Here is a 68,902-nt window from a genome sequence, read left to right as displayed (position 1 = left end):
TGATTCAACCACCTCCCACTGGGTCCCTCACATGACACACAGGAGCTGTGGGAGCTACAATTCAAGATGAGATTTGGGTGAGGACACAGCCAAACCATATCAAGGACTGAGACCAATCTCATGCGTGAACTTAGGTGAAGAGTTTAAATTACGAACTAGGGATCCAAAAATCAGGCGCTTAACCTCTCTAATATCCAGAACAAAACAAAATGAAACTCAGCGGTGACCACCCATCCACTGATATGGCCCCAGAACCACCACCCACCCATCGATGTGGCCCCGTGAAATGTCCAGCAGCAAACCCCAGCTGGCAAGATGAATGTGGAACAGCGGGGACTGGCAGTGTGGCATCACTGGCATGGCCACTGGGAAAACCTTTCAGCCACATCTATAAGCCGAATAAATGTAAATCCCCAACCCAGGAGCCCCATGCCTAGGAACTCGAACAATGACAATGTGTTCATGCATGAACCAAGGACATTCAGAATCCAACAGTACAGTGGGGAGTGACTTCCCCCCATTGAAGCAGGGATTATTCCTTACAAAAGAGTCACAGGGCACTTGCCTCACGTGCAAAAGATATCAGGAATGTTGCTTTTTCTCCAAGTTTTGTTTTTTGCGCACATTGATTTGAGTCCTTGATACGTTTTTTAAAAGTTCCTCTTCTCGGTGTCATGTTTTCTGTAAGTATTTGTCTCCAGGCCTCATTTGGGACTAATAAATGAGAAATACATTTTATTTCCAGCAGCCAGTCTGCTACCCTGCAGTCATTGCAGGCACGTGTCTCCTTTTGAAGGTCTGCCGGCCTTCCCTCCTTCCTCCCTCCCACCCCACTTCCCCCACCTTGGGCATACCCTGGAACCCTTCCTTTGGTAGCTAGGTTGACTGTATTTTTTCTTCTGCTTTTTTTTTCCCTGCAAAACTCTGTGAGGGGAAGGAAATCTAATTTCAAATTTTGTTCCAAACAATTAACCAGTCGTCTCAGTAACATTTATTGACTAAATCTCTGCCCCATTGATTTGTGGTGCCTTCCATACCAGACGTTCAGTGTCGGCTTCCGGTCGGCTCCTGGACTGTCTACCATATCCTGCTGGTCTCGCAGTTAATCACATACAAATGCTACACACGTCTAATTACTGCATTATGAAAATGCTCCAACATCTACTGGGGCTGGTGCTTCCTCACGACCCTTTTCAAAGAAGGAATTGTGGCTTCATAACACACCTGCTTACGCTTCACAACATTGCTTTGAAGTCCATCTGAAGGTTCACTGGAATTACAGTCGAATTTTATTAAAATGCCATAAATTAATTCAGAAAAGAGTTTATATTTTTATTCATTTTGCTATTTCAACTTGGAACATCCCATGCCTCTATGTTTATCTAAGATGTCTTCCATGTCTCCAGGCTGTTTTGTACCTTTTCACATATGATCTTGTTTCTCCTGACGGTTCCTGGGGGCATCAGGACCTGGGGTGCTGGGAGCTCCCGGCCTCTGCACCCTCAAGGCTGTTCCTCCCACAGTAGGCAGCGGGCTGCCCTGGGAGGCTGTTGCGGGCTGGGGACCTGATCTAACTTGCATCCCAGGTCACTCCAGGATGAGGCTGAGTGAGAACAGACTGCAAAGCCAACTGAGACTAAGACCTCTTTCCACTGCCTCACCTGCCTGAGCAGAAGCCCTGCCTACTGCCAACACTGCATGGTGTATCTGCTTCTAAGATAGGAGGCTGGAGTGTAAAGGACTCTCCACCAGCCCCTCCATGCTGTGAATGGAGAGAAGAAATGCCCAGGCCACCAGGCCCCACTTCCTTCCAGTCTGCAGCCGGTGAGCAGTGGGCCCCAGGACCCCGTGGGCCAGGTCATCACTGTGCGGCCATATCTCCATCCCGCTTCTCCTCCACCAACTCCCATGAAGCCCTGCTTACTTCTCACAGCTCCAACCCACTGCACCCCTCAACCTTTTCACTTTCCTTCTGCAGCCTCACATGAACAGCCAAAACCCACAGTCTCTTCAGGGGTGCCACCCTGAGTAGTAGGAGGAAGAAGCCAAGTGCCAGTCATTTCTGGAAAGGCAATTTGGGCTTCATCTAAGAATGGACTGGGTAACCGTGCAACTCACCCTTCATCTAGGAAAGGACTGGGTAACCTTGCAACTCACCCTTCACCTAGGAAAGGACTGGGTAACCTTGCAACTCACCCTTCATCTAGGAAAGGACTGCGTAAATGTGCAACCCACCTTCCATTTAGGAAAGGACTGGGTAAATGTGCACCTTCACCCACCCTTCACCTAGGAGTGGACTGGGTAACCTTGCAACTCACTCTTCCTCTAGGAAAGAACTGGGTAACTGTGCAATTCACCCTTTATCTAGGAAAGGACTGGGTAACCGTGCAACTCACCCTTCATCTAAGAATGGACTGGGTAACCATGCAACTCACCCTTCCTCTAGGAAAGAACTAGGTAACCTTGCAACTCACCTTTCATCTAGGAAAGGACTGGGTAACCTTGCAACTCACCCTTCACCTAGGAAAGGACTGGGTAACCTTGCAACTCACCCTTCATCTAGGAAAGGACTGGGTAAATGTGCAACCCACCTTCCATTTAGGAAAGGACTGGGTAAATGTGCACCTTCACCCACCCTTCACCTAGGAGTGGACTGGGTAACCTTGCAACTCACTCTTCCTCTAGGAAAGAACTGGGTAACTGTGCAATTCACCCTTCATCTAGGAACGGACTGGGTAACCTTGCAACTCACCCTTCACCTAAGAAAGGACTGGGTAACCTTGCAACTCACCCTTTATCTAGTGAAGGACTGGGTAACAGTGTAACCCCCCTTCCATTTAGGAATGGACGGGGTAAATGTGCAACTCGCCCTTCCTCTAGGAAAGGACTGGATAACAATGAAACTCACCCTCCATGGAGCAGTTGCTCCCCGGGCACTGGGGCCAAGGTGCCCCTAAGGGAGTCTATGTTAAGAGACCTGGAAATACAGGGCTTGAAGCCTCTCACATCCATCCACACCATGTCTCCCTCACTCAAGGGGGTTCCCTGACACCCTTCCCCATTTTCAGGTCTCAGAATCTATGTATTTATTTCTACATAATAAAGTGTTCCAAAACGTGGCAGCATAAAATGATAAGCACCTCTTACCTTGCTGCCTCTGCGGGTGGGGATCTGGACACAGCTGTGTGGGTGCCTCTGGCTCCAGGGCCCTCCTCAGGCCGCAGTGGAGCTGTTGGCCAGGGCTATGCTCTCATCAGAAAGCTCAACTGGGAGGTAATGGCTTCCAAGTTCACACATGGTTCTCAGCAGGAATTTGTTCTTTGTGGGCTGTTGGCTGGAGTCCTCTTCCATTTCCCCACCTGTGGGTCTCTCCATGGGGCAGCTCACAGCATGGCAGCAGCCCCATTAGAATGAGCAAGGAACAGCACTAACAAGGGCAAATGAGAGAAAAGCCAGGGTCGTTAAATGTATCTTGGAAGTGACATCCCATTGCCATGGCCAAACTGTCTTGCTAGAGGCAAGTCCCAGGTCCAGACACGCTAGGGAAGAAGGTAGGGGATGGATACCAGGAGGGCATCATCAGGGGCCTTTGTCACTTGGTCACACTCTCAAACAAGTGGCTCCTCCAAACAGTAAACCCCGGCATGGGCATCGTTCCAGAGGTGCCGCCACAGGGGTCCTTCATCTGGGGAAGCGGACAGAATGGGCAAAGGCTTTCCCCTCGGTCCTCAGCTTGACTCAGTCAAGGCAGGCCCCCCATGCCCTCCCATCTTCAGGTCGGCACTGTTTCAGGGCCTGCTGTCTACGGGGCTGTCTGAGATGTGACTTTGGGGAATTGGGGCGGAAGGATTTCCAGGGCTCCCATTCCTCACAAAGGCAAGGCAGGTGTGGAGATTTTCAATTTTCTTTTTAATCAGGGTGGCACCCACTGGAGAATACCTGCCAGGTTATTCTGCAGAGCACTTGCCAAAGCTGAGTCCTGGGGGGACTTTGTTAAACCTGTGAAAGCCGCCAGGGCCCACAGAGTAGCAGCTCCCTGACCAGGACCACTCAGTGCAGTGTCTCAGCCACCGCAGCCCTGTCTCCCCTCCCGGCTCCCCTTTCCTCCCTCTTCATTCTCCCTTCCCTCACACACCCTACTCTCCTACCCACCCAAGGTTCCTCCATTCTAGCCCTGCTCCCCCCCTGCCCCGCCCTTCCTGGCTGCGTGGTTGGCCCTCTTCTTCCCGGCAGCTTCTTCCGGGTTTGGGAATTGTCTTTGCTCTGTCACCTCTGAAGGCCAAGGACACGTGCTTGGGGCTCTTGTTGGCTGCACCCGGGCAGAGCTTGACTTAGAGTGGCCCAGGATGCAGCGAGAGAGAGGATGTGCCTGGTTTGCCCAGGGCAGAGAGGTGGGCAAGGGCTGCATGGTATAGCCCAGGTGCTGGGCTGGTAGGAGAAGCTGGAGGAGGGTGTGTGGGGAAGGTGGGCTGCGCAGGATTAGACAGCAGAGGTGGGACGGGCAGCCCCGGGAGAGGCTGCGGGCAGAAGTACTCACTGGAGGCACCATATGGTGGCTCATCTGGCCCATCTGGCCCGTATGCAGCAGAGCACTGACTCTATAGTCACCAACAAAGACCTCGGTGTGGCCCTCGGGAACATTGTTTCTCGAAGGAGTCGGGAGGAGAAGAAAGTCACGTTTTCCAGTGTTTGCTGAGAACCTCCCAGGCTCCCATCCTGCAGAAGCTGGAGGAGCTGCTGTGTCTGTGATTAAAGAGCTCAGGGCTCCCCTGGGAGGTGGCAGTAGGGACACGTGGCCAGGCTTGATTCCTTTCCAGGATGGCGTGGAGGTCCAGGCCTTGTCCTCGGCCAGAGAGGGAGAAGTGCACCAGTACCCACAGCCACCGAGCCGCTGCTGCCCTCTGATTCCCTCCTGGGTCCTCAGGTTGCTTAGCATTGCTGCCCAGTAGAAGCCCAGAGTCCTGCAGGGAGGCCAGCCACAGATTATTTCCACCCAACTGCTAACCACAGCCCATGTGGGAAGCCACTGGAAATCATGCATGGTGAGAAGCATACGGTGTTCCCAGGGCAGCCCCAGATTGGAGAAGAAAACTAGAAATCTCAGCTCCACAGTGCACAGCACCTGCTCCCTCAGGGCCTCCCAGGTGAGGCTGTGACTTGAATCCCACTGGGCTTCAGACCCTGCCTAGACCTGGCCCTTCCTTCTCCTGGGAGATTCCCCATCCGGCCCCAGCCAGGCCCTTCCCTCCGTGAAGCCTGTTTTCTGGAAGGAGTTGCAACCCCCTCCCATCTCAGTGAGATCTGGGCCTGCAGTTTAGATGGGAGATAGGCTCATGGCAGAGTTTGGGGCACTGGCTGAGCCCCTGAAGCCCCCAGACACTCAGCAGTGCTGTGGCAGAGAAGCTCCAGCTGTCGATGTGTGGGGTCTTCCCAGGTGACCTGGCACTTCACAGACTGAGTCCCCTAAGCCTGTGGAGAGACCCCAGCCCAGGTCAGATGGCCAGGCAGGAATCTGATTATTCCCACATGACTGGCATGGAAACTGAGGGTCAGGGAGAAGAGTTGGCCTTCCCACAGTCACAGCGATGACAGGGAGAGGAGAAGGGATGTGAGCGCCAGCGTTCTCAGACCCAGACCAGGCTGCTCTCCACCGTGGCATTCCTCTGCATGTCTTTCCCTTCCAGCAGGAATTCCGCCTGTACCTCCAGGGTAGGCATCGGGGTCTACTCACAAGTCACATTATCACACCACACTTCTGCCCACTCTCAGTGAGCACAGCAGGGGAGACAGCAAAGAAGAAAAACCATAACAGAGACAGATGCTCTCAGGATGCAGGGTTGGGGGCCCTTGAGGGAGAACACATGGGCCCTCCAGAGGCGTAGGAGATGCTAGGAGAGGCTGGCATTGGGGCTGGATGTGGAAGAAGAGTGCACTTTCGAACAGCAAGAATGTACAATGTGCTGGGGCCAAGCAGGCCATCTCCCCAGGGGTCAGGTCATGGGGGCACACCTGAAGGCAGGGTAATGACAGAAGATAAAGGCAGGCTGAACAGGGCCCCGTGATTGGTCCCTGAATGCTACACTGGGTTGAATGTCCCTCAAATTTATGTCTACCTGGATCCTGTGACAGTAACCTCATTTGGAGACAAGGTCTGATATGGTTTGGCTTTGTGTCCCCACCCAAATCTCAGTGTTGGAGGAGGGGCCCGGTGGGTGGTGATTGGAGCAGGGGGGTGGATTTCTCCCTTGCTGTTCTCTTGATAGTGAGTGAGTTCTCATGAGATCTGGTTGTTTAAGTATGTGGCACCTTCCCCTTTGGTGTCTTCCTCCTGCTCCAGCCATGTAAGACATGCCTGCTTCCCCTTCACTTTCTGCCATGATTGTAAGTTTCCTGAGGCCTCCCTCAGCCATGCTTCGTGTACAGTCTGCAGAATTGTGAGTCAGTTGAACCTCTTTCCTTTACAAGTTACCGAGTTTCAGGTATTTCTTCATAGAAGTGTGAACCTCTTTCCTTTACAAGTTACCGAGTTTCAGGTATTTCTTCATAGAAGTGTGAATCTCTTTCCTTTACAAGTTACCGAGTTTCAGGTATTTCTTCATAGCAGTGTGAGAACAGACTAACACAGGGTCATTGCAGATATAATTAGTTAACATGAGGTCATCCTGAATTAGGGTGGCCCATTAGAGTAGTGTCCTTGTAAAGAGAGGGAAATTTGGACACAGACATACAGAGGGAAGAGAGCCATGTGAAGACGGAGGCAGAGATTGGAGTGATGCCGCCACAAACCAAGGAACACTGAAAACTGCTGCTGGAAATCACCAGAAGCTGGAAGAATCAAGGAAAGATTCTCCCCTAGAGCCGCTGGAGGGAGCATGTTAATGTTCCATTAGTATCAGAAAGAAGAGGAGCAGGTGTGCCGTGGCTGCATGGTCCTTGGGGACCTTCCAGAGGAGAGTTTCAGGAGGGAAGCAGGAGGACATGGCCAGGTTGAAGGTGATCAAGGAGGGTGGATGGAGGGAAATCAAGGCAGCAAAACAGACTTCTCTGAAGTGTGAAGGAATGATTTAAAACACAGGAGAGTTAGGGAAGTTTCATTTTGTGTATTAGTTATCTATGGCTGTGTAGCAAATTACCCCAAAATGCAGCAGCTTCAAACTTTGTTTTTTGAGATAGGGTCTTGCACTGTTGCCAAGGCTGCAGTGCAGTTGCCTGATCACAGCTCACTACAACCTCAGCCTCCAGGGCTCAAGCCATCCTCCCACCTCAGCCTCCTGAGTAGCTGGGACCACAAGCAAGCACCACCACGCCTGGCTATTTTTTGTATTTTTTGTAGAGGTGGGGTTTTGCCATGTTATCTAGGCTGGTCTCAAACTCCTGGGCTCAAGCAGTCTATCTGCCTTGGCCACCCAAAGTGCTGGGATTACAGGCATGAGCCAGTGTGCCAGACCCAACACATACCTGTAAGTTTACAGTTCCTGTGGGTCTGGAATCTGAGCACAGCTTAGCTTGGTGCCTCTTGGTGTCTGTCAAGGCTGTAATCCAGGCATCGGCTGCTGCTGCAGTCATCACAGGACTGGTATGGGGGCATCTGCTTCTGAGTTCACATCCGTGGCTGCTGCCAGGATCTGGATTCTTGTGGGCTGTGGCCAGAGGCACCTGTTCCTTTCCATGTGGACCTCTCCATAAGGCTGCTCACAATGTGGCTACTGGCTACCCTCAGAGGGAGTGAGGGAGAAAGAGGGAGAGTAGAGGATAAGAAAACACTTGGAGGGCCAGCAAGACAGAACCTGTCTTCTTGTAACCTAATCCAGGAAGTGACATATTCTGCTCTTTAGAAGTAAGTTACTAGGTCCAGCTCACACCCCAGGGGTGGGGATTACACAAGGGCCTGGGATACCACAGGGCAGGGGCTTAAGACCCCATCTCAGTGGTGGGCTCAGGAGGCTCTGGGGAGTTGGAGAGGTGGGGAAGGGAGGAGAAGCACAGGCCTGGACGGGAGGGGGTGCCTTTAGGGAGGAGGAGACGTTCGGCTTCTTGGACAGGAATTAAAAAATGAGAACATGCGCGTGGAAAAGAGAATCGATGTAAATCTGTCTGCAATCTTATTTTTTCACTCAATATTTTATGGATCCTGTTTTTATGTGGTCCTCACTGGTGGAAACAGCTTTTTCATAAATCTCTGTCTGGGCTTCCCAACAGTGTCAGCAGTTCCATCCTAGGGCTGGCACAGGTGGGGCCAAGACAAATCTTCCCCTGGGCTGGAGTGCAGCAGGAGCCCACCCAGGGCTTGGGGCTGGGAGAGACCTCTCTCATCCTGCACTGGCTCCTCCTGGGCTGCACGGGGTGCCAGAGAAAGTCAGGTGGCGTGGGGGCTCCTGTGTCCACCTGTGTTTCTGTTTCCGGTGTATGCGGCTGTTTCCAGTGCGCTCCTGCCCTTGTGCTGGCCCAGGGCCCCTGGCCAGAAGGACCCCTCCTTGCCATGGAGCGCTGATGCAGGGTCTAGGCCTGCATCACCCAGCCAAGGGCCCTGGGGCCAGTAGCCTTGGGAAGATGCCTGGGCCTCGAGACCCACCTGGACGTGGGAGTTGTTTCATGGCCTGGTCCAAGCCTAAACCTGATCTAAACCTTTGCCAAGAGCTTGTGAGATGGAACATCCCAGTATTTACCCAGCCTTCTCCTAGAGCTCCATCCTGTGGCCCCATCACCATGACAGCCTCTTAACAAAGGAGGAAACACTTCCAGGGGGTCCCACCTCCTCTCAACGGCTGCCCTGCCGAGTTGGCCTCGTGATTTGAAGAATGCAGTGCATTTTATTCTAAGGTTGGGTCTTATTACCCAGGGAAGCTGTTGGACATACAGAGCTATTTTAAAGGAGCAGAAATAGAACAGAAGAAACAGTCTTCCTGCACATTTCTTGCTATTCATAATATTCCCCTCTGCGAAGCTTTGATGGTGGAAAGGTTGAAGATGCTGGCTGGTTTGAAATAGTGGACCTCCCTGGAGGGACCCTCTGACCCCATATGTTGATTAATCTTATTCTGGAACATCCATGGCCCTGACTCCACTCCCCTTGGTGGATGTGGCCACACAGGCTCTCATACCCAGTTTTCCCTCAGAACATAGTTTCTTTGCCCAGAGTTGCTTCTCTCTCTCCTTGAGGCTTCTCCAGTGAAAATGAACATCTCCCTGGCCACTCACTCAAGCCCTACTGCAGTGGCTGAAAGCACTTTCAAGGAACCAGCCTACAGCCCCAAGAGAAGAGCCACTTGCGGCCATCAGCAGGGATTAGGAAGCTCACACCTGGACAAGTCAAGCGCTCCCCAGTGGTTGCAGAGAGACAAGATCTCTTGGGCCATTTCACAGCTCACTACTCACACAGAGAGATGTGAAATCATGACCTTCCAGAAGACTCTGCCTAGTCATTTATGGAGGCTTGGGCACTGTGAACACATCTGTTATATATCTCCGTCCTACAGCTGGTGAGAAAAGGAGAGACTTGTTTTATTCCAACATATAGAATCTTCCCCGGGAAGATTAGGGATCTTCTAATCCCTGCTGATGGCTGCAAGTGGCTCCTCTCTTGGGGCTGTTAGCCGGTGCCTTCATCTGTGCCCTCATCTGCCCCTCCAGGCTTCTTAATTGCAAGGCCAGGTTGTCACATCCTCAGCATCTAGACCATGAGCTCCTGGGGCTCCTCTTCATGATGCCTGCAGAGAGGGTCCCAGACACTGACAGACACCAGGGAAGCATTGTGAGTACAGGATGCATTGAAAGCTGAAGGAGCTGCTCTCTAAAGAGGAGAGTAGAGCTGGAGACCTTCCACATGTCTGATTTGCTCTTCCCCCCATAAGGGGATGTGAGATAAGAAAGCAGGGCAGAGTAAGGATGAGAATCAATGAGCCAGGATGGGATCGAGGTCATGGAAGGGCATCCATAAGGCCCGGCAGAAGCTTTGTAATGGGAATGCCTCATCTCCCCTGAAGGTGCCCAGACCAGGTTACTCAGCCCAGCATTTCGGCAACTCTAAAGCAGAGGGATTCCTATTCAGAGACCTCACAATCTGGAGATACTGGAAAGGTGGAGAATAAAGAGGGGCCCAGAATAGAGACTGTTCCAGGAAGCACATAATACGGACAGAAAACATAACCTTTCCTGGTGGGATGTTAAAGTGGGGAGAGGTCAGGGAGATAGCATGCTCACACACTGTTGGCAGAAACATGAAGTGAAACAAGCTTTCTGGAAGATAAGCTCTGTAACAACGTGGAAGGGCTTATAGAAATGCACCTGAGTGAAATAGATGCCAGGCAAATGTATGAGGATGGTCCCTGCAGCATTTTTCAGAACACTGATATAAGTGAAAATGTCTAATAGGCATTTCAGTGTTCCCTTCCCTAAAAAAAAAATAAAAAATAAACATAAGTAAAAAACCACAAGTAAACAGAAAACCAGTAAGGACATAGAAGACTTGAATCCCCTTATCAAAAAACCTGACAGCTAACATTTGGAGACCCCTCCACCCAACAACAGCAGAATACATATTCTTTTCAAGTGCACATTTTAATCAATATAGGCCATATTCTGAACTGTAAGAAAATGGCATGAATTTGAAAGCATTCAAAGAATACAGAGCACGTTCCTTAGCAAAAATGGAATTAAAATATAATTCAATAACAGAAGGATATCTGGAAATTCGCAAGTATTTGCAAACTAAATAACACAGCTTTTAATACCCCATGCTTCAAAGATGAAATCAAAGGAAAACAACAAAAAAGTTTGAACTAAGTGAAAGTGAAAACACAGCATGTCAAATTGTGTAGGTGCTGCTAATGTAGTATTGATATAGCACTAAATGCCTGTATTAGAAAAGAAGAAAGGTTTCAGATCAATGACCTAATCTTCCACTTTAAAAAACTAGAAAAGAAGAGTGAACTAACCCAGTGTAAATAGAAGAAAAAGACTCATGATTATAGTGGAAATCAATGAAATAGAAAACAGAAAAATGTAGAGAAAAATCGATGAACCCAAAAGCTAGTTCTTAGAGTAGATCAATAAAAATGATAAGTCTCTGGCCAGACTTATCAGGAAAAAAGAGAGAAGACACAAATTACCAATATCAGGAATGAGGAGATGACATCATGACAGATTCTACAGATACCAAAAGGATAATAAGGGAATTTGATGAAAAGCTTTATGCTAATAAATCTGACACCTTAGATAAAATGAACAAATTCCCGAAATTACAAAAGCTCACTCAAACAGAAATACATACCTTTATAACCATATATCTGTTAAAGAAATTGAATTTATAGTTAAAAGCCTCCCCACCAACATAACTCCAGGTCCAGAAGTCTTCACTGAAGAATTCAAACAAATATGAAAAGAGGAACTCAAGCCTTTCTACACCAACTCCCCAGAATATTGAAAAGGAGAGAGCATTTCCCCACTCATCCTATGAAACCAACATTACCCTGTGACTAAAATCTGACAAAGACAGATACAGTGGCTCACATCTGTAATCCCAGCACCTTGGGAGGCCAAGGCAAGCTGATCACTTGGGCCCAGGAATCCAAGACCAGCCTGGACAACGTGGCAAAACCTTGTCTCTACAAAAAACACAAAAAATTATCCTGGCATGGTGGTGCATACCTGTAGTCCCAGCTACTTGGAAGGCAGAGGTGGAATGGTCACCTGGGCCTGGGAAGTTGAGGCTGCAGTGAACCAGAGGTGGCACCGCTGCACTCCAGCCTGGGCCACAGAGTAAGACCCTGTCTCAGAAAACAAAAACAAAAGCAAAAACAAAACAAGAAAACTACAAACTGCTATCTACAAACTGCTAGGTCATTACAGACATCACAGTTCTTAGCCAAATTTTAGTCAGCTGGACTCAATAATATATAAAAAGGATAACTCATTATTACCGAGTATGGTTTACCCCAGGCATACTAGTTTGGTTTAACATTTGAAAATTAATATTAAACTAAAAAGGGAAAAAAAACCATATGACTACCTTAATAGATGCTGAAAATGCATTTGACAAAACCCAATATTCATCTCTGATTAAAAAAAAAAACTCTGAGCAAGTTAGCAATGAAATACAATGCTCACAACCTATAAAGCACATCTATGAACAACCCATAACTAACATCACACTTAGATGGGGAATAACAATGTTTTCTCTCTAAAATCAGAAATAAGGCAAGGACATCTGCTCTCATCCTGTCTATTCAACATTACACTGGATGTTCTTGTCTAATAAATGAGGAAAGAGAAATTAAAGGGATCTAGATTGGAAAAGAAATTAAACTGTCTTTCTTTCTAGACAACCTGATCATCTCTGTAGCAAATCCAATGGAGACTACAAAAAAGTCACTATAACAAGTAATTAAGTCATCAAAGTTGCAGGATAGAAAATCGACATATCAAAATTAACTGGATTTCTATATCCTGGAAACAAATAATTGGAACTTGAAATTTTAAAATTTCTTTTTCAATAGCATCAAAATATGAAATGTTTAAAGACAAAACTGACAATGTATAAAACCTGTACTCTGAAACCACAAAACATTGCTGAGAGACATTTAAAAACTAAAAAATGGAGTGAGACCCCCATGTTCATGAGCCAGAAGACTCAGTGTTGTCAAGATGCTGATCCTCCTCATTTAGATCTGTATTGTCAGTGCAGTCTTAATCAGAGGTCCCATCGGGATCATTTGAAGAAGCTGACAAGCTGATTCATTTGGAAGCGTAAAGGGACCAGGATGGCCAAAACAACATAGAAAAAGAAGAATGAAATCGGAGGACCAACACTACCTGGCTTCAAGACTTATTATAAAGCTACAGTAGTCAAGACTGTGATATTACTATAAAGATAGACAAACAGATGGATGAAACAGAATAGTGTAAAAAATAAACCCACATATATATGATCCACTGACTTACGACAAAGATGCAGAGATCATTCAGTTTATCAGGTTTATCAGTTTATCAGAATTTAGTTATTCAATTTTGAAAGAAAAGCTTAAAATGATGCTGGAATTAATTGATATTTATTTGAATTTTAAAAATCTCTTTCAGGCAGGAAGGGTGGGAGGAAAGGGTTACTAAACACAAGGAAACTTATGGTGGTGACGGACACATCTGTCATCTTGTTTGTGGTGCTGACTTTATGGGTCGTGCGTGGGTCAAACATCATCACGGTATTTTTAAATACGAGCAGTTCATTCTATGTCAAAAATTGACTTTAAGACCCTAATGGATCGCTCCTCCATTTACCCCCTGACCTTAATGCCTACGACTCTGTCGCTTGCTCAGTCCACTGGATCAGAGAGGACTCTTTGCTGTGTGTTAACCATGCCCTCCCCTCAGGGCCTTTGTGCATGCTGTTCCCTATGCCTGGAATGCTTTTTTCCCAACATCTGCTTCAGGGATTCTCTCCCCAACACCTTCTTAGGTCTTGCCTCACACATGACCACTCAGGCTTTTCCTGACCACCGTCCTATTTAAAATCCCTATTCACCTTCCCAAAACACACACACACGCACACAGTCACTCCTGATTCACTTTTCTGCTTTATTTTCATCCACGGCACCCACTAATGTTCTACGTGTTATATTCATTCTTTAGCTGTCATCCCCTACACACACACACACACATGCACACACACACACGCGCACACACACACACACTCATAAAAGCTCCACAAGGTGAAACGCCTTCATCCTGTTTGTTCCCTCTGCATTCCTAACGCCTGAAACAGAGCTTATCACCTTTTAGACATCTGGTATACTGTGTTGAATGAGTGAACAGAATAACCGACTAAACGCTTCTTGGCCATCCCTAAAGATGTACCTTGACGCAGGGGGATAGTATATAACTGTTAAGAAAGGATGAAATGGGTTTATTTATATTGACCTTCCTGTCAGCATGAATGAGGCTCAAGGTTGTCTTTATTTCAACGTCTGCTGGACTCCATGCATGGGTTCCCATGGCCCCATCCTAGGGAGGCCTCGTGAAGCACAGGGCATCCTGCTGACAGCTCAAGATGTCTGCATCTGCAGCAGCCCCAGTCTGTCCCGGGGCCTTGAGCAGACAGGAAGCAGAACACCAGCAGTGCCTCCCCGTGTGTGAGCCTGAAGCAGAGCCCACCCTTTATCCCATTGCCCCTTCCTTTCTTCCAACGCTGTTAGGTCAGAAATGGAGGTGGCAAGTGAAGTGTGGGAAGGGGCCCATTTATCATTATATTACTTTCCACTAGTTTTTAAAATTTAATCAGAAAAGTTTAATATATCAGAAATTTTTCTGGCTCACTTGTGATGCATTTTTAGTAAAACTGTACTCTCTCTCCAAACCTGAACATTAATAAGAGGAAAAAAAATCAAAAGGAAAGAATTTACTCAATCAGGTTAAAAATCCACTTTCCTAAATTTATTTCAACTCCGAGTTTAGTTGAGGCCAAAACAAACCCTAAAATGCTGTCTCTACACATATGAAGATATCCAAGGTGTACTAAGTAAATTATACAGGTTAGAGAGCGAATACAGAAAGCAGGTTTCAGGTACATAAAATAAATTGTACAAGCACAGAAGAACATGTTGATAATTGTAATAGTGATTAACTAGATGAGAGTGGAAATTGTGGAGGACTTTCTTTTTTATGATATACACCTCTGTAAAGTTTGAACATTTAACTTCAAACATGTATTACGTTTATAATCGCTGAATAGTAACAGTATTTCCATCTTGGGGGAAAACCCCACACACCAAATTGGGGAAGGAAACATTTGCAGTTATTCTGGGCCTTCTGAATATTCCAAGTAGGCAACTGATAAGGTTTGGCTGTGTCCCTACCCAAATCTCATCTTGAATTATAGCTCCCATAATTCCCATGTGTGATGGGCGGGAGCTGGTGGGAGATACTTGAATCATGGAGGCAGTTTCCTCCACACTGTCCTTGTGGTAGTGAATAAGTCTCAAGAGACCTGATGTTTTTATAAGGGGTTTCCTCTTTCACTTGTCTCCCATTCTCTTTTGCCTGCCGCCATGTAAGACATGCCTTTCACCTCCTGCCATGATTGTGAGGCCTCCCCAGCCACGTGGAACTGTGAGTTCATTAAACTTCTTTTTCCTTATAAATTACCCAGTCTTGGGTATGTCTTTATCAGAAGCATGAAAACGGACTAATACAGCAGCTTATTTGAATACACTAAGAACTAGAAGATTACTTTGTTGTTGTTTCTCAGACCTCTGTTATTTTAAGAATGCATGAAAACTAAGTGTTCAAATCATCTCAGTCTCCCCTGAACTTCCCATTTGGCAGGTATTCTCTCCCGCTTGGCAAACACTAGTTTGCACCATGCTAGCCAGGACAGGACAAACACGTGTGCCAAAGACAAGCTCAGAATCAGAAAGAACGCCTGTTCTTCCACAGGGCACCCAGGAGAGAAGTGTGAAAATTCCAGAGCCCTCCTCACAGCGTGGCCTCGTACCACAGGATGCTTTGTTTAACAGACAAACAGACGTTGTCCTTGCAGGTGAGGCCAGCCCAGGGGGAGCCAGGAGTCCAAGGCAGCTGACTGCGGTGTGATGGGAATTTCTGGAAGCCCCATTCACCTAAACACTTCCACAATAAGGATGCTTGAAATTCTATGACAGAAGCCTCACTTGGGCAAATGAGAAGGCTCTATGCCAGAAGGGCTAGGACGCGCAGCTGCCACAGCCTGCTCAGCTCATTCTCCCTAAGGTTTGGACCACCCGGAGAATTTGAAGCCATAGGCACTGCCACAACGTGACTACCCAAGGAAGTGGCCAGGCCAGGATGCTGGTGAGAACTGTTCAGTGGATGTCAGGCCGCTGCACGGGCCTGACTGGAGATGGGGCAGGGGTGGGGACCACCCTTTAGAGGTTCTATAAGCTGAGGAAAGTCAAGAGGTCAGCCCAATCCCATTATCCACCTACCTACATGTCAATATTCAAATAAAAAAAGCAACTTCAGAAACAATGATTGTCTCCCACTGTTTATACCATCAAGTCAAAATTCCTTTACCTTGAGCTTTTAGCTCTGCTCACCACTGCCCTCCAGACCCCTCTCCCTCCACCTCCCAGCCACCTTTTTCATGGCTGGCGTTAAATTCTGCCTGTCCTTCCTGGCTAAAAATGCCCCTTTATTTTAATCACTGCATGTCACACAGCCTAAAGTGACCCCCAGTGAGTGGTAACTTGTATAATCTGCTCCTCTTGAGAGTGGTGGAGACTGTGGCTTGCTTCTAGGTCACACAATGTGACATGGGTGCTGGGCGTCACTCTGCAATTGTGTAAGACTCCAGCGTCTTTGCAGAGTCGAGTGAGAGATTCTCCTGTGGCTTTAAAAGAGCAGCTGCCATGCAGTCCACAGGCACAGGAATTGAATCCTGCTGACAACCTGCAGGAGTTGGAAGCATGTCCTTCCTGAGTTGAGCCTGCAGATGAGAACACAGCCCAGGTGACCCCAGATTGCATCCTGTGAGACCCTCTGCAGAGGACCTTGCTAAGCCATGCCTGGAATGTCTACTTACAGAAACGAAGAGAATAAGTGGTGGTGTTATAAGTACCACATTTGTGGTCATTTGTTTACAGCATGGAAAGCTGACCCCTCTTGCCTCCCATGGGGGCTGTCAAGGGCACAACCCAACTCAAATAAGCCCAGGGTGCAGTGGAGCCAGGGACTCAGTCCCCAGCAGTCTCCCATAGCACTGGAACCTCAGCCAAGGCTTGGTTCGCTGATGTGTTCTACAGAACAGACTCTCCTACAAGAGGACATCACAGGAAGAGATGGAAGAAATATATTTAAGATGCAAGGAGATTGGTAGGTAAAGACTGAAATGGTCAATGCCTGTGTTAGGGGAGCAGCCCTTATCATCCTATCATGAAAGTTTGTTCTCGGAAATAGACATCTATTCCATGGCAGCCTGGCCCGTGGAAAACACACAGAGGTCTCCACAAACTCAACCTTGGATCAAGCAGCCAGTCTGTTCTCTGCACAGGACAGAGGCCCCCGGCAGCCACCCTTTGCTAAGTCAAAGAGGACTTATTATTCCCTGCACAATCCAATTAACAGCATAGTTTTCTTTTAATAATCTAATTGAGGCACCAGTATTTGAAATAATGTGGCATGATTAAAGGAACTACCACCAAAACCCAAGCCAGCAATGAGAAAGTAATTTGATCATAGTGGCGTCTTTAATCTTTTAAACAAAACTAAGTTAAAATATATTAACCATGGATTCATTTTTTTCATGATTATCTTAGTTGTATAAATAAGCTTCTGCATCCGCCCTGAAAATCAAATTCTCAATGGACTCAATCATGTTGACTTAATAAAGTGGTAAAATAAATCTCAACTTAATAAACAACCTTGTAACCACATCTTTAACCGCTGGCCGCTTGAGGCTAAAGGAAACAAAACACTGCCTCCCCAGAAGATCTCTCTAATCTCCCTGCATTTCTGTGAGAGCAGGAGAGAGAAAACACACACTCGGTCCCTGGCTGACACGCCCACCGGCAGAGCTTGTCCAAGAGGCAGAAAGTCCCCATGCCTACCCACTAGGGGCCTGACGGATCCTTTCAGAAACTGGAGCTTGCTTCCCAGGAGGATGGAGTCTGGAACTCTGCACTGAGGAAGGAGAGTGAAGGGACAGCTGGCTGTGTCAAGCTTCCTGGCCTCTCCCCTAGCTGATAGGCCTAAATTCCACATCCCACCCACTAGGGACGCCTTTAACTGATCACCTGCCCCCCACACTTGAGAAAGTGAAAGGGACTGTTAGTAAACGTGCCGGGGCCACAGGCCTGCACGTGCTGCCTCACACAGCGGGGATGCACAGCCACCCGTCCCTGCCAGCCAAGGGATCCCTGTTTCCATGGCGCCCCCCCCCCCACCTTTGCTCCTGTGTCCCCTGACCCCTGTTCCCTGACCCCTGGGCTCCTGACCCTGGACCACCTTTGTTCCTATGTCTCAAGCCAGCAGCTGGCGGGGACTGGTCTCATGGCTGGGGCAGAGGTGGGAGAAGGGAGCGGGCCCTCCTTCACTCAGGACCCCAGGAAGCCTCTGAGTTCAGCCACAGCAGGGGTTTCAGGGCCCAACCTGGATGTGTTCTTGATGGCAGCTGGAGCTCCCTGTTTCCAGGTCACCGTGCCCAGATCCTCTGGCTACAGGTGGTGAATCCTAGAACAGACAGGAGTGAGTGTGCCCAGGCCCCAGGAGGGCACAGGCCACACACTTCACAGGCCAGGGTGGTGGGCCCAGACCCGTGACCCCATTATGTGGCCACAGTGCACTGCGGCCAGGTGGACGCACATCCTGGGGAAGCACTGGGGTCTCTCCAGGAACTTGGACTAAGCTAGGTGAGGTCAGCCATCTTTCAGCCACAGAGCGGGGAGGCCTCATAAAGTCACCACCCCAGGGCTGGTCATTGCTGTGCCCTACTCAGTGGCAGAGACAAAGCTTGGGGCAGGGCAGCGGGTTTCAGGGAGGAGGGGAGAGGAGGCACAGAGAAGCAGAGGCCAGAGTTGGAGCCCAGAGGTGTCTTAGAAACAGCTGATGTTTCACAGATAGAGCCCAGGGGTGTCTTAGAAACAGCTGATGTTCCAGAGATAGAGCCCAGGGGTGTCTTGGAAACAGCTGATGTTTCTAAGGTGCTCACCGAAGGCTCCGGGAGCACCACCATCGCATCCTCCCACGGCACTTCAGGGGCCACGTCCTTACCTGGGGTCGGAGGGGACAGGCTCGGAGAAGGCTGCCAGAGGTCACAACACTGATCGATAGAGGAGGCTGGACTCCAGCTCCGGTTGCCCTTCCAGAGGGAGTGCACACCACGGCCAGGAGCCCTCTGGGCCTGACCCTCCTGCCCAGGCAGGTCACCAGCGGGCCTCTCAGCCAATCCCCACAGGGTCAGCTTCTGCTGCACCCCAACTGTGTCAGGGACTCATTCCCCAAAATCGCTGCATCCACAGGACCCCATCAGAGGTCTAGACCACGCCCAAGAGGCCATGCTGGGAGCTGCTTACGTGAGAGACCAGGCCTGACGGGGGGTGCCAGGACCACGTGTGGAGTCACAGCCCGTCCCGGGGTGCCTACATCACAGTGCCCCTGTGGGTCTTAAGGGCCACCTTGGCCCCAAGCTGCTCCTGACCCCAAGGCCCCCACAGCTGGAGAAGTAACTAGGAGAGCCCTGCTTGGGCCCCTGGGACTGTGCTCTGGGCTCCAAGGACCAGATGAGGTGGGGCTGGCTGAGTACTTGATCCTGGAAACCAGGGGTCCCCAACCCCTGGGCTGAGGGCAAGTGTGGGTCCATGGCCTGTTAGGAACCCGGCTGCACAGCAGGAGGTGAGCGGCGGGCAGGCGAGCATGACCGTCCGAGCTCCGCCTCCTGTCAGAGCAGCAGCGGCATTAGATTCTCAGAGGAGCGCGAACCCTGTTGAGAACTGCGCAGGTGAGGATCTCAGTCGCCCCCTCCTTATGGGAATCTAACTAATGCCTGATGATCTGAGGTGGAACACTTTTATCCTAAGACCTTCCCCACTCCACCATCCGTGGAAAAATTGTCTTCCATGAAACCGGTCCCTGGTGCCAAAAAGGTTGGGGACCCGTGCTGTAAATCGTTTGGCAGCTTCTCGCCTGGGGGCTGCAGGATTCACACTAGGAGAGATCGTCTTCATGGAGGCCACTATGTGTTGGGTGTTGTCACCAAGGGGACAGGCGAAAGTCGAGAAGCCACCCTGACTGGCCGTGAGATGCTGGACGTGCCCCTCTGGCCGTTCTGTGACCAGTTCTGGGGCTGCAGCCTCGGACCCTGGGCAAGGTCGTGCCGGCCGCCCCGTGCAGGCCCCTTCCTTGCCGGTCATGGCCGGGCCTTGCCCTATTTGCCACCCCTGTGCAATGGGTCAGCAGGGACTGACCCTGTGGGAACAGCCTCCGTCCCAGGAGGTCACTGAGCAGGGGGCCCTGCTGACCACGGTGGCCCCGAGTGCCTCAGTGCACTGTGGCCTCTGCTTGCGTCCTTGTGAGTGGTGCAGTTTCGAGGCTCACTCGAATTGAGTGAGTAATGAATTGAGGAAAGCAGGAACATACTCGGTGGGGTTTGGTGCCATCTGTTTTAGAAGCACCTGCTCGATGCATCCTTGGTCTCTCACCCCTCAGCCCAGGCATCACGGCCACCTGGAGTGGCACGTGCCACGCAGCCACCCAGCTATTAGCAGGGAGCAGCCCTCGGTCCTCATCCCTCCTCAGAGCCTCCTGCCCCTGAACTCTGGATTTATGGGCTTCATCCCTGTGCCGGACCAGAGCCATGAGAGCAATTTCACCCTGGCGGCATTTGTCAAGGCTTGCGGAAGCTTCGGAGACGTACACCCTCAGCCCCAGTGTGTTCCTCAGCTGCTGCAGAGGCCGCCCCAGGGGCTCTAGAATTGTGGGGGAAGGGGTCAGCCCAGGGGCAACTGAGGCCCATGGGGACTGGGCCTGCCTCTGGCCACACAGCTGGGGCACCCTCATCGGCTTCCTGCAGCCTGTAGCCACCAGGCAAGGCATGGAGGCCGCCACTGCCCAGGGTGAGGAAGTCCGGGATGAGGATTTCATGAGGCTCCAGGAGGCCAAGGAGGGACCCAGAGGGGCTGTCCCTGAGGGAGCCTGGTCACCCTCCCCTCCCAGAGAGGTCTCAGTGGGACAACTGGAGCCAGGAGCAGACAGGAGGGTTCTGGGGCTGAATTTCCACCTGCCTTGGGGTCAGGGGATGGCGGCAGATGTCTGTACAGCTCAGGGCCCACCAGGTAGCCGCGCCTGCACGCAACAACTGTTGGAAAGGCTGTGAGGGCCGAGAACCTCCCAAGTCCCCAAGAGGCATATCTGAGATTGTATCCCCCTCCAGGAAAAATGTAGTCACTGTGAGAGTTCCCGCAGATGCTATGAAGCTCTCCAGACGCTGCGGCTGTGCACTCCTGGGACAGCGGCGTGTGTTTCCAGGAGCTTTTGGGGACAGCCCTTCCCTCGGTTGTGCCCAGAGGTTCCACCTCCGATGGTCTGAAGCCCAGCTAGAGACCCCTCTGGCTTCATCCTCCCTCCTAGCCCCCCGACTGGACTCAGTGTTTGACTGTCTGTGACACATCACGGTGAGGGTGGGGGATGGCAGCGCCCACAGCATCGCTGGGCTGATGGCAGCCCGGGCAAAGGACCTTTGCATGGACACCCTGGTCTGCCCTCTTCTCCACCCCTGCCTGGCCTCCCCAGGAGGAGGCTTGGCATCACACTTCATCAGGAAATGAGACCGCCAGCCACTGGGCCACCCAGCAACTCTAGGCAAATCCTCCAAAAACCCATACCCAGAAAGCCATTTTGCTGAGACCTCCTCAGAACCTCCCCTGAGACCCTGCTCTGCTATTCTATGGAAGCGGGTGGGGGATACAAGGCAGAGGAAGATGAGAGGCAGAAAGCTGGCTGCAGACAGAGCCCGCCCACCACACACAGGCAGGGAGAATTGGGGGCACCGGTGTGCAGTAGGTGGGGGCCTGGCTGAGAAGAGCCACAGGGCCATGAAGAGGCTGACTTTAGAGACCTGGGAATTTCAGCCCCTCAGCAAAGAGGCACCTGGATGCAGGAGGCAGATTTGCAGGAAACCCCATCCCCACCTGCCCCTGCCTGGAGCTTTCCTCAGCAAGAGGCAGAGCAGGGGGTGTCTCACCCCACCCTCACTTCCTCCAGCCCAGCCCGAGCTCCGGCCACACGCCTTCCCACCCTGTCCCCAGGCCCCCTCCAGAAATCCTCCATGTCAGTGCCTACCCCCCGTGTTAGTCCATTTTCAGGCTGCTATAAAGAAATACCTGAGTGGGTAATTTATAAAGGACAGAGGTTTAATTGACTCCCAGTTCCACAAGGCTGGGGAAGCCTCAGGAGACATGATCATGGCAGAAGGCAAAAGGGAAGCAGGCACCTTCTTCACAAGGCAGCAGGAAGGAGAAGGGCTAGCAAGTAAGGAAGTGCCATATTTTTGAAACCATCAGATCTCGTGAGAACTTCCTCACTATCATGAGACCAGCATGGGAAAACCACCCCCATGATCCAGTCACCTCCCTCCCTCCACACATGGAGATTACGGGTCCCTTCCTTGACACATGGGAATTACAATTTGAGATGAGATTTGGGTGGGGACACAGAGCCAAACCATATCACCACCCACATCCCTGTGACACAAACACGTGCCATTTCCTGCCTGGACTCAGCCAACCTGTCTCCCATGTGTCTACCTCCCAACTCCCGCCCTCCCCTTACCCCCTCACTGGGAAGGGGGGATCCTGGGGTCTTCCTGCAGCATCACCTCTGGAGCACTCTGCCCTGCCTGCTGCCTGCTGTGCTCCTTGAAACTGGTCCCAGAGCTGAGGGCCCCTCCCTGGACACTCCCTTCCTTTCCCCACTCCAGCCCCTTCCTTTCTCCTCACTGGACCCTCAAGGCTGCTTCCTTACGGACCCCTCCTTAGCCTGGCCCTGCTCTTTCCATCCTCCTTCCACTTCCCAGGAAAGCTCTCCATACAGGCTGACACCCTCAGTCTCCCCTAAGCCTGGGACTCCCACCCAGTTTTTTCTGCAGCGAGCTGAGTTCCAGTGGCAGCACCTTCCCAACTGAGGCTGGTGTTCCAATAGCTGACCCCGCTATGTGAGCCAGCGCCGACAAGATGGGAGGGCCTGGGCATCTCCCTCCTGGCTGCACAGCCTGGGCATCAGCTGCTCCACCCAGCAGGCAGCAGGGCTGGCCTGGGCCAACGGCACAGCCCTGATGCAGAGTCTGTGGGCTAGAGGCCCAGGCTGCCACACCTGCAGGCAGGTGTGGATGGGGTGGAGGGTTGACAGAGGGGCATGCAGAGGCCTTAGTACCCTGACCCTAAGCCACCCGGATCCGCCCTGGTCCCTGCTCAGCTCCACCACTGTCCCGCCCTTCCAGCTGAGACCTTCCTAGGTGCTGAGACCCACGTGCCACTCTGCCTGAGGACCCAGGACCCAAGCACCACGTCAGCTGCGCATCTGCACTAGTGAGGGTGCATGGGGTGGTGCTGAGGGTGTACACAGGCTCAAAGACTGCAGATTCTTTTTCTTTCTTTAAACGTTCTTTAAACTTGACTCCATCTTTGACCCACTGCTCCCTTCTTCCTCTGGCTGGGGAACCCCAGGTCATTTGTCCATTCATGGAACCAGAGCTGAGTGAGCCGCCCTGCTTTGTGCCCTGTGCCCAGCCCTGTGCTGGGGAGGCCCTGCAGGCCCGAGTGGGCTGTGCTCACACTGGGGGCTGTAGCTGAGACCATGCCTGGCTCCCGCTGCATGGAAAAGCAGAGCATTTGTTTTGCTCTTTGCTTAAAAAGAGGGCCAGGCACGTTGTGGGTGATGGATGAACCTTTCAGAGTCACCCAATAAATGAATCAACAGATGCAGGAAAATGGTCAGCTCACCTTGAGGGACATGTGGGATGAGGGCATGTGTGTGTATGTGCATGTGTGTGTGCATGCATATGCATGTATGTGTGTGTGCATATGTGTGCCTGTATATATGTGTATATGTGTGTATGTGTATGCATGTATATGTGTGCATGTGTATGCATGCATGTGTGTGCATGTGTATGTAAGTATATGTGTGTGCATGTGTATGTGTGTATGTGTGTGTGCATGTGTATGTGTGTGCATGTGTGTGCATGTGTATGTGTGTGCATCTGTATGCATGCATGTGTGTGCATGTGTGTGTATGTGTATGTGTGTGCATCTGTATGCATGCATGTGTATGCATGTATGTGTGTGCATGTGTGTAGATGTGTGTGCCTGTGTGTGTTCATGTGCATGTGTGTATATGTGTGCTTGTGTATGCATGAACGTGTGTTTATGTGTGCATATATATGCATGTGCATGTGTGTGTGCATATGTGTGTATATGTGTGTGCATTTGTATGCATGTATATATGCATGTGTGTGTTTGCATGTGTATATGTTTTATGTGCATGTATGCATGCATATGTGCACGTGTGTGCTAATGTGCACACACGTGCACAAATGTGTAGGTGTGCACATGTGTATGTGTGTGTGGTTGTGTATGTGTGTATGCATGTGTGTGTGCGCATGCAGGCACATCAATGTGTAGGTGTGTGCATGTGTGCATGTATAAATCTCTGCATGTATGTGTGTGGCAGTGCACATGTATGTAGGTACATATGCACCCCAGGCCAGGCCTCTGGAGGGCAGGCTGGTTCCCTGCAGCAGAGATCTCCAGCCATGGCCACCGAGAACTTCTCCTTTCCTTGTCCTGTGTGAGCCCCTTCTCTGAATCCATCATCTGAGAACACACCTGAGAGTGATGACTGCAGTGTTCTCCCTTTACTTCTCAAAGGCCCGCACAAGTGCTCATCCCATCAGTGTGGCTGCCAGGAGCTCATCTTTTCCTTCTGAAGATTAAGAAATGGCCCCTTGGGTTGGCCTGCGTGGCCATAGCTCATGCATGTGGCGTTTCTGGAACATTTGGCCGCATGGGCATTACTGACCAGAGGAGCGCAGAGAGAGCCTGCGGTGCAGAAGGCAGCAGTGTTCCTTTCCTTGGCTGTGAACACTGGGTTCCCACCCCAGCTGCCCTGGGGGTATGGGATGGGAGGCGGCCAGAGAGAGAGAGGTGCTGGCTTTCACTAAGGCACAGGAAACTATCCTCACAACAGTAACAAGATGAAGAGTCAAAGCCGTCCATCCTGCAGAGCCCTGGCTCGGGAACGTGCCTGGCGGTTTTCTCTTGCTTCCTTGCTAACCTTGTCATTTTCTGTGACCTGCACTTGCTTCCCCCACCCCCAAGGGCAGGAAAAAATGATGTGTCTGAGAAGTAAATGGTCATTACCCAGAGGTCCCATTTAGAATGAGACGGAAGGTTGGCGACCCCCGCACTGCACAGCCCTATGCTGGGGCTCTGGGGATGTGGGAGAGAGACAAGGCTGGCTCCCTCACTGTGACCCCCCTCCCATAGCTGTGTCAGCCCCCACCCCACCCACTGGGGGCACGCCCTCAAGGAGGGGATGACAAGGGAAGGGGAAGTGAGGAATGCCTGGCAGAGGAAGGATCTCTCTGGGCTTGGAACGATGGATGTGGTATGGATGGACAGGAAGGTGGGGAGGATGATTCTTGGGAGAGGAGCAGCCGATTCTGGAGCAGAGGCAGGCACCCACCTGGCACAGGAGAGGAATGGGGAGGGGAGGAGGCAGCTGGAGGAGAAGGCAGCTGGGTCTCATTGCAGTGAGGTCCTGGAGTATGGGAGGAAGTACATCGGTCCAGCAGGAGCCTGGGGACACTGAGAGATGGGCAGCACCCTCCATAGACACCTGCATGTGAGTCCAGAGTGGCTCCAGAAGCCAGGGCTGGCACAAAGCAGGTGCTCAGGGAGTAGTGGCTAGGAGGTGCTTCTGGGAAGGAGCTGTGGGCAGAGGACTCTGGGTGCTGCCGCCCGCCTCCCTCCACCCGCCCTGAGATGCTGCCTGTCCCCCCTAAGTCATGAGTTCATCTCGGTATTTCCAATTCAAATTGTTGATGACATGTATGTCCTTCTATGCCAGCATCTCTTTTATTCTTTGTGGAAAATCTTGGTTCCTAACAACGTTAACATAATTTTAAAACTGTGTTGTCCCACAACATACATATCATAATGTCAAAATAGTAATGCCAATATTATCACTAATGTTACTAATAGTTACCCACGCTCTTTATCCTCTTCCCCATGCCCTCCAGACCAGCAGGCTGAGTAAGGTGCCTGCAGGGCCACGCTCGCCGCAGAGGCTCCAGGGAGAGTCCTTTCTGCCTCCTCCAGGGTCAGGGGGTGGCCAGTCCTTGGCTTGCGCCCTGACCCCAGCCTCTGAGGCAGGTGGCCTCCTGTGTATCCACTCTCCCTCTGCCTGTCTCCTACAGGAACACCCATGATGGCATCCAGAGCCCACCCAACTAATCCAGGGTTACCTCCTGTCTCAAAATCCTTAATGCAATAACATCTGCAAAGTCCCCTTTGCCATCTAAAGTGGCATTCACAGGGTCCAAAGATTAGGACGCGGATCTCGGGGCTGTGATCACATGAGGAAAATCACATGAGGCAAGGGAGAGAAAGCACTCGGCCTTCAGACATGGGAGCCTGTTACTCTGCACCTCGCAAGGCAGGGTGGATGCTGTTTTCTGGCTGACTTGTGTCCCCAAAATTCACATGCTGAAGTCCTAATGCCCAGCACTTCACCTAGTGACCTTATTTGGAGATGGGGTCTTTACAGAGGTAATGAGGTTAAGATGAGGTCATTGGGGTGAACCCTAATCCAAATGTCCCCTTTTTGGACACAGAGAAAAGCACCAAGGGAAGACGATGTGAAGAGACACAGGGAGAAGACAGCCATCTACAAGCCAAGGAGAGGGACCCGGGACAGGTCCTTCCCACAGCCACAGAAGGAGCCAGCCCTGCCCACACCTTGAGCGCAGTCTTGCGGCCTCCAGAACTGTGAGGGAGTCATGCTGTTGTCTAAGCCACCCAGCCTGCAGGCCTTTGCAGTGGCAGCCGGGACATGCATTCAGATGTATTCCTTGGCCGCACTAAGGTGGTTTTCAGGGGGCAAGGGTGAAGAGTAGACCCCTCCCTCTGACGTGCATACAGGCAGCAGAGGCAGCTGGCACTCAAGTTCCCACAATGCCCATGGGTCGCAGCTCCCGTGTCCTCGCGGTGCCTGAGGGTCCGGCCTCCTAAGAAGCCTGGCGGTGGTGCGTGGGTCACGGCCCTCCTCTCTCATGCAGGGATGACGTCACACCACACCACGGGGGCCATGGCACTCCTCTCTCACACAGGGATGACGTCACACCACACCACGGGGGCCACGGCCCTCCTCTCTCATGCAGGGATGACGTCACACCATGGGGGCCAGAGGCCCAGGTCAAGATGCCCAGGAGGTGGCAAGGCCAAGAAGGCCCCAGAGCAATGCCTCACTACACCTGCCAGGCCCGCACCAAGGTTGCCTGCTGCTCCTGCATCCCATCACCCCAGGTCCACCCAGGCCGCCATCTCTGCTGCAATCCATCCACTCATTCCACCCTGCCCCCTGGTCACTGTGGTGAGTCAGGTGCCAGGTCAAACATGGGGACACAGTGGGGGACCAGCCAGACCCAGTCCTGCTCCCGTAGCAGACACTCTAGTTGGGGGTCAGACAGTGGACAAATGTGAACACGGGGAGCTAGAGACAAGCTGTGAGCCGACACTACTGGACCACGAGGTCACACAGGACCACGAGGCCACACAGGACCAGGAGGTCACACAGGACCATGAGGCGGTACAGGACCACAAGGCCATGCAGGACCGTGCACAGGATCACAAGGCAGTACAGGACTATGAGGCTGCACAGGACCATGAGGCCACATAGGACTATGCACGGACCACAGGGCCGCACAGGACCACGAGGCTGCACAGGACCACAAGGTGGTACAGGGCCCCAAGGCCACGCAGGACCATGAGGCCACACAGGACCACGAGACCATGCAGAATGATGAGGTTGCACAGGACCACGAGATGGTGCAGGGCCACGAGGCCACACAGGACCATGAGGCTTCAAAGGACCATGCACAGGACCACAGGGCTGCACAGGGCCATGAGACCGCACAGGACCACAAGGCGGTGCAGCAGGTGGCCAGAGCCTGGGGGGGAGGCAGGGGTCCTTGGTGAACCCTGCACTTTTGTAGCTGTCCATGGTCTCTGCACAGTGGAAGGGTTGGTGGTCTCTCCTGGCTTGAACTGAACAGGAGCTGGCCCACGTTTCTGAAAAACAGCAGAAGCTACCGTTACCATGGTGCCCTATGAACATTATCTCTAAACTGGCCAATGAAGGGTGAATTTCAGTGCCCAGTGGCATGACCTTCAACTACCATGGCCTTCAGCTTCATGGAAAAGGGAAGAAAAAAAACAAAACAAAACAAAACAAAATCCAGTGACCGAAAGCAAGCAGAGGCTGGGCACGGTGGCTCATGCCTGTATTCCCAGCACTTTGGGAGGCTGAGAGGGGTGGATCACCTGAGGTCAGGAGTTCGAGACCAGCCTGGCCAACATGACCAAACCATCTCTACTAAAAAATACAAAAATTAATCAGGTGTGGTGGTGCATGCCTGTAATCCCAGCTGCTCGGAAGGCTGAGGCAAGCGAATCGCTTGAACGTGGGAGGCGGAGGTTGCAGTGAGCTAAGATTGCGCCACGGCACTCCAGCTTGGGGGATAGAGTGAGACTTTGTCTCAAAAAACATAATAATAATAAATAAAAATAAAAATAAAAAAGCAAGCAGAGCCGGCAGACCTGATATTACCCCTACGTTTCTGATGCTTCAGCTGAGATATTGGGCAGGCGGGCATCAGGCAGGGGCAGGCAGAGGAGTATCCGGCAGAGGGAACCGCTGGACAAAGGCCGGGGATCAGGAAAGGACCCTGGTGCTGAGGGACTGAGGGAAGACCAGGGAGGCCCTAGAGGCGGGCAAGGCTAAGGTTCGGGGTTTTGTCCCAGGCCGTCAGAAGCCCCATCGGAAGCTCTGCAGGGGTTTGGGGAAGGGCAGGAGTGTCTAAGTGTCACTCAGCGGCTGCTGGGTAAATTGATCTCGGGTGCTCCCAGGGTGGGCATGGGGTGGGGCGGCAGCAGGAGGACCGTGAGCCGACCGGGTTGGGGAATATCCTGGAGGTAGAAGTGCGGGGCTTGGCTGAGTGACTCTCCAAGAAGCCTCACAGATTCTCCGACGGGGTATGCCTCATGTGGCCTGATCAGCGACCTCACATCACTCTATGAACTTTGTTTCTCTTGTGTCTGGAAGCCCCAGACCTATTCAGGCCAAGATGCGTCAGGATGTGGTACCGTGGGGGGCTGCGTGTGACGTCTACCCCACATTCAGGTGCGTCAGGATGTGGTACCATGCGGGGCTGCGTGTGATGTGTACCCCACATTCAGGTGCATCAGGATGTGGTACCGTGCGGGGCTGTGTGTGACGTGTACCCCACATTCAGGTGCGTCAGGATGTGGTACCGTGGGGGGCTGCGTGTGACGTGTACCCCACATTCAGGTGCGTCAGGATGTGGTACCGTGGGGGGGCTGCGTGTGACGTGTACCCCACATTCAGGTGCATCAGGATGTGGTACCGTGGGGGGCTGTGTGTGACGTGTACCCCACATTCAGGTGCGTCAGGATGTGGTACCATGGGGGGGCTGCATGTGACGTCTACCCCACATTCAGGTGCGTCAGGATGTGGTACCGTGGGGGGCTGCGTGTGACGTGTACCCCACATTCAGGTGCGTCAGGATGTGGTACCGTGGGGGGGCTGCGTGTGATGTGTACCCCACATTCAGATGCGTCAGGATGTGGTACCATGGGGGGCTGCGTGTGACGTGTACCCCACATTCAGATGCATCAGGATGTGGTACCGTGGGGGGGCTGTGTGTGACGTGTACCCCACATTCAGATGCGTCAGGATGTGGTACCATGGGGGGCTGCGTGTGACGTGTACCCCACATTCAGGTGCATCAGGATGTGGTACCGTGGGGGGCTGCGTGTGACGTGTACCCCACATTCAGGTGCGTCAGGATGTGGTACCGTGGGGGGGCTGCGTGTGACGTGTACCCCACATTCAGGTGCGTCAGGATGTGGTACCGTGGGGGGGCTGCGTGTGACGTGTACCCCACATTCAGGTGCGTCAGGATGTGGTACCGTGGGGGGCTGCGTGTGACGTGTACCCCACATTCAGGTGCGTCAGGATGTGGTACCGTGGGGGTGCTGCGTGTGACGTGTACCCCACATTCAGGTGCGTCAGGATGTGGTACCGTGGGGGGGCTGCGTGTGACGTGTACCCCACATTCAGGTGCGTCAGGATGTGGTACCGTGGGGGGCTGTGTGTGACGTGTACCCCACATTCAGGTGCGTCAGGATGTGGTACCATGGGGGGCTGCGTGTGACGTGTACCCCACATTCAGGTGCGTCAGGATGTGGTACCGTGGGGGTGCTGCGTGTGATGTGTACCCCACATTCAGGTGCGTCAGGATGTGGTACCGTGGGGGGCTGCGTGTGACGTGTACCCCACATTCAGATGCATCAGGATGTGGTACCGTGGGGGGCTGCATGTGACGTGTACCCCACATTCAGGTGCGTCAGGATGTGGTACCGTTGGGGGGCTACGTGTGACGTCTACCCCACATTCAGGTGCATCAGGATGTGGTACTGTGGGGGGCTGTGTGTGACGTGTACCCCACATTCAGGTGCATCAGGATGTGGTACCGTGGGGGGGCTGCGTGTGACGTGTACCCCACATTCAGATGCATCAGGATGTGGTACCGTGGGGGGCTGCGTGTGACGTGTACCCCACATTCAGGTGCGTCAGGATGTGGTACCGTGGGGGGCTGCGTGTGACGTGTACCCCACATTCAGGTGCGTCAGGATGTGGTACCGTGGGGGGCTGCGTGTGACATGTGCCCCGCATTCAGGTGTCCTGGATTTTGCCATGTCGCTGCAGGTTTCTGCCCTACAATCACAGGGATTCCATTTTCGCCATTTGTCATTTTTTGAAAAGGTGGGGAAAAGCGTATGGTGAGTTTCTAATTGTGCACCTGGCCTGTGGCAGAAGACAACTGCCTTTTGCTAATGCACTGATAAGAACTGCACCCTCCCTCCACTGCAGACCCTTTCCCAGAGTGGCTTCCAGCTCCCTGTGTGCACAGCCTGCCCTCCTTACACGCACACTTCTGGTACAGCGAGCTGCGGAATGCCTTCATTGCGTGATGTGACCTCAGGCCCGCTCCTTCATGTCACCATCCCCAGCCAGCCAGCATAGTGGGCAGGACCTGGGACAGCTTACAGTGGCTTGGCTCTGCCCAGAAGTGATTGCAAACCTCATAAAGATGGTCCACCAAACCCACAGTAAAGAGCCCCACACAGCCAGCCCACCACACAGCCATGCCAGGGCAGGCAGAGCAAAGACAATGGGCTTAACTGGCTGCCTGAAAACATCAAGGTTTGGTTTGATTTGTTTTGCAAAAATCTATCAAACCACGTGACTGTGAACACACTGCTGGGCTTTCCAGATCACGGGGGCAGCTTTGCACAAGTCCTGCAGCTTAGGCGTCGTGACAAGGTAAGTCTGCCTTTCCGCAGCAGGTTCACTGGGAGGGATCAATTGTATGAAAGTAAAATCATGAATGTCAGGTATATTTCAAGATGTTTCCAGCATCATCGCTTAGAGCTGCGAGGTCCTGGAAACCTTGGCACGCACCCGCAGAAGACTCGCCGCTTAGAGCTGCAAGGTCCTGGAAGTAACCTGGGCCCTCACTTGCAGAGATTCACCGCTTAGAGCTGCGAGGTCCTGGAAGTAACCTGGGCACGCACGCGCAGAAATTCGCCGAATGCACGTGGGTGTGTGCACACAATTGAGCAGGGCCCCACGGGAGTGTGACGATGTCTGGAGACCATTTGGGCTGTCTAGACTGGAGAGCGCTCCTGGACATCGTGGGCGGAGGCCGGAGATGCTGTTGAACGCTCCGCAGGGCACAGGACGGCCCCACCACAGAGACTTGGTCCACCCCAAGTGTCTACAGTGCTGAGGCCGAGAAGTCCTGTACTAAGGTTTATCAGCTGTCAGAAATGTCAGGAGACAAAATGACAACATATCTGCTTATAGGTCTAATTGGCTTTTATTCACTCTTCATGAATCGGGGCAGAGCTCCGATTCTGTTTCTACAAAACACAATGAGAACTCCCACCAGGCAATGGCAGAACAGCAGGTTTTGTAAGGTGGGAACAAAGAATCAGAACAAGAGGCAGACGGCGACGGCTTTTTGTGTAAGGGGTAGAGCGGAGGAGACGTACTTATTACCTGACTCAGGTAGACTGGAATCTCCTGTTTTCAGGAAATACTGGTCTGCTTGGGACCTATCTGCTTCTTTAAAGTGTCAGTTTCATTATGTGGCATTTAGCACGAGTGCCTTCATTTTGGTTTGATCTGGTCTGTTGGGGCCTCATGCGGGAGCTCTATCCACAATGATGACCAACCTCACCCCAATTTTTTTCCTAACAAAATGAATGGATGAGTCTAATATATATTGACCTGGCAGATGTCCAGAATGTATCCTTGAATGAGAAAATGCAGCTGTGGATGAATGTGTGTGGTCTGATCTGCCTGCAGTGCCCAGCCCGGCCCAGGAGGGAGGGGGACAGGGTCTGTCCACACTGGGCCATTAGCACGGAGCGTTTGCTCAGAGAAGGGACCTGGAGAAATGAGAGGCGATTGTCTTTTTTTCATTAAAAAAAAATATATATAAATCTCCTTTTGCAGTGTGTACAATCATTTGGCCTGCCTGTGGGGTAAGTGGCTGGCATCTCCCTGGGAGCAGAGCAGGGGTCAAGGTTCTGCCTTCAAGGCCAGTGGGCTGGAGAGCTGCCTCCCAGCCATCCAGAGTGATTCAGCGCACAATTCAAAGGCATCTCCATCCCTTTAATTCCGAGATGCGGTTCTTGGCCCAGCAAGCGCCTCTGACTCCCCACCCTGTGGGCTCACAATACCTGCTTCTGGGACGAATCAGCGAATCTAGGACAAGCAGCCAGAAGTGAAACAGGCAACCTGCTCTTTAATCTCCCTGTTTCCAACAACATCAGAGAGGCGAGAGCCAAAAAGTCAGAGGGAGGAGGGCGATGGGCTGGTGCCCGACTCCCAGCAGAGGCCCTCAAAGGCTGCAGAGCCCAGGGGGGCCCCAACGGCGGCATGACGGGGCCACACCGCCCGGATGCCTCAGCCAGGCTGAGAAACACACTGAGCCCTGGTTCCCACAAATTCGGCTTTTATGTGGCGGTGAATAGGGGTGAACAATGGATCTATTGCAGGCTACACAGAATTGGCCCAGCTTGGGTCTCCCTCCCTCAATTAGGAGGCTTGGCAAGGCAGGGTTCTGGAGCCCCTGGCCTGCCTGTAAGCCTCATAAACACCACCGGCTGCTTGAATTTGGGGGAGGAGATTCCACCATCCCCTGGGGTCTGTTGCTGGCCAGACCCCCTCCCTGGCATCCCCAGCTGCCTGCATCCCAGATGGTGGCTGCTGCACCATTCCCATTGCCGTGGGCTCAGGCTCGGCCCGCGGCCTTCAGTCATGCCTTCCAGTTTCCCTCAGGATGGGACCCCCTACTCCCCTTCCACACTATGGCTCCCGCTCTTCAAACCCTTTTCCTCCTGCTGGCATCTGGGGCATCACATCCAGCGGGGGCTGGGCGTACAGAGGAATCTCAGCCCCACCCTGCACTTCCTGAGCCCAGGGCCTCACTGGCTCATCTGTGCCCACTCAGCCCCCAGCCCTCTGCACCTACAGCACAGGGTCAATGCTGTGGGCCCACCCTCCGCAACACCCACCCCACCTCCTGGAAGCACCCACTCTCACCTCTGCTAGCTGTTCCCCTAGTTTTCACCTACATGCAGTATTTCCAAAGAACACCTTTAATGGCATTAATTTTATGTGTCAACTGGGCAAGTCTGTGGTACCCAGCTGTTTGGCCAAACCCCTGTCTAGATGTCAATGCAAAGGCATTTTAAAAATGAGATTGTCCAGGCACGGTGGCTCATGCCTGTTATCCCAGCACTTTGGGAGGCTGAGGCGGGCGGATCACCAGGTCAGGACATCAAGACCAGCCTGGCCAACAAGGTCAAACTCTGTCTCTACTAAAAATACAAAAATTAACTGGGCGTGGTGGCACATGCCTGTAATCCCAGCTTCTCGAGAGGCTGAGGCAGGAGAATCTCTTGAATCAGGGAGTCAGAGCTTGCAGTGAGCTGAGATCACACCACTGCACTCCAGCCAGGGCAAGAGAGCGAGACTCCATCTAAAAAAAAAAAAAAAAATGAGATTAACATTTACATCGGTTGACTGATTAAAACAGATCCCTCTTTATAATGGGAGTGGCCCTCATCCAATTAGTTGAAGGCTTTAAGAGAAAAGACTGAGTTTCCCCAGAGAAGGAATTCTGCCTCCAAACAGTCTTTATACCCAAGATGGCAACCTCAGCTCTTCCCTGGGTCTCCAGCCTGCTGCCTGCTCTATGGACTTTTGAGTTTGCCAGCCTCCACAATTGCATGGATTAATTCCTTAAATAAGTCTCTCTCTCTCTCCACACACACACACATCCTACTGATATTCTATTTGTTCTGTTTCTCTGGAAAACCCTGACCAATACACATCTCCAGTGAAGGGAGCCCTCGCAATGGTCCCCACTGACCTCTGGCTCCTGGTGTTCACACCCTTGTATAATTCTCTCCCCTTGAGTGAGGGCAGGGCGTCATGATGGATCAACTGTGTGGAGTATGGCAAATGTAACGGGTTACAAAAAGACTTCCATCTTGCTCTCCCCCTCTTGTCCCTCTCTGAAGTCACAACCCTCACTCTGGGAGAGGCCAGTGGCCCTGATGGGAGCGGCCCTATGGAGAGGCCATGTGGCAAGGAGGCCACCAGGCATTAGGGATCTGAATCCTGGTGACAGGCATGTGAGTGAAGTGGATCTTTCCCCAGTCATGCCTTCAGGTGACTGTCCTCCAGCTGATAACCTGCAAGAGACACTGAGTCAGAAGACCCAGTGGTCTTGTGCCTGGATTCCTGACCCACTCATGAACTAATAAACACTTGTGATTTGGGGTCTGTTTTCTAGAGCCAATGTGTTTTGGGAGTAATTTGTTACTCTGAAATAGGTAACTAATGCACCACTCTCTCTTTGTCATCTTAGACCTTATCTGTTGAATTGTTGCTGTCTCACACTGATTTTCATTTCCTCTTCCTCCCAGTATAGCTATATCATGGTTTGGGTTAAATCAATATTCATGCCTCATGGGATCATGATCATGTAAGTAAAACATAACACTGAGCTAGGTAGTGCATTCTAATGGTATTTCTTTCTGAGCACATTTTTATTTTCCTGGAGTTAGTTATTGCCTTGCTTTTATTTAAAAACAAAAAGTTAGCTTTCTATGTGCCTATTTATATTCCAAATGTTTTAACAGAATTCTCAAATGTCAGCAATACATTTTCAAACGCTGAAATACACCAGATAATCCATTGTTTCCATTTTCCTTTTCTCCTGGCAATTTCCCTCTTCGGACCTTTGCCCCTTCCTCTGGAGTCTTGATTCTCTGGACCTGAGTTGTACCTGCCACTCTGGGGGACTCCCTTCACCTCTCGTCTGAGTTGTGCAACCTGTTTTCTGTATCGTATAGTTTCTCTGTACACTATGTCACCCAAACACAGTTCTAGTAGAGTCTTAAGAAAGGGAACATGGGAAATAAAATGTTGAGTCCCAGTAGGTCTGAAAATACCCTTTTCAATCCTAATGGTGGACTGGTCACTTTTTAGGTGTGATATTCTAGGTTCTCTCTGAAGTACTCAGGGCATCTTGCCATACGTCCCAGCTTCCAGTGTGACCATGGAGGGACCTGATGCTTTTTGAGTTCCTGCCTTTTTTATGTGATCTGCCCTTGCAGGTTGGATACCTGTAAGCTTTTATTTGGTTTCCAGTGTCCTGAAAGGTCCAAAGCTGTGCCTTCTTGTGGGTTTTTTCCTCTTCTGGCCTCTCCCAGAGTGAGGATTCTGACTTCAGAGACAGAGCAAGAGAAAAAGGAAGAGAGGAAAAGGGCAGAGAGTGAGCCTGGTCATCAGAGACGCTATTCTCCTTCGCCGGAAGGAGACTTGCTATATTTTCATGATTGCTGTGGACATTGGCTCTGCTGAGTTGAGCCTCTAATGTTTCTACTTTTCTCAGCAATTTTCCATATTTTGTCTTTTTGTTCTATTTTAGGAGAGACTTTTGCTGTCTTCTTACCTTTCTGCTAATTTTTAAAATTTAGATTATTGCATTTTCAATGGCCAGTAATGTTCCTTGTTTCAGAATGCAGCTTTCATTGTAGCCTCCCATTTTGTTTCATGGACAGAACGTCTGTCTAACCCCAGTGCTGTCTCAGCCGATGCTGTCTAACGCCAGTGCTTTCTAACCCCGATCCTGCCACCGTGTTTCCCCCATCCTCCCTAAATGCAGGCTTGTACCTTGAACCTTGTGGATATCACTGAGAGCTGACGCCACATGCCAGGAGCTTCCTGGACACAATCCTATTGTTTTACTCTTCTCAGATATGGAAGCTGAGGTATGGAGATGGTGAGTGTCCTGCCCAGTCGCATAGCCTGTCACAGCCTGGCCAGACTCACCGGTAGGGATCCCTTCCAAGCCTGGGGCATGAGCCAGCCTAGGAGGCTCAGCCCCTCCCTCCCTGCACGTCCGCCTGGTGTCTCTCACACGTCTTCTTGGTGGGGTGGAAGAACCGTCGCATTTCTCCCTGCAAGGATCCTTCTGAGGCCCCCTCTCCTCGAGGCTCACGCCCCACCCCATCGGAGTACAAGTCACAAGTCCTTCTACCCACCCCAGCTAGGGGCAGACCCCGAGCTGTGACCCAGTGGAGTGTCCCCCGCCTCTGAGAGGTGGCAGTGACTCCTCTCAGAAGCATCATAGGGCTGGGAAGACTCCCGAGTCCCAGTCTCCACTGGCCACTGCAGGGCCTCGTGTGTCACTGCCTGGGAGGTGGAGGTGATATGAGCTGCAGACGGTGAGCTCTGACAACAACGAGGCGTATCTTTGTTGAGGGCTTCTTGTGTGCCAGGGACCCCTCTTCTTTAGTTTCCTTCACAACCCAGGGTCACCACCATTTAACAGATGGGGAAACTGAGGCACAGAGGTGTTAAGTAACTTGCCCAGGGTCCCACAGCTAGTAAGAGGCAGACCCAGAAGCCAAGATGCTCTCACATGAGACACCTGTGGTCTCAGCACAGCTCAGGGGTGAAGTGGCAGCAGCTGGGAAGGAGCTGGCCAGAGGTGGGAGGGTGCTCTGGCAAAGTCCCAGCCCAGGGCTCCTTCCACCCCTGCATTTCGGGGCCTCAGAGTCAGGTGCAGAGGGCTCCTACCACCCCTGTGTTCCGGGGACTCAGAGTCAGGTGCAGAGGGCTCCTACCACCCCTGCATTTCGGGGCCTCAGAGTCAGGTGCAGAGGGCTCCTACCACCCCTGTGTTCCGGGGACTCAGAGTCAGGTGCAGAGGGCTCCTACCACCCCTGTGTTCTGGAGACTCAGAGACAGGTGCGGTTTTCCAGGGTGTGGGCTCTGGGTGGGCAGGAGTGATGCAGCCTGGGTGGGGTGAACCTGGCCATTGTCACCCGCTTGCCAGACCCCAGGAACTGGCCTGAGATCTCACAAGAAACCAGGACACTCCAAGATCCTGAACTGGAAATGGTTTAGAGCACTTCTTTGGGTCTGGCTGAGTTACCCCAGTGGGAAAACGGCCTGGGAAGGCTGGGTTTGAGGGGCTGGGGTCAAAGTTGGAGAGTGCCTCTCCCAGAGGAGGGACCTAACTGGGGGGACCTCCAGAGCTCTCGTCCATTGGGTTTTCACCCCTCTGAGCCTCCATTCTCATCTGCAAGGTGGGACCAGTCAGTGCACGGCCCTAGGAGCTGGGCAACAGACCTGGATAGGGACGCCTGGACCCCCCACCCTTACCTACAGGCAGCGCAGCACCACAAGTGCCCCAGGGAGCTTGCAGGCTCCCCTCCCCACCTCACCTGCCCACCCACTGGGACCTGTGGCCTTGGGCCGAGGCTTCCTGCGCAGGGCTGCCCTCTCCTGGTTCTGGTGTGCCAGTGCACTTCCATCCCCATTCAGGACTTTCTGTTTCTTGAAAGCCCAGATAATCAGAACCTGGAAAGACCTTAGCAAGGGTCTGACCCAGCTCCTCCTTCCCCCAGGGGAGACAGGGAGGGGTGGAGGAGGTCTCCTTCTGTCCAGGTATCTGCTGACTGCGAGTCCGCTGAGCTCTCTCCAAAGGCAGAGATGGATGTCACCAGGCAGGGGCCAACCTCCCCTGCACACCCTGATTTTCTGTGTCTCCAGGCATCCTGCCCTGGACTGGGACCCACATCGGCAGGTTCAGGAGGGGATGGCAAGAGCCAGTGGGCACACAGGGTGACTGTGGGGATGGGCAGGGGACGCATGTCCAGTGACAGAGGATGACAGTGTCCTTCCGGGCTGGGTCTGGAACTAGCCCTTCCTCACCTGTGTTCCTTGGGAATCTTTTTCCAGGTGGTAAACTAACGCAGGGAGAAAAGTTTATCTTAGACAAATCCGTATGGGTTGTGCAATAGGAATTTCTTCCTTTTTGGAGATCCCAAATGCCCATTTGCTAAATGTCCAGGGGTGGGTGGTCCCACCCCAAGGGCTGCCCATGAGTCTCAGCCTTGTGCTTGGCCAGCTGTGAAGGAGGCAAGGAGCTGGGACGAGAGCACCTCCCTTCCCTTCCAACCAAGTCCTTATGGGCTCCTCTGCCTTCTCCTCTTCCAGGAAGCTGGCGTCCTGGCCCCATGGTCGAGGACCCAGAGTGTGAGCAAATTTAGAATCGAGTACCCCTGGTAAGCTGCTGCAGTTGTCTTGCCACTGTTTATCTTTGAGAGCCATGGCTTAGAGAGCCCCCTGGGCGTTCTTATGGACAGACACCTGGACGGACGGAGCCCCAGACCCCTGCACCGCAGTGAGGAAGCAGCAGCACTCACAGAGTTGGCCTCACAGGAGGGGCCGCACAGTTCTGTCTGGGAGGCCTCGGGAGACATCAGCAACCTGCAGTCCCAGGGCTTTCAGAGGACCAGGGCATCTGTGCAGAAGCTCAGGCCCTGCTCAGGGCTCTTGGAGGACCAGGGCATCCATGCAGAGGCTCAGGCCCTGCCCAGGCCTTCTGAGTGGGCCTCTGTGCAGGTGACAGAGGAGTGTCTTGGGAGAGGCAGGAAGGGTGGTCTGACCCTTACCTGCTGGGGCTGCCCTGAGACTGGGCTTATTATCCCACTCCAGTCTTGGCTGTGCACTCTGGGCAGGTACCTTCCCTTGTAGAGCCTGTTTCCTCTCCAGGGAGATGCAGACGATAAGAACAGCGCTGACCCTGCTGGGAGCCAAGGATTTCAGGGGACAGTCTATGGAGGGGTGTGGCACAGAGCAGCTGCTGGGGACGTGAGCTGGAATGGCGCAGACCTTTCTCACCAAGCGGTGATGCTGTTGTGGGAAGAGACCCACCTCCCCACTCCCACCCAGGGACGGGTCACCTGAAGCAAGTATCTACCTATCTGATCAAACAAGGAGGTAACTGATGGCCTTCCGAGGGTCACGCTCTGCCTTCTGGCAGGCAGGTCTCTTGTGCTCTATCTTTGGCTTGGCTCTGGGTCCCCCTTGGAGCTGGCCCCCGTGTCCCCAGAGACCCGTATGTCAGGAGGACTGAGGGATGCACGGATCGGGGTACCTCCTCGTCCACCTCACTCCTCATGGTCCCTCTAACTCCAGCCTCAGCTACAACAATGCGCTCTGCCCAGGCCTCACCTGCCCTGCGGCACAGTCCTCACCTCACCTGCAGCGCCTGCTCCTACTTCATGCTTCCTCCCTGACTTCTCTGAGATAACTGCTCTGGAAGCCTGCAGCAGCCCAGTAGGCACCCCAAACAGGAAGTGGGGGAGTTTATCCCATGGGGCAGCCCCCCGCCAGTGGAGATGGGAGACAGTGGAGTGGATACACACGCCTCCTTCTAGGCTGAGGATCAGAAGCCCCGGGGCATGCCCCCGCTGCCCGCAGCAGCACCAAGCCCGCGACTCACCCTGTTTCTCCTTCCCTGCTGTCTTGCTCCCAGTACTACATTCCCACTGCCTGGGTCACTTCCCAGGTAGAGCACATGCCCATGCAACAAACCACACATGTCACACACGCACATGGGTACACACATGCACACGGACACACAAACCACACACACATAGCACACACCACACACTTGCACACGGACACACACACGCACACACACACCACACACACATAGCACACACCACACACATGCACACGGACACACACAGGCACACACACACCACACACACATAGCACACACCACATACATGCACACGGACACACACTCACACGCACCACACACACATAGCACACGACACACACATGCACACGGACACACACGCGCACACACACCACACACAGCACACACCACACACATGCACACGGACACACACACGCACACACACACCACACACACATAGCACACACCACACACATGCACACGGACACACACAGGCACACACACACCACACACACATAGCACACACCACAAACATGCACACGGCCACATACACACACACCACACACACATAGCACACACCACACACATGCACACGGACACACACATGCACACACACACCACACACACATAGCACACGACACACACATGCACAAGGACACACACACGCACACACACACCACACACATGCACACACACACCACACTCACATAGCACACACCACACACATGCACACGACACACACATGCACACGGACACACACACACACCACACACATGCACAAGGACACACACATGCACACACACCACACACACATAGCACACACCACACACATGCACACAACACACACATGCACATGGACACACACATGCACACACATACCACACACACAGCACACAACACACACATGCACACGGACACACACATGCACAATAACAGAGTACACACACACCCCACACCCCACACCCCACACCCACCCACTTAACACACACCACACACATGCACACAGACACAGTACACACACACACAACCTACACCCCACCGACAGAGCACACAGCACACACATGCACATGGACACAGTACACATGCATGCACACATACACACACCCCACCAACAGAGCACACAGCACACACAAGCAGGCCCCCCCACACAATACACAGACATGCACACATACAAGTACACATCCCAGACCCCACCCACATAGCACACAGCACACTCATGCAGGCCCCCCCACACACACAATACACAGACATACACCCATGCACATGCCACACCCACACATCCCACACATGCATTCAAGCACACAAACACAAACACACATGCACATACGTGTGCACAGACATACACACACCACCTCACACATGGACATGCACACGCGCACACACACACACACATTCTTCAGGCTAAGACAACACTGGCTAAATGTTGATGCAGTGTCTGGGTGTGGCTGTTGGAGGCTCTGGGTCCTCTGGAAAGAGGAAGATGAGTGGGTGTCTCCCGCCTTCTCTTGCTCCAAGGGTGTGGGGGCCGTGGGCCCTTCCCTTTCCCAGGTCCCTTTCCTCCCGCGCAGCCAGGCCAGGCCACCCCAGCCCAGCCTTGTGCCCGTGGAGATTCCTCCTGCTTCACCAAGGCGCTGGGGCCCTGGCTGGCCTCTCGGTGATGTTTCCACCAAGCAGCGCAGGGTCCTCAGGTGCCTGTGTCATGGCATGTGGAGTGTGGGTCCTGTCGTGGGATTCAGGCACCTGTCACAGCCCACCTGGAAAGCTGGTGCTTCTCTCCCTGAGTCATGGGAGGGCTCCCTCTGCCCTGTGTCCCCATCCCTGGCTCCAAGTCTGAGAGAAGAAGGCTCTGCCAGCAGTGACCTGCCCGCCTCTCTGGCTCTATCAGCTTCTCTCTGTGATGAGCCCAGCCCGGACCAGCTCCAGACAGCCATAAGTCCCTGGGCCAGGGGCCTCAGCTGACAGGGAGGCTCAGGGCTGCAGCCCATCTGCTCACATCGTGTAATGACCATGACCCTAGAGTTCCAGGAGGAAGCATCTCAGAAAAGACCCTCGTGGGCGTGGGGAGCTGCCCGCCTTGCCCCCAGGGCTAGGGCCACGCTGGTGGTCGGGGGCCTGGAGCCCCTTCTCCCCGCCAGCCTGTGCTCAAAGCCTTGGCTTTTGGCCAGACCTGGGCATGGAGCCAGGGGCCAGGCGGGTCCACATGCTTCTGTCCTGCACAGGGTTACCAGATTTGGCAGAAAAAGAAAAAGAAAGAAAAACAGGTAAAATTGGAATTTCAGTTAAACAAGGATGCTTATCAGTATAAATATGTCCCTGGCAATATTTGGGACACACTTATACTAAAAAAAGTATTCATTAATTATTTGAAATTTACATCTAACATGGCATCTTGTATTTTTTTCAGGACGACCAGGGTCCCAAGGGCCCCCCACAACCCCAGCCCCACTCGACCCCAGGCCAGATTCCCCTTTGTTTCAGGAGAAGCCTCTCAGGCCCTGAACTGGGACCTGGTCAGGAATTCTGAGTTGGTTAAAGGAAGGAATTATATCTTTTTTTAAAAGAAGCAGCAAATGGGCCTTAAATAGTTTAGCTTTCAAATCTGCCATCTTTATGGGACCGTCTTGTAACATGCGGGGGGCTTTTCTCTGACCATCTCCTGCCATGCATGGTACCCCAGGAGGCCCAGCTGTGCAGAATCCGGTGAGAACAGCGCCCCTGGGGTGCGCCTCCGCCACGTCCCCTCCTCATTCCCAGCTTGGTTTCCCGAGAACGGAGCCTTCGGACGCCCGTGATCTGCAATCCAAAGTCAGGTCCAGCTGGATTTTCACTACTTTGGTTCTAATCTTTTAAAGCTGTCACACCCACATCTAATTAGACAGTTTTTCGTGATTTTTACTGTAAGTAGGCCTCTCCAAGTCAGCTTAGTTTTAATCCAAAAAGCTCTTTCTTTTCATGTTCATTAGAAATCAAGACATTTCGTTATTTTATTAAAATAACAAGGACAATCGGCACCGGTGGGGTTGGGAACCCACGTAGGTGACTGTCAGAGGGCGCCCTTATCCTTACTCCTTGGGTACCTGGGCTCTGTCCTCGGGTTTATGGAGGGGGCAGAAGACAGCAGCTGAGAAGCAAGTGGGCAGTGAGGGTGGGGAGGGCCGCGTTCCCTGTGGCTCAGCGAGGACAGCAGGGTGGTCGGCCTGCAGGCACGGTGGGCTCTGACACTGACTGGCTGGGTGGACCTGGACCAGGCACTAACACAGGTTCGGAGAGGAGGCAGGCAGGACACAGCCAGGCAGGAGGCCGCATCCCTTGCTGAGACCGAGGACACCAAGGACATGGGCCAGGGGGATGGGGGCGGGGTGGGCCGTAAGGAGAGGCCATGTCCCCCATTGAGACCGAGGATGCCAAGGACACAGGACAGGGTGACAGGGGCTGGGATGGGCTGCGAGGAGGCCGCGTTCCCTGCTGGGACCGAGGACATGGGACAGGGTGATGGGGGCGGGGGTGGGCTGCTGCAAGGAGGCTGTGTCACCTGCTGGGACCGAGGACAACAAGGACAGGGAACAGAGGGATGGGGGCTGGGGTGGGAGTGGAGGAGGCTGCCCGAGGGTCCTGGGAGGAGGCTGTACTTATGGGACAGACAGGTGAGCAGAGGAACTGATGTGATCAGTGGGGCTGCTGGGAGGGGTGGACAGGTTCCAGGCAGCAAGCAGAGCCCCAGTGCCGAAGCAGGGGGCACGTTCCTGGGGCCCTGATGGCGGGCTGGAGAGAGAGGAGCTGGGAAGTGAGTCAGCAGCAGGAGCCTGGGCTCTGAGGCCAGACGTGGGAGCAGCGTGGACTTGCCAGAAGCCTCCCTGGCAGCCGAGGGGTGAGTGGTTTGAATATGGCCTGTCTGCTCCGGAACACAGGTCCAAATCTGGTCACCATGATGGCGGTGTCGTGACGGGGCCTTTGGGACGGGTTTGTCCGTGAAGAGGGGCTGGTGCTTCCTGTCGGGAGTGGGTCGACCCTCTCGGGAGCGCGGCTGTTATAAAGGCAAGCTCGGCTGCCTCTCGCCAGGGGGCCCCTTTGATTCCCAGCCATGCTGTGGAGCAGCACGAGGCCCTCCCCCGAGGTGGCTGCCCAGGCTTGGACTCTCCAGCCTCCAGAAGCGTGAGCTGAACAAACCCCTGTCCTTTATAAATGCCCAGTCGGTGGCATTCAGTGAAGACCAAGACAAGGGGACAGGGAGGAGCACGCAGGAGGCACAGCCCTCCAGAGCCCATGTCCGGGGGGACTGTGTCTTTAGGGCTTTAAATCATGTACAAGTGTCTGTGCTTGGCCTGTTCCTCCAGGAAACAGAGGTGGGCTGGGCACAGGCCCGGCCACCCCAGGCTCAGTGACATCCGCGATAGCCCAGGCTTGGTGTTCCCGAGCTGGACAGCAGGGGGCACCAGAGACCACCCGATCTCTGCACTGCCAGCGGCGCCCGCAGCCCGGCTCTGCCTGGTTGGCTTGGGACCCACCAGTGCCCACCAAGACAGTCTTGTGTGTGTGAGCATGTTCTCGCCCCAGGTAGACGAGACTTCCAGAGGCCTCCGATGCATCCACGATGGGTGGGGACTGTGCGGGGCAGGGGCAGGAGCTGGGGCTGGGGAGCAGAGACCCTGCAGAGTCACCTGGAGAAATTTCAAAACCACCGAGACCTGGACCCATTAAATCAGAATCTCACGTTAGGAGGCTGGAAATCCTGACTATTCAAAAGCTCCCACGTGGTCCCAATGTGCCACCAAGGTTAAGAGCCACTGCTTGAGATGGTGGCCCTGGACCTGCCCAGCACCACCTAGAGACGTGTTGGAAATGCAGATTCCCAGGTCCCTCAAGCGCGTGAATCAGAACTCTGAGTGGGAGGGGGCCAGAAAGAGACCTGCATTTTAACAAGCACTCCAGGGACTCTGAGGTCAGGCCCCCAGGGGACTCTGACCCCCAGGCTGAGAACCGCTGCCCGTGCCTCACAGCCCAAAGTGTGCTGGGGGACCAGTAGTATCCTGAGCTCTTGGGAGCTGGTTAGGGATGCAGAATCCCAGGCCCCCCACCTGTTGAATTAAACCTGCATTTTAACAGGACCCCTGGGGAATTCTTACAGTTTGAGAACCATTGCTGTAGGGGCTGTCACTGAACAAGAACGATATACACAATATACACAGCTTGGTGTGCAAACCCCTACAGAGGGCATTCTGGGCTGCAAGAGAGCAGGTGAGAGAGGAATGATGAGTGAGTGGCCAGGGTGGTGCCCTCCAGGGTGCAGGGGAGCCGGGGCCCTCTGGGTAGGGCCAGGGAAGGCTGTGTCCAGGCCAGCGAGGGACAGTGACCCTGCAGGACCCAGGAAGCATCTTCTCAAGAGAGTGGTCCTGCAGGACCCAGGAAGCAGGACAGTGCATGGCGGTGGGGCAGTGCAAGTGGCAAGATGGACCAGGACAGCCCGAGTGATCAGCAGCATACAGCTATTGGTGGTGCTGGGTGGTTTCTTTTTAAGATTTTTTTCCTTACATAAAAATAATAAATTAAGGAACATACATATACCCAGAATGAAGAAAAACCACATATATACGCCCATAGGTCCACCGTCCAACACCATCACTGCTTACTACTTCTAGAGTTTTTCCACGTATAGTCTTTTATTCAGTCATTATAAAGATATGGTACATGCTATCATATCTCATCTTTCCTAACGCCATAGGCGTATTTTCACATCATCTTCAGACATGCGGTTATTAACAGAAGGATGATAGGCCCATCCTCTCTGGCGGCCCCATCACGGTCAGAGGCTGCGGCAGGGCCCGGCCCACCCTCACCCTCCTCCCCTCTGCATCTAGCTCCCACCTTCCCTGCTAGACACGGAGGTCCTAGGCCCACCGCCGATGCTGGGCTGTGCATTTTCAGACAGGGCCTCCCAGACTGTTTCCCGGCTCGCCCTCCCAGGCCCTCCCTTCTTCACCACCTCCCACAGTCGCAGAAGGCCCATTCCTGTAGCAAGCTCACTCCGTGTCTGGCCACACTCTCCCCAACCCAGCTGGACACAGTATTGGTGCTCGAGAGGGGCCCAGGGATGGGAATGCTCAGGGTGGAATCTGGAATTGGATCTCTGGCTTGACTAGATCGAAGACTGGTTCCATTTCCCATGGAAAAGAGGGCACTGTCACCCACCCAGTGCAAAACAGAGCTATAGAGAGCAGGACTTTGGGTGACCAAGCAGCTGAAGCCACGGAAATAAGGACCGTGGGCTTGGTTGGTAACTGGAAAGTGTGCTGCCGAATCTGCGAAAAGACAATGACGAGCGCAGAGCTTAAATTCCCAGCTCAGGGGGCAGGTGAGGAACCAGAAATCTTCTGAGCTGTGCAGGGAAGGGCGACGAGCAGGCCTGGGTCCTCACCTCGGCACCTGGATTTCAGAGGGGCCACTGCCCCTAAGCTCTATGTGCCAACAAATGGTTGTGCTAAGCACCTGCTTCCTCCTGGGGGTCGGAGATCTGCACATGCACGAGTCAGAGGGGGCTGCACGACCAGCCCTGGGCTCTGAGGTTCTGAAGGGCTCCCCTCATGGGGAGATTCCACAGGTGTCACCACAACGTGGTGCTGGGGAATGGAGAGCATCCCGTGGGGTCCTCGAGAGGATGCTGAGTCCCACGAGTCCTCCTAGGGCATCTTCCTAGTGAATCATTGACCTGGGTGCTCTTGGTGACCCCGAATACAACTGCCCTGAAAGAATCCATTGCCTCCTGTAGCCACAGGCTCCAGATTTCTGAAAAGGAAACCCAAAATCTAATCCGTGGATGGCTGCCTTACCATCTGAATTAAATTAACCACCTCTCTGGGTATCTTTGGTTAAATGTATGGCATTGTGTGGGGAAAAATGAGCCCTTAATCATTTGGATGGGGACATGTGAGCAGACTGTGATGAACTCCAGAACCATGGGACACATGGGTGAGGAGCTTCCCAGAGTCCTTAAACAGCCCCCAGGGTGACCAGGAATGACAGGGGAGACCGCCACAGCAAATTCGGCCCCTGATTCAGTGGGGTGGCGGGACCCCAAGGAGCAGGACCAGGAGGAGGCTCTATGTACTGGAAAGACAGGTCAGCATAGGAACCGATGTGGTCAGTGGGGCAGCTGTGTAGTCAGAATGGCCCTGCCCACAGAGACCCTTGGTGCTGGCTGCTGGTGTCCCAGGGTGGGGACAGCCTCCTGCCCACCTACAGACTGACACTTTGGATCGCAGGGAAGCTCCCACCTGGAGATGGAAGTCCATCTTGACCCCACACTTTCTGCTGGGGCTCTGCTCAGTGGACGTCCTGCAGGCAGGTCCCGCTGACGGGGGCTCCTCCTGCCTGCTGGTTTAAGTGGAAGCAGCGCTGGAATTATTCAGCTCCTCCTCACGAGGGAGGAAATCTCAGCCAGCCCCGGTATTGGACGTAGGATCGCTCCTTGCGGAGAGTAAACTGGGTTTGTTTCAAGTACCAATGCTGAATTCAGTCCTAACAATTTCAGAAATGGCCGAGCCAAGATGTTTTTCTCTCAGTTTGAACTTTGGATCAGATTCCCAGAAATTGACACTCTGATTGTGCCTGCCAGCAGGGCGACAGGAGCCCACAGTCCTCCGGTGGGGATGAAATATTCAGTTTGACTGTTCAGGCAGGTGACGTGTCCTTCCTCATCTGCAGCCCTTCTATAAAGAGGACTCTTGAGCTGGCAGCAGAGCCCATCCAGGCAGCACGGCTGGCTGAGCAGAGACAAGGTAAGCTCTGGAGAGGCCAGGCAGAGTGGAGGGGGGTGCAATTTCTTAAGTCATGGGAATTAAGGCCAATTGAGGCAGGGATTTCACCTCCAAATAGTGGTTTGAAACCACTGAAATGGAAATTGCTAGGAAAACAGTAAGAATTTTTTTTTTAAATCCATGCCATTTTCCCCAGGGCTGCCCACACTGGGACTGGTAGAGGAAGCCGGCCCTGACGGATGGGTGGTCTCGCCCTTCCTGGGTTCATCCTGCTGCAGGTGGGCCTGAGTCGCAGATCAGGAAGCACCGGGAAGATGCAGGCCTGCATGGTGCCGGGGCTGGCCCTCTGCCTCCTACTGGGGCCTCTTGCAGGTGAGGGGCCGCTCTGGAGGGAGGCAGCCACCAGGACCCCCGACAGCCCTCCTGTTCTCTCCCCTCCCGCATGCATCCCCAGGCTGCTAGGAAACCTTAGAGCCCTGCAGCTGGTGTCGGGTGGGCCCAACCGGCACCTGGGTGGTCCTCCTGGGTGACAGCTCTTCTCTTCCTTTGCAGGGGCCAAGCCTGTGCAGGAGGAAGGAGGTACCGTTCTCCAATTTCTTTCCTTTCATTTGCATAAGTAACTGGTATGCAGCGGGGAGAAACTGCTGGGGAGAGCAGCAGCTTCTTATCCCAAGCAGACGCATCAGGGGCCCTGGCTCAGCTCAGGCCCAAGCATGGAAAACATGGCCCTTGAGAGCCAGCTTGGAGCTGTGCAAGCAGAGGGTCTATGAGCTCCTTCCAGCTGGGACCCTGCCCTCCAGCCACCAGGGAACACACTGGGCAGGGGGAGCCAGGGCCCCATGACCCCTGACATTCCCACTATCAGACCTGGGTTCCAGCCCCCAGGCCCTCCCAACTCTGAGCCCTAGCTCAGTCCAGTATCTTCAGGGCTGCTCTTGCCCAAGCTTTAGGACAGGTTATACGGGGGGTAGCGGAGTGGGGTGTCTGTGCTCTGTTCTGAAATCCCAGCAGGTGGCTGCTGGTGCCCCACACCCTCCCCACACAACTCCTTCCTCAAACAGGACAGGGCTTCCCTCCCTCTCTTCCCCTTCTTCTTCTTCCTCTGTCTCCCCGACCAGATATCCCCAAGGATCTGAGAGGGGATGGGCTCAGGCCCCCACTCTGGGAAGGTTGTATCACTGTAGGTAGAGCTGGGAACCATCCACTTGCCTTGAGACCTCTGAGGATGGTGTCTCCAGGCAGGACCATGGGGACAGCCCCCAAGGCAGGTGTCTTGTGTCTTTCAGACCCTTACGCGGAGCTGCCGGCCATGCCCTACTGGCCTTTCTCCACCTCTGACTTCTGGAACTATGTGCAGCACTTCCAGGCCCTGGGGGCCTACCCCCAGATCGAGGACATGGCCCGAACCTTCTTTGCCCACTTCCCCCTGGGGAGCACGCTGGGCTTCCACGTTCCCTATCAGGAGGACTGAATGGTGTCCAGCCTGGTGCCCGCCCACCCCGCCAGGCTGCACTCGGTCGGGCCTCCACAGGCATGGAGTCCCCGCAAAAACCTGGCCCCTGCAGGAGTCAGGCCTGGTCTCACGCTCAATAAACTCCGGACTGAAGATGCACAACCAGCGTTGTGGGTTGTCTTTCAAGGACAGCTGCGCTCAGGCCCCACTTACTTTATTTCACAAATGAAGCTGGTTTTATTTTGATTCCTGGGGAGCACTTTCATAAACTCTTTCATAAATGTGCAACATTTCCATCCACATTGGCATCAACAAGGGATTTTATATCCTGGGCAGGCTCAGGACTGGCTTTCTGTGTCTCTCACTCATCCATTTCCCACAATGATCCTAGGGGGCACTGCAGTTCCCCCAGATTACGGGTGAGGAAACTGAGGCAGAGACATGCGGTCACAGCCTGACTTGTTAAGGTCACACAGCTGGTTAGGGGGTAGCTAGATTCTAGTCCAGGCACCCCCGCTCTGGGCCACTAAGCTGGGCAGCACACAAACCCACAGTCAGGGCTAGGCTGACTCCACACCATGACACACCCCTGGGAGCAGTGCCCAGGAGGCAGCAGGAAACGGAACTGAGAAACCCCACCTGTATCTGTCATCGGTCAGGGACAGCGGGGCCTGGGCAGGCTCTGTCTTCCAGGGACGGCTCTAGGCTTTGAGGATGCTGGGAGGAAGGGGGCTTCACCTGGGGCACTGGAAGACTGGGCAGGCAGCACGATGGTGTCTCAGGGATGGGCCTCCAGCAATAGGATGGCCTCTGCACAGGTGGTGAGCCCCCCATCCCTGTAGGGTGTACAAGCAGACCGTGGAGACCCACAGCTCCACCCCTTAGCTAGTAAAGACCTTGACTTAATGGGTCAATCTTCTTAGTCACTGCCAAGCCCCTGTTCCATCGGACTGACTTTCACTTGGGTCCTTCAGGGTGATGCACATTGGCATGGCATGAGGCTCACCCAATATCCACTGCCAGCTTCTCCCTGCGTCCCACACTGTCCACTCAGGCCAGGCGGCCCCTTTTCAGGCCACACACACCCCTCACATTTCAGCTCAATTCCTGTCCCTGGAACTACCCTCATCCATGCCGCCCCCCACTCCCCTTCTCTACAGCCTAACCCCCAAACCCAACTCCTCTAAGGCCTGTTAAAGGAAAACATTATTGGAAATTTTCAGAAGTTGTTCCGAACCCTGGAGACGGGTGTGGGGACCACTGCAACGGGATCTTGCAGTGGGGGAGGGAGACCAGGCTCAGCTCCGAACAGCACAGGCAGTGGGGGTTTGCGGCTGAGGAGCAGGTGGGGTCGCGGGTGGCAAATGACTGGGAGGAACACAGTGCGGGACGGGATGCTGGCTCGGCCGACCCCGCAGGGCTTTCGCTGAAGACAGGTCTGGGCCATCAGACATCCTGGGGATGCTGGGGGACCAGGAACCCGATCCAATATCCAGGGTGGGGGGCTCTGGCTAAACCAACTTAGCAGGGCTCTCTGCGAAAACTGAACCTGACAATGCAGTGCACAGATGGGCCTGGGAGGAGGTTAGGAGGCCACCGAAGTCTGGCTGAGCAAGGAATCTTTGGCAAAGTCTAGTTCCAGGACCTGTTGCTCTCTCTCCTTCCCTCCCCTGTTCTTCCTCTCTCCCTCTCTTCCTCCAACCTTCTCCCTCCTCTTACCCCTTTCCTTCTCCTTTCCCTCGCATTTCTGTCACATTCTTTTTTGTTGTTTTTTTCATTACGGTAAAACTTCACAAATTGTTTCCATCTTAACCACATTTCAGTGACGTTAAGCACATTCACGAACTGTGCAGCCATCACCAGCAGCCTCTACAGATCCTTTTCATCTGTCAAGGCTGAAAATCTGTCCCCACTAAACACGAACTCCCCATTTCCCCTTCCCCAGACCCTGATAACCCCCTTCTACTTTCTGTCTCTATGACTTTGACTCCTCTAGGGGCCTCGGCTGAGTGGAATCATGCGGTGTTTGTCTTAGGACTGGCCCGTTTCCCTCGGCAGAGCGTCCTCAATGTTCCTGCGCGTGGCAGCAGGTGTCGGCATTCCCTTCCTTTTAAAGGCTGAGTAATGTTCCACAGTGTGCATGGCCCACATTTGCTTATGCACGTATCCATCGATGGGCAGGGACAGCGGGGGACGCTTCCCTTTTTCATTTATTATAAATAACGCTGCTGTGAACGTGGGGTAAAGACGCCCCTTGGAGCCTCGGCTTTTGGTCCTCTGGGCTTGTGCCCGGAAGGGGAGTGCTGGGCCACGTGGGTGTCCGTGTTTGATTTTCTGGGACCTGCCCCCCCCCGTCTCCCGCCCCGGCTGCCGCGTCTCACTCCCCGCCGCGGTGCGAGGGGCCCCGTGTGCCGCGCACCCTTCCACCCGTGTTTTGCTGTTTTTTTGACTCTGGGCGTCCCAGGGGTGCAGCGGCCGTGGGGCCCTGGTTTGCTTTCACCTCTTCATCTGCTCACTGGCCGCGAGTGTGTCTTCTTCAGACAAACGTCTGAAGGTCAAGCCCTGGGCTCCTGTGAACCCGGCCGTCTTTGCGGCAGAGTCTGAGGCTCCTTCTTTATTCTGGATCCGGCCTCTGGTCGGAGGCGTGCTCTGCAGGCACTGCTCCCATTGCTGGCAGCCTTTTCTCCCCGTGGCCGCCCGGCCGCCCATCAGAGGCGTTGCAGACGCCCGCCCTCGCCAGCGCAAAGACAAACGCCGGTGGCCGCGGACGCGCCGGCGGCCGGGAGCACCCCAGCGGGCGGGCACCACAGAGGCGCGGTCCTCCGGCGTCTAGATCTGCCATGTGGCGCGCGCCGGAAGCGGCTCTGAGGCCGGAAGTGAGCCTAGAGCGCCGCGGCCCCGAGATGAAGCCGGCGGTGGACGAGATGTTCCCCGAGGGCGCCGGGCCCTACGTGGACCTGGACGAGGTGGCACGGGCCCGGCGGGAGTCTCCGAGCGTGGGGAGCGGGGAAGGGGGAGCGGAAGGGCGGCGTCCTGGTGCGCGGGTCCCGGGGAGGGGAGGCCGGGCGGGTGGGCGATGGGCGCGGCTCCCAGGCTCCCTGCCCCGCGGAGAGCAAATCCCGGTTTCTCCGAGCACCTGGTGAAAGGCGGCGACCGACCGCGGCGGGAAGCGTGTGCCCTAGCCCGGGGGACCAGGAGGCGCAGCCTGAGGGTTGAGTGCCTGCTGGGTGCCCCCACGGCCCCCGGGAACACACCCGTGGTCAGAGGAGTTGCGTTTGCTGCTCTTCGATGGCTGCAGCACCCCATGGGGGCCCGCGGTGCGTCTCCATAACCTCGTGTGGGATTTGAGCTCGTGTTAGGGGATTTGGGGGAAGAAAGTGGGCTTTACTGTGCCTTGGAAGCGAGGATAATTCTCCGATTGGGCCTCTTAATCTTAACTAGAATGAGGGAAGACTGGAGCAGCCGTCATTCCTGTCGGAGCGGAAAAGGAGACATCTGGCATTTATGTGCTTTGCGTAGTGGCCTCGTTCTTCTTTTTAATTATACAGGATTATACAGTCGTCTTGGGGTTTTGTTGGTCTCTATTGTGTTCACAGAGTGACCTTGTCTGATGTGAGCGTTCTGAGATGGTTTATGGTCAGCAGGAGAGCACCACAGCCTAGCTCAGAGTGGCAGGCCAGCTCCTACATGTCAGGGCCTTATGTGCTCTTTCTCAAAGCTTAGGGGCTGCAGAGGTGGTCAGAGGCAGCCCTTGTGCTTGTGGAGGTAATAGCATGGCAGAGCGGCTGATTGCAAATACCAGGTGTCATAGAAAGCCGAAGGCGCACCGACGGATGGACCCTCAGGGCTTTGAGGGGGCTCAGCAAAGGTACAGCTGAGGAGTCGACTCTGTGGCCAAATGCTGGGGGACACATTGGTGTTTGCCAGGTAGTGGGGGATGAAGGCCCGGCAGGAGCAGAGCCCTGGGTTGGGGGATGCCGACTGGCTCACCAAGGGAAGGGAATGTTGTGTCGTTTAACATGGTTGAGCGTGCAGTGCCAGAGAGAGGGGAGACAGTGGGTAGGGACTCTCTCCCTACCCAGATCGTGAAACCATCTGGAACCATGCTAAAGAGGGTGGCTCTGTGCACCCCGCTCCCGAAGCACTTCCATTAAACCCAGGCTTCTCAGTCCTGTTTTACAGTCCTAGGCTTCACAGTCCTAGGCGATGTGGAGCCACCGGAGGGCTTTACAGTGGGGAGTGAGAGGCTCCGACTTGCTCTGTAGGGTGGCAGCATTTACGGGTGAGAGGGTAGAAAAATGAGAGCAGGGAGAACAGGAGAGTTGAAGAGGGTGTGAATGAGGCAGATGGAGGTAGGGACAAGCTTCAAGTGGTAGAATGCGCGTGGCTTACTGTGCTGATGGGGACAGGGAGGGTGGCTGAGAAGCCAGGGGAGGAGACTGAGTGTCCTGGCTTTTCTGAGAGTGTCTGAAAGGGAACAAGGGCATGCAGCTATGTGGGGATCAGGGCAGGTCTGAGCAAGCGGCCTTGTGAATGCTGGGGCCAGGGCAGCAGCAGGACCTGTGGCCAGCTGTCCAGGGTGCTGCTGTCAGAGGAATCTGCTCCCTCTGTCACCGGTTGACTCTAAACAGGACCCAAAATCCTGAGGGCTTCAGATTGCCCAGCTTGGGTTGTGACATGGTTTTTCCACTGCCGTGGAGTTGTGGCAGTGGACGGTCCATGATAGCAGCGGGGCACCAGAACCTCAGAGGCAGAGCAGGTCAGTTTCCTCGGGGAAGTGGTTTCATTCCCAGAAGAGAGAGGGAAGGGATCCTGAGTGGAGGCGATGGGCTCAATTTCGCATGTTTGTGGCCTCTGGCGATGTCCGGCGAGGGATCGGAAAGCTCTCCTTGAGGGGCACAGAGAAGTAGTGGTGCTTAGGTCAGTGGTAGGTTTCTTTTTTAAAGGCAGACAGGAATCAAGGAACAGAAGCCCTTGAGAGACCTTAAAAATCATTCCTTTGAATTCCTCCCCCTCCCCCCAATACACATTCCTGTGTCTGGAACTAAAATGTTGACTCCAACTTGAGCCTGTTTCCCCTCACCCATCTTCTTTTTTTGTGGGGGTAGTGGCCCTGCAATGCACTTATCACCTGTTCTTTCGGAAAACGCACCTGACATAACCTTGCCTTTCCATTCCCCAGGCGGGAGGCAGCACCGGGCTCTTGATGGACTTGGCAGCCAATGAAAAGGCCGTTCATGCAGACTTTTTTAACGGTAAGGATGCTTGGAATGGGATGCCAGATTTAATCTGAATATTTCTTCTCTAGGTGAAGGCAGTGAAGCAACTTGGTGACATGAATAATTTGGATCATAAGGTGGTAGAGCCCCTGCGCTCCTCTCAGAATGCAGTGCAGCCTCTGTGGAGCGATGACACGGGCTGCGGCCACTGGCAGGCAGCCTTATTTTTCAGGAGAAAAGTAGCATGAAATTGTTCCCAGCTTGCAGCCCAGTAGTTGAGTTTGAGCTCTGGCATGCGTGTTACATGTGCCTGCGGACACCTCAGACTGTAGCCAGGTCTGGGCCCTCACCCCACACACGGCCATAGGAACCCCATCTGTCTCCCTGTCTCCGCCCTCTCCGGGTAGCCGGTTTCCTTTCCTCTCCCAGCCCACCTGTGTTTGCCTGCCTGGGTTCTCATGCCCTCAGCTGCCTTTGCAGAGGGACAGCCATACTCCAGCTCTTGCCCAGCTCTGAAATCAGGACGCAGGATGTGTTTTCCTCTTGATTTAAGGGCTTCAGTGCTAGTTACCAAAAACATGGGTAAACCAAATGAACAGTGAAAAGCAAATTTTCTGTAACATCTTCAGACCTGCTAGAGGGAATATTTCTCATTCTCTTCTGATTTCTTCAGGCCTTATTCCTATAGATGATATTAACCTTTACTAAGGGTTCAAATAATAAGTAAATAAGATAGGTTTCTTACTCCAGAGAGTGAGGTGGCATTTTTCATCCTGGTTTAATCCATGGTGCTTTTCTCTACAGAAAGCTCTTGTTACTAGTTAACAGCTAGGACCTGAGCTTGCCACATCGGTTTCTAATTTACCAGAGACCCCCTGCCATCCTGAGTCCCTGCTGCTTCATCAGGCTTACTGTCAGGCAGCCATTGCCTGAGGGGAGCAGCCAAGCTGCTGAGTTGGGGTGCAGGCTTTCCCAGGGTGCCTGGCCATGCCCCTGAGGCAGCATTCTTACTGCTACCAACTGGAGTCAGAACTGAGGCAGATGACATTTGAGATGAGCCTGGAGAACTGAATAGCATTTATTTCAATTCTTTATGCCAGAGCGAGGTGGGAGAAGGGTGTTGCCTTCAGAGGGAACAAATTGTACAAAGCTGCAGAGCGCTCTCCAAAGCTGCTTTGCAAAAACACCAGCTCACCAGGGCGACTTTGAAGCTTTTCACGTGGGCAGGATTGGGCAGTTGCTAATGCTGGCACCACACGCTTGCATTTTGATGATCTCCTTCAAAGTCCCATTTATCCTCTGCCAGCCCATTGGTTAGAGGCGATTGCTGTGTTCTAGTGTTTGAGTTCACATGACTTCCAGAGTCAGCCCTTGAATCCTGACGGGAAAGCATCTCTGAGAGGGACCCAGGTCCTACCCGTCAGGTGAGCGCCCAGCAACCTGAGCATTGTGGGCGCGTGTCTGCCTTTGAGCCACGGCCGGTCAGGGAGGGGACGCAGGAGAGCTCTGTGTCCCCTGCCTGCCCACCCACTAAGTTCACAAAGCACTCACTGTCCCATCAGGTTGTGACAACCCCATGTGTTCAAGAAGCCATTTACTTTGAGAGACCTCTGTGGGCTGTGGATGAGGCTTTTGCTAAGTCCTTTTTACTCGTCAAACAGATGGGTTTGCTGGGCTGTTACACCCTGGGCACCAGGGTTCTAGCCACGAAAGAGACACTCTCTCTTCCCTCGCCATGTCTTACAAAATTGTGGGTCCAGACAAGTCAGCAGGCAGGGGCTGGACTGTGACAAGAGCCCTGGCAAAGCGTGGACGGCATTGTTTCTGGGAGCACTGCAGAGGGAGGTTTCTCCAGAGGGGGCAGCAGAGCAGAGGTCGGAAGGTGTGGAGTCAGCCAGGCCCAGGACTGCGCAAAAGTGCTCCTAGCGGCGAACCACAACCAGCAGTCGGGAGGCAGTGAGGACGTGGGGGTGCATCAGTGTGGCTGGGGAGCGTCGGGACCCTCTGCAGTATCCAGAGATGCCTCAGGGACGCCACCCTCCCCAGGAAGGCTGGATGCTGTGGTGCCAGCAGGCCCCTTTCTCTTCGCTCTGACCCTCCAGGAGTTGAACCTCCTCTTTCTAGTTCATAATTCATACTGCACATTTTCAGTGCGCAGTACATGTGGGTGGGCTTTTAGTTGTATTTTCACCTCCCATTGTGAAAGTGATGATTGCCTGTAGTAGGGAATTTGAAAAACACAGAAGACTAAACAGAAGGACAAAATCTTTCCTGGGGGGCCTGATTTTGATCACCCAAAGCAGGGCACTACGTGTTTGCTGCGTTTCTTCCAGTGAGAATGGGCCTTAGCAGGTGTTTCTCAGGCTTGAGTATCATTCACGCTCCCTTACTGGAGGCTTCACCTTTCTGCAGCCTAGCCCGGCTTTCTCATGCTCACAGCGGCAGCCGGCTGGTTTCCCTCTGCTCTCAAGGACCCAGCACGTGCCTCCCAGCTTCATCTCTCCCCGGCCCCGGCAGCGAGGGCAGCATCTTGGGTGCCCGTGCACTCGTGGGTGCAGACACGGCACTGGCGTGTCCTGAGTGCTGAGTTGTGGCTGTGCGGTGGTGTCCGTGGGACTCAGAACAGCCCTGCATGCATTTTCTTAGGATTGTCTTTTAAATGAAAGCTAGAAAGCACTCTAGCCAACACTCTCCCCTTGGACTACATGTACGAGCCCTGGTTGGCTGAAACTGAAAGTCTGTTACGGGAAAAGTCTTTTATTTCATTGGATCATTGACGATTATCTCTGTATTTTGGACTACTATATAATTCATTCTGAAGTGATTTCTTCAGCCCTTACCCTTGTAGGTGTAACTACGTGGTTTTGCTTATTTCCCTAGATTTTGAAGATCTTTTTGATGATGATGACATCCAGTGAGATGCCCTCTGGCTGCAGGCGGGGCCAAGCCCTTGGTACAGAGCCGCAGTGTGAGCCTGCGCAGGACAGTTTCAGGTGGTTTTAAAGAACACGTGGAAATCCCTTGAATTTAGGACCTGGTTAACCAGAAAGATAAGACTGTTCTTAACGACCTAGATGATTCTGTTCATCTCTGAACGGGATCAGGTTTTGTCCTCACTCCAATTAAAAGAAAGCAATGTCACATGTGGAGTGATCTCTTTCTTGCACTTATGAGTGAATGTTGCAGTCCCTAAACGTCTCTGTGTGTTTGTGTGTGCATGCATGTGCGTGCATCTGTCAGCACGCTGAGAGAACCACATTTGTCTGGTAGCAGATACCTTGTGTTAAGGTGCTGTATGTGCTGGAGCAGGAGGCAGCGCGGCCCGTGCACAGCTGGGCCTGCTGACAGCACTTGGAGGACCTTGCCACGGGGCCGCCCCTCTGCTGTGTGGGCAGGTTCCCACTGTGTGTGTCTGTCAGCACAGTCGTCCTTATGCTGTCCTCTGGCCTCCACGTCAGGGCAGCTGCCCCTAGGCTTAAGAACTAGGACGACAGGATGCGACTGCAGGAGACGCCTTCTACGTGGAAATGCACATTGGTCCATTTCAAAGGAGAGTGTAACGCCCATGTGGGAAGAGGGGTCTTGTTTCCTGTAGGCCCAGCTCAGTAGTCGATACTGGCTGTAAAGCAGTGAAGTTGCTGTTTGACATCCATCTCGAAGTGAAGAGTGTTTCTCAGGCCAGGAGACGCCCAGGCCCAGGACTTCAGCAGTTCCCATTTTCAGAGTTAAAGCCCCTCAGTGGAGGGACCTGCTGCCCCCGCTACTGAGAACCCGCTGAAGGGTGTCACCTTGTCATGTTTACAGAAGAGACATTTGTACTGGAGGCCAGGTGAGATCTTAAGCAGAACCGAATGTCAGCTCTGCCTCTTTTTCTCATGAGTGGTGAGTGGATTTCCACCCTGTCATCCTGATGGAGCTCCTGTCCTTTGTTGGGGCTCAGCAGCTCAGGACTGCCCAGGACAAGCCAGCAGTCCTCCATGGTTCCCGCACTGCAGCGAGGGCAGTCGGAGCACGGGGTCCGTGGGAAGGCAGCAGAGCGGCCTGTGGTGTCGGAAGAGGTAAGAAGTGCATCTCTGTAAGAAGGTCTGCACTGGGCCGCACGTTGAGGCTGCCGCTTTGTTTCTGAGACCCACGTGGCTTATCTGCAGGCGAGGAGCAGGGTTTCCAGCGGCCAGGCGTGCACGTCGTCTGCACTTGGAGAGGGTGGGGTTTTTCAGTGCTATGTTCTTGCAATTCATTTCGTGAGAGTTGTTTTTACAGTTTCATGAGTGGATTCCTCAAAGCAGGCATAGAGGGCTCTGTGGGGAACAACTAGGTATTTGGGTGAATTCTGTCGTGATCAGGTGGTTACCCTGCAGTTCCCCTTCAGCTGAGGTTTATCGCAGTCCCACAGGGCCTGCAGTACACAGTGGTAAGGGCTGTGGCTACACTCAGACTGGCCCGTGGCAAACACCACTGCCAGCGAGCTGCAGGCTCCTGCTGAATCCGTTCCTTTCTTTGGAGGGCTGGGCACAGTGGCTCACTCCTGTAATCCCAGCTCTTGGGGAGGGTGAGGCGGGAGGGTCACTTGAGGCCAAGAGTTTGAGACCAACCTGGGCAACAGAACGAGACCCCCCTCTCTATACAAAAATTAAAAAAATGAGCTGAGCATGGTGGCACGTGCCTATAGTCCTAGCTGTTTGGGAGGCTAGGGCAGGAGGATCACTTCAGCCCAGGAGTTCAGGATTGCAGTGAGCGATAATTGCACCACTGCACTCCAGCCTGGGCCACGGAAACCCTGTCTCTAGACAAAACCAGAAATGTTTCTCTGGGCCTCTGTTTCCTCCTTGGTGAATGGGGATGTCAGCCTCTGGCCTTCAGCAGGAAGGAATGATCCCAGGTGGAGAAGAGAGCTGCCGCAGAGGAACTCAGGCAGAGTGCAGATGGGCACACCCCTTCTAGACCAAGGCCTGTGAGCCCCAGAAGCTCCTGTGTGGGCCGTAGAATTTCAGGTTTGCCTGGTCTAAGCTGCTTTGTGAATAGCAGTCTGCACATGTGTGCATGTCAGTGTCTTCTGCACATGTTGAGACCTGTGTGGGCTCTAGGAGACCTCCCTTTGCCTTCACAGAATCCTTGCAGCTTCTTCAATACCATGAGGCCACGAGCATTGCCACCTGTTTTTCTTCCTCATCTCCGTGTGACTCGGCTGTCACCGTGAGGCTGTCAGGAAGAGTGATGACCTGGGTGATCGGACTGCAGCTGACGGGCCCAGCCACGGTCACTCCCGTGGCAAAACTCCAGCCATTGTCAGTGATGTGTCTTCACCTACACTGACAAAGAGGTATTTTCTCGGTTTTTATACCTGATCGCCTTCATCACAGAGACCTCTATACCGATCCCTGCCACATTTAGAAAGCTGCTGGGGGACCGCAGGCTCAGCTGCCGGCCAGATAATGAACCTCAGCAAGGCAGCACAGCTCTGCGGGGAATGCCTGCCTGCGTCTTGGAGCAGAATGGGCCGAGGGCGAGGGAGCCTTCTGGGGTCCTGGAGAAGACGCTTCTGTGAGAAAAGAAGGAAGCACTGTCCATTAAAATCCATGCAAGAGAGGAATTTGTTGGAAGGCTCACAGAAGGACAGCTGGCCCCAGGGCTCAAAGATCCCTGGACTCAACTACTTCCTGTTTCTGCCTGCCCACTGGCTTCTTGGGCCTAGAAAATCTTTCTCCACAACAGTTTCTTTCTCCACCGTGGTTCCAGCAGTCTCCACACTATATCTCTGGTAACACGCCTCCCAGGGTGGCAAAGGGGACTGTGTCCCAAGGGAAAGGCTTGAGGAAGGTCTGTGATTCGCCCACCTTCTGCGAGCTGTGCGCTTTGCCCGCCTCCAGCCCTGGATCAGCACCCGGACTCTCAGCACACCTTGGTGGCATCATCTTGGCCACACAGCGCAGGTTTTGTGTGAATAATCATTGCCTCCAATTAGTCCCAAAATACTACTCTCAAGTATGTCTTGAATGGTTTTAATGGTTCCTGGGTGATTTTTGAGGGGGTGTGAGTGGCCTGCCATCAGAGATGGCTGTCACTTGGGGGGCAGTGAATCCAGGGAGGGTTGCTCAGCTGGCTGAGCAAGGCAGAGCAACCCTGATCGAGGGATGCCTGGTCCCTTTGTCAGGGTGCTCAGCAGGCATTTCTTAAGTGTAAACAAGCAACAACAGAGGGACTTTGAAAATGACGGAATCCTGGGATCTTTTGGAGAGAAGAGAAAGCCACCCCAAGGGCACTGAGCCTGGTGACTCTTAGGTGGTGCCTTGCTGTGGAAGAGGCATGGGGTCTCTCTCAGATCTCTCCTGTACGGACGCTGATCCCACTCATGAGGGCTCTGCCACCATGACCTAATCACCCTCCAGAGGTCCCACCTCCTAACACCATCACCTGGGGGTTGGGGGTGAGGATTCGATGTGAATTTTGAGGGGACACAAATTTCTGAACAGTAGCACCTTGCAATTGGAGGGTGAGCAGACATGGCCCGATGTGGGCAGTGCCACGCCACCCAAAGGCAGGAGCTTGAACACATCTGGGATGCACTACCTGGTCAGGAAGTGTGTGTTTGAGAGAGAGAGAGAGAGACTGGTTAACAGGGGCCCTGGGACTGGACCTAAGCCTAACTGCCTCTGGGTGGTTTGGAATTTCCCTGTGCCTGAGCTGTAAGGTGGGGTCATAATGATGCCTTGTGGGGCTTCCTGGTAGGGGTGGGGGTGGGGGTCAGCGAGCTCCTGTGGGAAATGCTCGGAAATGCTCTGGCAGTGCCCTGCACAGTAGTCCAAGCGCTGCCTGGGTATTCGCCGTTAATTATTACTAGCAAGCCTGTGGGTCCCAGGAACCCTGTGTCCTTGTACTTAGCCTTCCCCTCTCTGTCCTAAGTTCCTGTACCTTGTAGAAATACTTGTCTTCTCACTGGACAGAATGACTTGTCCCAGGTCACTCGGAATTCCAGAGGCAAACCTACCAGACCTCGTTCTAGTGTCACGAGCTTCCTTGTCTCTCCCCAGAGATGTGAACTGAACGGGAGAGAAGTGGCAGCTTTGGACAGAGCGTTTGGGAGCACAGGCCATGGGCAGGGGGCGGAGGCGCTAATGTTTACCAGATGCAGAGAACATCCGCTGTGTGGCACCAACAAAGCAACAAGTGAGGGGAAAATGGGCACAGGACGCTTAAGAAACAGTTTACGGAAGAACCAATCCAAGTGGCTGGGAAGTTATCTAGAGGTGCTCAGAACCACAAGAAGCAGGCGAGAGGTCAGCGAAGACAGCACAATATCAGTTTCTACTCACTGGAGGGGTAAATGTTTTAAGAGTGATGAAACACCATCCGTTGCTGGTGGAGAAGAAGGGAAGAAGACCACACAGCCATGCATAGATGTGAGGTAGGATGCAGAGAGGTGTGTGTTTCCGACGTTATCTATTTATATACATGTCAAATAGCCATTGTGTTCCTGTGTGTGCAGAGACACATGCTTTTTAGATGAGTGTCAATGTGGCGTGTGCCCATGTCTATACGCCCCAACGTCAGAACACCTACCCAGAGTCCTGTGTCGCTTAGTGACGGTGTTCCCTTCTGAGAAATGCCTCATTAGGTGATTCTGTCATTCTTCCAATATCACGGAGTGACTGACACAAACCTAGATGGCTTAGCTGGCCACACACCCAGCCTGTTGCTCCTAGGCCACACACCTGCACAGCTCGTGACTACTGAATCCTGGAGACAACCGGAACACAATGCTGAGCATTTGTGTGTTGTGAGACAAAGTGTCAAACCTAAGGAGCCCTGTTTGCTCATTTCTGCTTGCCAGCATCATTTCGCAAAGTCCCTGTGTGCAGTGCTCCAAAGATGCTTTGAAGACAAAACGGCAGAGCACACGCCACGCCCACATCTCCCTCCCGAGTCACTGCGTTCCATGTCTTTCCTGCACAAGGTAATGCCTGTGAGTTAGTGATTGTGCCTGTGCGATCTACCACCTGATGTCCTGCACAAACGCCGATGCGATTCTGCTCTCAGGGAACTTCTGAGCAGGTTCAACGTGACTGTGTCCTGAACCCCACCACCTGCATCTCCGCAGTGCACTGACACCCTGTGCGGGGCAGTTGGACAGGACCTTGCCAAGGGGCTGCTCCCAGCCTGGAGGACTCGGTCTGGAGTCCTCAGAAAGACTTCTGAATAACACTGGTTTAAATGCCTTCAAAGCTTGACTTCTTTTCTTCCATCAACAGTATCTAAACATATCTAAGCCTAGAAAAGGAATGGTTAAAATGTGCTGTTATAATCTGATGAAGCCACTGGTGCATATGCCGTCTTATTTTTGCCCAAAATGGCATTATGTGGTACATGACTGTAAAGCAAACATGGACAGATCCAGAGGGAGAATTAGAATACGAAAATATAGGAGACTCCAGAACTCCTATACGAAAATGTAGGAGACTCCAGAACGGTACAGTCACGGGCAGACCATCCAGAGAAAGTCAATGAGGAAAAAGCCGACTTAAACACTGCTACAGACCCAGCGGACCTGACAAACATTCTTCCCCCAACCTGTGTGCTCTGCCACCAGCTCCTTGATGGCAATATGGTAACGGCGATGACACTGAAGATACACAAGAAAGTGGGGTTTGCAGCATGTTTTCCATACGACAAAAAACATGGAAACAAAATGAATGCTCATTCTTGAAAGAGGAAATTATGGTGTGTCCCTACCATGGGGTCCTGCACGTCCTTACCGTGGTGTCCCGCACCCACCAGGCAGAGCATCCCTACCGTGGGGTCCTGCACCCACCAGGCAGAGCGTCCCTATCATGGAGTCCCGCACCCACCAGGCAGAGCATCCCTACTGTGGGGTCCTGCATCCACCAGGCAGAGTGTCCCTACTGTGGGGTCCTGCACCCACCAGGCAGAGCATCCCTACTGTGGGGTCCTGCACCCACCAGGCAGAGCGTCCCTATCATGGGGTCCTGCACCCACCAGGCAGAGCGTCCCTACTGTGGGGTCCTGCATCTACCAGGCAGAGCGTCCCTATCATGGGGTCCCACACCCACTGGACAGAACATCCCTAACATGGGGTCCCGCACCTACTGGGGAGAATGTCCCTACTATAGGGTCCTGCACCACTGGGTGGAGTGTCCCTACCACGGGGGTCCTGCACCCACCGGGCAGAGTGTCCCTACCACGGGGGTCCTGCACCCACTGGGCAGAGGGGCTGGAGTTTCAACCGCTGGTGTGGAGGGGATTCCACAAAGCCATGTGGCTGGGAAATGTGGGATGCAGAGAGGTAGGTGTTACCTCACATATTCATAATGATTTACGTATACATCGACATTTTGTGTGTGTGCATAGGTGTACACTTTTTAGATGAGTGTAAATGTGGCGCGTGCATCAATCTGTATAAAACGCCACACGCTTGCACTGTGCGGCTCACCTAGGCCCACGGGCCATGATCACACCCCTGCATATGATCATACAGGTATGTGTGTGTATGTGAATGTTTCATGAAAGACTGTGCTTACAGCCCTGTGGGGAAGGATGAACACTAAGGCCGCTGTGAGAACCCACTGTAAAGCACGAGGGCAGGGCAGCTGTTCCGGGGGTGGGTGCAGGCCCCGGACCCCACTCTGGAGGGGCCTGGGGGAGTGTGGATGGAGAACCTTGGGAGAGGACGCACAGTCCCGAGGGAGGGGAGGGGCCATTTGGGGTGGGCAGGGGGCCTGAGCATCAGCGAGGGGCTGGGCAGAAGGTGGCGTTCAGATGGCTTTTCTCCCCAGACCCAGAGGCTGCCCCCAGCGGGGGTCCCTCTCTATTTCCTTAGATTCCCTGTTTGCAGCTGAAGCAGAGAAGGAAAGCCTGGCCTTCAGGGTCCAGGGCTGTTCATCAGCACAGGGCTGAAAAGAGGGGCCGACTGCAGGGCTCAGTCCTCTGAACTGGAGGAAACCTTGCTGGTGTCAGGGCCCTGGTGGCGCCTGCAGAGGGGCTGTTTGCCTAGAGAATGAGTGCACCTTCTGGACTGGAAACAGGCGGGTCTCAGCTGGAATCTGCCCCGGACATCCGTGATTTCTGCTCAACTGAGAATTACGTACATCATGGCAATACAGAAATGAATTTATACATATCCTTCGCCCACTTTTTGATGGGGTTGTTTGATGTTTTCTTGTAAATATGTTTAAGTTCTTTGTAGATTCTGGATATTAGCCCTTTGTCAGATGGGTAGATTGCAAAAATTTTCTCCCATTCTGTAAGTTGCCTGTTCACTCTGATGGTAGTTTCTTTTGCTGTGCAGAAGCTCTTTAGTTTAATTAGATCCCATTTGTCAATTTTGGTTTCTGTTGCCATTGCTTTTGGTGGTTTAGACATGAAGTCCTTGCCCATGCCTATGTCCTGAATGGTAATGCCTAGGTTTTCTTCTAGGGTTTTTATGGTTTTAGGTCTAACATGTAAGTCTTTAATCCATCTTGAGTTAATTTTTGTATAAGGTGTAGGGAAGGGATCCAGTTTCAGCTTTCTACATATGGCTAGCCAGTTTTCCCAGCACACTTATTAAATAGGGAATCCTTTCCCCATTTCTTGTTTTTGTCAGGTTTGTCAAAGATTAGATGGTTGTAGATGTGTGGTATTATTTCTGAGGTCTCTGTTCTGTTCCATTGGTTTATATCTCTGTTTTGGTACCAGTATCATGCTGTTTTGGTTACTGTAGAAGGATATGAACAGACACTTCTCAAGACATTTATGCAGCCAAGAGATATATGAAAAAAATGCTCATTATCACTGGCCTCAGGGAAATGCAAATCCAAACCACAATGAGATACCATCTCACACCAGTTAGAATGGCAATCATTAAAAAGTCAGGAAGCAACAGGTGCTGGAGAGGATGTGGAGAAATAGGAACACTTTTTCACTGTTGCTGGGACTGTAAACTAGTTCAACCATTGTGGAAGACAGTGTGGCGATTCCTCAAGGATCTAGAGCTAGAAATACCATTTGACCCAGCCATCCCATTACTGGGTAAATACCCAAAAGATTGTAAATCATGCTGCTATAAAGACACATGCACACGTATGTTTATTGCGGCACTATTCACAATAACAAAGACTTGGAACCAACCCAAATGTCCATCAATGATAGACTGGATTAAGAAAATGTGGCACATATACACCATGGAATACTATGCAGCCATAAAAAAGGATGAATTCATGTCCTTTGTAGGGACATGGATGAAGCTGGAAAACATCATTCTCAGCAAACTTTCTCAAGGACAGAAAACCAAACACCGCATGTTCTCACTCATAGGTGGGAATTGAACCATGAGAACACTTGGACACAGGGCAGGGAACATCACACACCGGGGCCTGTCATGGGGTTGGGGGAGAGGGGAGGGATAGCATTAGGAGATATACCTAATGTAAATGACGAATTAACAGGTGCAGCACACCAACATGGCACATGTATACGTATGTAACAAACCTGCATGTTGTGCTCATGTACCCTAGAACTTAAAGCATAATAATTAAAAATAAAATAAAATAAAACAAACTACCTTTAGTCATTCAGGTCACATAAAAAAAAGAAAGAAATGAATTTATACAATTTGGAGGTCTCTTGTGGATCTGCAGATTGAAGCTTCCTGCAGGGCAGGAGGCCTGGATGATTTGTTCCAGCCAGCAGTCCTCGGGTGGTGTGGTGGTGTTTGTGTTTTCTCCCCCCCTTTGGCCATTTTAACTTTAAAATTTATTTTGCTGAGATTCCATTTATCCTGTCACTTGGCAGGCTCACCTCCATGTCCCCAACTGCATCCAGTATAGCTAAGGAAATGTTGAAAGCACCTGCTAGCCCTCTTGCTGAGGCAGGAAAACCACCAACCCTGCCATGAAAATAACATTTAGAACAGTTAGTTATGTTTTTTATTTATTTAGCATCTTGCCAGTGATCATAACAATCTCAAAAGATCCATTCATTGAAAGCCAGCATTGAGCCCAGCATTCATATTCTATCATTTCATCTTCCGAAAGTTCCCAAGATGGACGTGGCGCGCTGGCTTTGCTGATAAACAAACCGAAGCTCCCTCTGGCACAGTGACTCGTGCAGCCTGGTCTGGCCGTGTGAGGAAGGACGGGTTGAGGCTGAGAGCAGCAGTGCAGTGTGGGCCCCGTGCAGGAAGCGCAGGCTCAGCTCCCAGGTCTACCCTCTCGAGGTGTGACCTGGAGCAAGTTATCACACTTTTTTGCCTGGGTTTTCCATTTGCATAAATGAGGATTATGACAACACCTACCTCAAAAAATTAAAAATATCTGCTCAGCAAAAAATACTGGAGTGAAGGAACAGACTGTGGTGGGATCTGCACAGTACAGGAGTCTGACAGGGGACTCACTTTGTCCAGAACACGTTGCCTGTAACAGGAATTCCCATAAATCAACAATAAAAGCATGCACAGGCTAATGAAAAAGTGGGCAAAATGCATTTGATTGATAACTCATTCAGAAATGAATGTATGCAAATGATCAGTAAGCACCTTCAAAGGATGGCAACACCCTCACTCATCAGAGAAATGCAAATCAAAACCACGGTGAGGCATCACTTCACATTTCTGTCTGCAGCGAAAGTCTAAGATGAAGAATACAGCACTGAAAGTCATCAGGGATGTGGAGCCTCTCCTGGAACGGTGGCTGTGGGTGGGGGTGTAAAAGGATCTGACCACACTGGGGAAAAGTTTGGCAGTTTCCTAAGTGAAACCTGTATCTAACCTATGGAACACCCCTCCCCAGTGAAACCTGTATCTATCCTATGGAACACCTCTCCCCAGCTTCCACTTTTAGGTACCTGCCTAAGAAAAATGGATGCATATGTGCGTGCGTGCACACACACACACACACACACACACACACACACACACAGACACAGAGATGTGTCCAGTAATGCCCAGCAGCTTTATTCATCGTAGTTCCACACTGGACACCGAAACAGAATGTAGAGTCCAGAAATAAACCCACACATGCTTGGTCAGATGAATTGTGACAAAGGGGCTAAGGAAATTCAATAGGGAGAATCTTCAACAAATGGTATTGGAAGAACTAGATATCCATGTGGAAATATAAAATGATCCAGTGCTGACCTTACACTGTACATACATGTTAATTTGAAATGGATCAAGATGTAAAGCTACATAACTTCTAGAAAAAAAATCGTAGGAGCAAATCTTCATAGCCTTGCAGAAAGCAAAGACTTCAGGAACCAACAATGTGAACATCGAAAAGAAAGGGAGAAAAACAAACTAGATTCCATCAAAATTAAAAACTTCTCTTCAAAAAGCACTTAATAAAATGGAAAGGCAAACCACAGATTAGGAGAATATATTTTAATACATATATGTGACCATATAAAGAACTCTCAAAACTCTGTAAGAAGACAAACATCTCCCCTTCAAATTGGTCAAACATTGAATAGACACTGTACCAAAGAAGATGTACCGATGACCTATCAACACATAACAAGACACGCCACATCAAAACTCATCACAGAAATACAAAAGTAACACTGCAATGTGACACCTACTATTATACACCCACTAGGCTAGCTAAAATTTTAAAAGTCCGACAATCCTAAATGCTGAGGAGTACATGAAGCTGTTGTAACTGACACACTACTGGTGGAAGTGTATATTGTACAGCCACTTTGGAAAAGCATTGACTAGGTTCTTATAAAGTCAAACATACACTTTCAGTATGACCTAACAATTTCACTTCGTGACATTTATTTAAGAGAAATAAAAACATATGTCACAAAAAATCTTGTACACAATGTTCATAGCAACTTTATCCATAATATACAGAAACTGAAAAAAAACTGATGTTCAAATGTCCATCAGCAAATAGAATGTATAAAAAAAAGTATAGTATATCCATCCAATGGAATAGTACACAGCAATAAAAAAGTTAACTACTGATGCAAATATCAACATGGATGAGTCCCAGAAACATGCTCTCAGCAAAATATGCCAGACGCAGTGGGCCCAGAGGTCAGGGAATGGAGTCAAAGAGAATTATTCTTGAGTCTTAAAAGTCTAATGATTTTTTTTTTCTTTGGCTAGGCTTCAGACTTGGTTGAGACCTGTCACTTCTTTCTCCTTTCTGCTTTGTCCCTTTTGGAATGGGGATGTTTGTCCTATGCTTATCCAACCACGGTATTTTGGAAGCAGATAATGTGTCTGGTTTTATAGCAGGAGAGGAATTTTGCTTCATAGTAAATCATACTTTGATTCTTACCTATACCTGGCATAGATTATATTTACGTAAACTTTTGGACTTAAGAGTTGATGTTAGAATTGGTTAAGCTTTTGAGACTATTTGGATGGGGTTCATACATTTTGAATATAAGAAGGACATCAGTTTCAGAGTGGCAAGAGTACAGTGTTATGGACTGAATTGTCTTCCCTCCAAATTTATTATTTCGAAGTCTTAATCCCCAGTACCTCAGAGAGGACTGTATTTGGAGCTAGAACCTTAAAGAAGGAATTAAGGTAAAATGAGCTTGGGCGCAGTGGCTCACGCCTATAATCCCAGGACTACGGGAGGCCAAGGAGGGTGGATCACCTGAGGTCAGGAGTTCAAGACCAGCCTGGCCAACATGGTGAAACCCTGTCTCTACTAAAAATACAAAAAATTAGCTGGGCATGGTGGCACACACCTGTAATCCCAGCTACTCAGGAGACTGAGGCAGGAGAATCTCTGAACCTGGGAGGCGGAGGTTGCAGTGAGCCGAGATTTTGCCATTGTGCTCCAGCTTA

General features: G+C 52.6%; 2 protein-coding genes across 6 annotated transcripts, besides 7 other annotated features; both read left to right on the top strand.

Moving 5' to 3' along the window:
- Positions 19,750 to 20,365: an enhancer, noted in NCBI's record as "H3K27ac-H3K4me1 hESC enhancer chr2:241107126-241107741 (GRCh37/hg19 assembly coordinates)". NCBI's record gives its function as "activates a minimal SCP1, AML or CMV promoter by ChIP-STARR-seq in naive H9 embryonic stem cells {active_cell/tissue: H9 hESC(naive)}" and the evidence as "EXISTENCE:reporter gene assay evidence [ECO:0000049][PMID:30033119]".
- Positions 32,493 to 32,992: an enhancer, noted in NCBI's record as "H3K4me1 hESC enhancer chr2:241094499-241094998 (GRCh37/hg19 assembly coordinates)". NCBI's record gives its function as "activates a minimal SCP1, AML or CMV promoter by ChIP-STARR-seq in naive H9 embryonic stem cells {active_cell/tissue: H9 hESC(naive)}" and the evidence as "EXISTENCE:reporter gene assay evidence [ECO:0000049][PMID:30033119]".
- Positions 47,298 to 48,021: an enhancer, noted in NCBI's record as "H3K4me1 hESC enhancer chr2:241079470-241080193 (GRCh37/hg19 assembly coordinates)". NCBI's record gives its function as "activates a minimal SCP1, AML or CMV promoter by ChIP-STARR-seq in primed H9 embryonic stem cells {active_cell/tissue: H9 hESC(primed)}" and the evidence as "EXISTENCE:reporter gene assay evidence [ECO:0000049][PMID:30033119]".
- Positions 47,416 to 49,048, top strand: OTOS (otospiralin). 3 transcript variants are annotated; one of them, XM_017003410.2, is made up of 4 exons: positions 47,416 to 47,454; positions 47,712 to 47,805; positions 47,986 to 48,012; positions 48,720 to 49,048. In XM_017003410.2, the coding sequence occupies exons 2-4, from the start codon at positions 47,748 to 47,750 to the stop codon at positions 48,902 to 48,904; spliced, it is 270 nt and encodes an 89-aa protein (XP_016858899.1). In that variant the 5' UTR covers positions 47,416 to 47,454; positions 47,712 to 47,747; the 3' UTR covers positions 48,905 to 49,048. The 3 variants fall into 3 exon arrangements, with proteins under 3 accessions (XP_016858899.1, NP_683764.1, XP_016858898.1); NM_148961.4 differs by having other exon boundaries at positions 47,630 to 47,805; XM_017003409.2 differs by having other exon boundaries at positions 47,416 to 47,590.
- Positions 48,022 to 48,746: an enhancer, noted in NCBI's record as "H3K4me1 hESC enhancer chr2:241078745-241079469 (GRCh37/hg19 assembly coordinates)". NCBI's record gives its function as "activates a minimal SCP1, AML or CMV promoter by ChIP-STARR-seq in naive H9 embryonic stem cells {active_cell/tissue: H9 hESC(naive)}" and the evidence as "EXISTENCE:reporter gene assay evidence [ECO:0000049][PMID:30033119]".
- Positions 51,248 to 51,357: an enhancer, noted in NCBI's record as "active region_17395". NCBI's record gives its function as "activates an Ori minimal core promoter by ATAC-STARR-seq in GM12878 lymphoblastoid cells {active_cell/tissue: GM12878}" and the evidence as "EXISTENCE:reporter gene assay evidence [ECO:0000049][PMID:35858748]".
- Positions 51,368 to 51,467: an enhancer, noted in NCBI's record as "active region_17394". NCBI's record gives its function as "activates an Ori minimal core promoter by ATAC-STARR-seq in GM12878 lymphoblastoid cells {active_cell/tissue: GM12878}" and the evidence as "EXISTENCE:reporter gene assay evidence [ECO:0000049][PMID:35858748]".
- Positions 51,727 to 61,526, top strand: COPS9 (COP9 signalosome subunit 9). 3 transcript variants are annotated; one of them, NM_138336.1, is made up of 5 exons: positions 51,727 to 51,882; positions 54,069 to 54,141; positions 56,986 to 57,019; positions 58,046 to 58,163; positions 61,134 to 61,511. In NM_138336.1, the coding sequence occupies exons 1-5, from the start codon at positions 51,727 to 51,729 to the stop codon at positions 61,509 to 61,511; spliced, it is 759 nt and encodes a 252-aa protein (NP_612209.1). The 3 variants fall into 3 exon arrangements, with proteins under 3 accessions (NP_612209.1, XP_016858900.2, NP_001156896.1); XM_017003411.2 differs by having other exon boundaries at positions 51,769 to 51,852; positions 61,134 to 61,526; NM_001163424.2 differs by lacking the exons at positions 58,046 to 58,163; positions 61,134 to 61,511 and having other exon boundaries at positions 51,769 to 51,852; positions 56,986 to 57,246.
- Positions 51,908 to 51,957: a silencer, noted in NCBI's record as "silent region_12506". NCBI's record gives its function as "represses an Ori minimal core promoter by ATAC-STARR-seq in GM12878 lymphoblastoid cells {active_cell/tissue: GM12878}" and the evidence as "EXISTENCE:reporter gene assay evidence [ECO:0000049][PMID:35858748]".
- Positions 61,527 to 68,902: the final 7,376 nt, after the last annotated feature.

Source organism: Homo sapiens, chromosome 2, assembly GCF_000001405.40.
Source record: "Homo sapiens chromosome 2, GRCh38.p14 Primary Assembly".
In the NCBI taxonomy this organism is placed as follows: domain Eukaryota; kingdom Metazoa; phylum Chordata; class Mammalia; order Primates; family Hominidae; genus Homo; species Homo sapiens.
This window is presented reverse-complemented; position numbering and strand designations above follow the sequence as displayed.

Excerpts from the sequence above, each read along its gene's own strand:
- COPS9 (NM_138336.1), top strand. The coding sequence starts at position 51,727 with ATGTGGCGCGCGCCGGAAGCGGCTCTGAGGCCGGAAGTGAGCCTAGAG. Across the intron at positions 54,142-56,985 it reads TCATGCAGACTTTTTTAACG|ATTTTGAAGATCTTTTTGAT; the intron begins GTAAGGATGCTT and ends TTATTTCCCTAG. Across the intron at positions 58,164-61,133 it reads GGCCTGTGGTGTCGGAAGAG|AGATGTGAACTGAACGGGAG; the intron begins GTAAGAAGTGCA and ends GTCTCTCCCCAG.
- OTOS (XM_017003409.2), top strand. The coding sequence starts at position 47,570 with ATGGAAATTGCTAGGAAAACA. Across the intron at positions 47,591-47,711 it reads TGGAAATTGCTAGGAAAACA|GTGGGCCTGAGTCGCAGATC; the intron begins GTAAGAATTTTT and ends ATCCTGCTGCAG. Across the intron at positions 47,806-47,985 it reads CCTACTGGGGCCTCTTGCAG|GGGCCAAGCCTGTGCAGGAG; the intron begins GTGAGGGGCCGC and ends CTTCCTTTGCAG.